The 72,089-nt window shown below is 47.1% G+C and overlaps 1 protein-coding gene and 1 pseudogene across 1 annotated transcript; one reads left to right on the plus strand and one right to left on the minus strand.

Moving 5' to 3' along the window:
• The first annotated feature begins 2,192 nt into the window (after positions 1-2,192).
• LOC144252846 (leucine-rich repeats and immunoglobulin-like domains protein 1) lies at positions 2,193-35,077 on the plus strand (annotated as a pseudogene).
• An 11,200-nt stretch (positions 35,078-46,277) lies between these two features.
• LOC144252847 (ubiquitin carboxyl-terminal hydrolase 21-like) lies at positions 46,278-59,429 on the minus strand. The gene is given in 6 exon segments (XM_077794927.1): positions 46,278-47,752; positions 48,700-48,802; positions 49,649-49,743; positions 50,860-51,398; positions 58,798-59,053; positions 59,375-59,429. Coding segments are annotated over 6 exon segments (2,523 nt in total).
• Positions 59,430-72,089: the final 12,660 nt, after the last annotated feature.

The following is a 72,089-nucleotide window of genomic DNA, read 5'->3' on the forward strand; positions in this document are numbered from 1 at the left end:
CATCAATGGCCGCGTTCACAAGGTCCCAGGGCCACGAGGGGCAGCCGCAGGCCTCACACCCAGGAAGTTGGGGACAGGTGACGAGGCTAGTTAGTTGCTGTCCCACTCTAGGTCAGCAGCTGATCTGACCGCCCAGCAGGCAGGGCGCCCAGAGCCCCGCCGTCAGCACGCAGAGTTGTTTGCGGAAGAGGGGTGGGGCCGTCGCCAGGGAGACGGGGGCGGGGCCTGTACAGGGCGCGAACTTTGAGCCTGGTCGCCGGAAGCTCAGAGGGGGAGGAGCCCGGAAGTAGCGCCCGCGGCGGGGCTGCGGGTCCCGGATGGAGGGTGCGGCTCGCGGGGTCCGTGACAGGAGAAGGTGCGCTGCCGGGAGCGGCCCCGGTCTAGGCGCCCACACGAGGCGGGACCCGGGAGGACTCTGCCGCCACCCTGGAGCCTCGGTCCGGCTGCCCGTCCCCTGGAGCCGCTGGGGCGGTCCCCACAGCGCCCACCGCGGACCCCGCGTCCCGGTTCTCACCTGAGGGCTCTCCTCGGCCGAGCTGCTGGTCACCGCGGGTGGGTGTGGATCTGCAGGGTCCTGTTCAGGACGCGGTGGCCTCAGCGGTGTGGCTGTGGACCTCAGAGGAGAAGAGGTGCCTGACCCGCAGGCCCCTGGGGAGGGGAGCCCAGGTGACCTGGGGGCAGGAGGCGGTTTAGAACGGAGACCCGCCCAGGGGTGTCAGGTCCCACTGACTCTGCGTCTCCTTTTCCTGTCGCACCTGTGGATTCTGGGGGCTAAGTCCTCGCTTTAAAGACCCTCTCCTGTTTCTTCTGTGTACCTGACCCATCATTTTAAACCATGTTCCAAGGTCACTTTTTGGTGTATGTGTGGTTCTGGGGATTGAACCCAGGGCCTTGAGCCTGTGAGGCAAGTGACCTACCTGAGCTACACCCTCAGAGACCCCTGTAAACTTTTTCCCCTCTGCCTCGGGGTCTAAGTTGCCAAGGCTGACCTCAAACGTTCCTCTTACCTCAGCCTCCCTGGTGGCTGGCATGACAGGCATGCACCTGGGACTGTCACACTCGAGCCTGTGATGGGGACTCATGTGCACCTGTCCAGGGCTGAGCATGGTTAGGCAGAGCTGTGCTCCAGGCTCCCTGCAGGGCTGTGGAGGCTTCTGCTGCCCAGCAGCCCTGGTGCCATGGCCAGGGCTCCTCCCAGCCGAGGGCAGGCAGCTGCCCATTGCTGTAGGCTGACCTTGTTTTCTTCTTATGGCATCCTTACATACCCTGGAGTATGTTGGATTGTTTGTCCATTACGAGTCTAACAAGTCCTCTAGAACCTTCAAACAATTAGTAAAATTCCTAAACAGTAAGTGAGCATGCGCAGAATTTGGGCTAATGTTTTGGGAAGAACAATGTTGGATGATATTTTCATGGCTTGAATATATCATCCAACATGAAGTTACATTTTATTACTTACAAAATAATAAAATAATGAAGCAATACCATGGGCTGACGCAAAATATATCCTCAGGATCTTAGGCATTCTGTAATAAATCTGCATCACTTGAAGTGTAGAGTTGATCATCTCTGGGTAATGAAATGGAAGTAAAAGTATCAAAGTAAATGATCATCTGTTTCCAATTTTCTGTGATTTGGTTCAAGTGGTAAAGTGGTAATATTTATTAATTAATGGATCAAATAGATTCATAATTCTTTTAGACTACAATTAGACGCCTTCAAACTTTAGGCTATATGGGGACATTTGAGAACGGTTCCAGCCATTCTCTCATCCTTTAAGTCATTCCCCTCCTATGTCCTGTGAGACATTTTCTATGTGAGGCTTTAAGAAGAGAATATTCTGTAAAGAAAACCTTATGATCTGTACATTATAAAATTGAATGGGTTCATTCAGAAATCAAAAGTTCTATTGAAAGATATTTGCATTAGCCAAATAAAACCGATTTCTGGGCATCCTGGTGAAGACAAGGTTTTATCTTTATATGTCTCATTGTCTCTGCCTCACGACCAGTGTGAGCTTCATGAAAGAAGGTTAGGTTCATAAGAAATTGCTAGTGAGTTTTAAATTAAAGAGAAAAGACTCTCATTACCTTTCACACAGCTCTGAAATGGTTTCTCCTAGCTCCCGCTTCCAGCCACCTAATGTGGTGGTGAGGTTTACACAAGAAACTAGGGAGAGAAGAAACGGCAACATGGCAGCAGGCAGAGAGATCAAGTCTCTGACCTCTTCAGCTGCGTGGGCATAGGGATTCGTAAACTGTCTAAATGCTGTTTGCTCAGGATCACTAGGCAATGCTGAGCTGACGTGGAACTGGGGCGAACAGTCTGGGCCTCTCAGAACACACACGGAGCCCGGATCGGCTGAATTCAAGCTCCCTCCCATTCGCCTGCTTCTCTCAGCCAAACTGCGTTGACTCAGCACTAACGATCCTGCGGAAACAACTGGTCGGCCCTCATGAACTTACGGAGGTAAATGCCAACTGAGCCTTCATAGGCAGTGGCCACAGGATTGAATCAGGGCTTGGGAGAGACAGTCAGGACCCACCCGTTGCAGTGGTCACCCAGTAAAGGGAACGAAATGTCACCATTTGCGTGGGATACCACCATGGCAGAGAACTGACTTCACCCGAACGTGGTGGAGGAGATAACTTCATTGAAACCTGCGGCTACAGGTGTGTAATCCCCTAGCCATCTCTCTCCAAGCAGCGGGTAAACCTTAAGGGCCCCTCCCAGCTCTCCCATGAGTGCAATAGCCAGAACGAGGGAATCAGGAGTGGCACGCGCGGGACTCGAGGCGCGGAACTCCTGGCTACCGCTCCCACCAGTGCTGACAACTGAGGTCTCTTGCACCAGCTACCGGGGGTGTGGCTACCGGAGGGCAAGCAAATTCACTGGGGGTTCTCCGCCCCAAGCTCTACAAACTTAGGGTCTGAGGGAATGACAAACAGGGAGAGTGTGCCCAGGCGTTCATGAAAACAGGGCTCCAAGGAGCAGCAGACCTGGCGTGTAGCCAGTATTGTGGTGAGCGTCACCTGTGAGTGGGTCCTGGCTTGAGGAAAAGTGGGGAAGTGACTAGACACAAGAGAAGGCCCTAGACACTCAGGATTGGAGACCCGCCCAGTCTGGGAGGAAGAGCTGCTGCCCAGTGATTGGTTCCCACCTTTTGAGAGGAGAAGCTTGGCCCAGTGGGCACAGCTCCACCTACTGGAAGAGAAGTTAATCAAACTCTAAGACTGCATTTATTAATTTTTTAAAAATTTTTTTAAATTTTTTAATTTAATTTAATTTAATTTTTTTTAAATTTTAATTTTCATTTTTTATTACTATTATTATTTTAAATTTTTTTTCTCTTTTTTATTTTCTCTTTTTTTCTTTTGTCTTTTCATTTCTTTTCAATTTTCTTATTCCCCCTTCCTTGAATTCTACCTGCTTACTCTCATTCTCTTTAGTGACTTCTTCCCTTCCCTTCTAATACCTTTCCTCCCAAGCATCAAATAAATTTATAGGAGTAAACAGTAACTCAGCAGTCAAACAGAACAAGAAGTAACATGTGCAGCATGAAAAAGCAAGGAAGAAAAGGAGTACAAACAATGCAGGACAGCCTAAATATTCAGGAGGACCTAGAGTCATCAGAAAAATGGTCATATAAAGAACTCAAGGAATACCTTAGACAGATGGAATGGAACCTTAAAGAGGATACGAGACAGTAAATTCAAACAGTGAAAGAACACATTGAAAATGAATTACATAAACAGATAAAAGAAGAAGTTAAGCATCTTTATCAGGAGATAGAGATTATAAAAAAAATCAAACATTAATTCTAGAAATGAAGGAAATTATAAACCAAATTAAAAACTCAAATGAGAGTATCACCAACAGATTGGAGCAAGTAGAAGCCAGAACGTCAGATAATGAAGACAAAATATATCATCTTGAAAAGAGTCTAGCCAACTCAGAAAGGCTGGTAAAAAATCACGAGAAAAACATCCAAGAGATATGGGATAACATAAAAAAAAACAAATTTAAGAGTCATCGGGATAGAGGAAGGTATAGAGATTCAAACCAAGGGAATGAGTAACCTGCTGAATGAAATAATTACAGAAAACTTTCCAGAAATAAAAAAGAAAATGGATATACAAATTGTAGATGCATACAGGACACCAAGCATACAAAATCACAGTAGACCAATGCCAAGACACATTGTTATGAAGATATCCAATATACAGAACAAAGAGAAAATATTAAAAACTACAAGAGAAAGGAGGCAGATTACATTCAGGGGTAAACCAATAAGGTTAACAATGGATTTTTCATCACAGACGCGAGAAGATTCTAGAACAACGTATTTCAAACACTGAAAGACAATGGATGCCAATGAAGAATTCTGTATCCAGCAAAATTAAGCTTCAGGTACGACAACGAAAAAAAATCTTTCATGATAAACAAAAGCTAAAAGAATTTCCAGCCAGAAAACCAGCATTGCAAAGCGTCTTGAGCAAAACACTACATGAGGAAGAAATGAAAAACGATAACCAAAGCCATCAGTGGGAAGTCCCTCGGTAAAGACAGAGGGTGGGGAGAAAGCTAATCATGGAGAAACAAACTAAAATAAAAAAAAAAGATAAATAATCAAACATGGCTGGAAGTACAAACCATATATCAATAGTAACTCTAAACATTAATGGCTTAAACTCTCCAATAAAGCAACATAGGCTGGTAACATGGATTAAAAAAACAAATCCAACAATATGCTGCCTCCAGGAGAGACATCTGATTGGAAAAGACATACACAGGCTGAAGGTGAAAGGTTGGGAAAAAATATACCACGCACACGGTCCTTGTAAGCAAGCAGGGGTGGCCATCCTCATATCGAATTAAATCGAATTCAAGACTAAGTTAATCAAAAGGGATAAGGAAGGACATTATATACTGTTAAAAGGAACCATTCACCAACAAGACATAACAATTATCAATATTTATGCAACAAATAATGGTGCTTCGACAGTCATAAAACAAATTCTCCTCAAATTCAAGAATCAAATAGACCACAACACAATAATTATGGGTAACTTCAACACACCTCTCTCACCATTGGACAGATCCTCCAAACAAAAGTTGAATAAAGAAACTATAGAACTCAATATCACAATCAATAACCTAGGCTTAACTGACATATATAGAATATATCAACCATCATCAAGTGGATATACTTTTTTTCTCAGCAGCACATGGATCCTTCTCAAAAATAGACCATATATTATGCCATAGGGCAACCCTCAGTAAATATAAAGGGGTGGAGATAATATCATGCATTTTATCTGATCATAATGGAATGAAACTGGAAATCAATGATAAAAGAAGGAAGGAAAAATCCTACATCACATGGAAAATGAACAATATGTTACTGAATGATCAATGGTTTACAGAAGACATAAAGGATGAAATTAAAAAATTCTTAAGAGATAAATGAAAATACAGACACAACATATCGGAATCTATGGGACACAATGAAAGCAGTTTTAAGAGGAAAATTCATCGCCTGGAGGTCATTCCTCAAAAAAAGGAAAAACCAACAAATAAATAAGCTCACACTTCATCTCAAAGCCCTAGAAAAGGAAGAGCAAAACAACAGCAAATGTAGCAGAAGGCAAGAAATAATTAAAATCAGAGTGGAAATCAATGAAATTAAAACAACGAAACTATTGAAAAAATTAACAAAACTAAAAGTTGGTTCTTCGAAAAAATGAATAAGATCGACAGACCTTTAGCCATGCTAACGAAGACAAGAAGAGAGAGAACTCAAATTACTAACATACGGGATAAAAAAGGCAATATCACAACAGATGCTTCAGAAATACAGAAGACAATTAGAAATTATTTCGAAAAACCTATATTCCAATAAAATAGAAGATAGTGAAGACATCGATAAATTTCTTAAGACATATGATTTGCCCAGACTGATTCAGGAGGATACACACAATTTGAACAGACCAATATCAATGGATGAAATAGAAGAAGCAATCAAAAGACTACCAACCAAGAAAAGCCCAGGACCGGATGGGTATACAGCGGAGTTTTACAAAACCTTTAAAGAAGAATTAATACCAACACTTTTCAAGTTATTTCAGGAAATAGAAAAAGAGGGAGCTCTTCCAAATTCATTCTATGAGGCCAACATCACCCTGATTCCGAAACCAGACAAAGACACCTCAAAGAAAGAAAACTACAGACCAATATCTCTGATGAACCTAGATGCAAAAATCCTCAATAAAATTCTAGCAAGTTGGATACAAAGGCACATCAAAAAAATTGTGCACCATGATCAAGTAGGATTCATCCCTGGGATGCAAGGATGGTTCAGTATACGGAAATCAATAAATGTTATTCACCACATCAATAGACTTAAAGATAAGAACCATATGATCATCTTGATAGGTGCAGAAAAAGCATTCAACAAAGTACAGCATCCATTTATGTTCAAAACATTACAAAAACTAGGGATAACAGGAACTTACCTCAACATTGTAAAAGCTATCTATGCTAAACCTCAGGCTAGCATCATTCTGAATGGAGAAAAATTGAAGGCATTCCCTCTAAAATCTGGAACAAGACAGAGATGCCCTCTATCACCACTTCTATTCAATATAGTTCTCGAAACACTGGACAGAGCAATTAGACAGACGGAAGAAATTAAAGGCATAAAAATAGGAAAAGAAGAACTTAAATTATCACTATTTTCGGAAGACATGATTCTATACCTAGAAGACCCAAAAGGGTCTACAAAAATACTACTAGAACTAATAAATGAATTCAGCAAAGTGGCAGGATATAAAATCAACATGCATAAATCAAAGGCATTTCTGTATATCAGCGAAAAAACTTCTGAAACAGAAATGAGGAAAAACACTCCATTCACAATATCCTCAAAGAAAATAAAATACTTGGGAATCAACCTAACAAAAGAGGTGAAAGATTTATACAATGAAAACTACAGAACCCTAAAGAGAGAAGTAGAAGAAGATCTTAGAAGATGGAAAAATATACCCTGTTCATGGATAGGCAGAACTAACATCATCAAAATGGCGATATTTCCAAAAGTTCTCTATAGGTTTAATGCAATGCCAATCAAAATCCCAATGGCATTTCTTGTAGAAATACATAAAGCAATCATGAAATTCATATGGAAAAATAAAAGACCCAGAATAGCAAAAGCAATTCTAAGCAGAAAGTGTGAATCAGGTGGTATAGCGATACCAGATTTCAAACTGTACTACAGAGCAATAGTAACAAAAACAGCATGGTACTGGTACCAAAACAGGCAGGTGGACCAATGGTACAGAATAGAGGACAGAGAGACTAATCCACAAAGTTGCAACTATCTTATATTTGATAAAGGGGCTAAAAGCATGCAATGGAGGAAGGATAGCATCTTCAACAAATGGTGCTGGGAAAACTGGAAATCCATATGCAACAAAATGAAACTGAATCCCCTCCTCTCGCCATGCACAAAAGTTAACTCAAAATGGATCAAGGAGCTTGATATCAATTCAGAGACTCTGCGTCTGATAGAAGAAAAAGTTGGCTCCAATCTACATATTGTGGGGTTGGGCTCCAAATTCCTTAATAGGACACCCATAGCACAAGAGTTAATAACAAGAATCAACAAATGGGACTTACTTAAACTAAAAAGTTTTTTTCTCAGCAAGAGAAACAATAAGAGAGGTAAATAGGGAGCCTACATCATGGGAACAAATTTTTACTCCTCACACTTCAGATAGAGCCCTAATATCCAGAGTATACAAAGAACTCAAAAAATTAAGCAATAAGAAAACAAATAACCCAGTCAACAAATGGGCCAAGGACCTGAACAGACACTTCTCAGAGGAGGACATACAATTAATCAACAAGTACATGAAAAAATGCTCACCATCGCTAGCAGTCAGAGAAATGCAAATCAAAACCACCCTAAGATACCATCTCACTCCAGTAAGATTGGCAGCCACTATGAAGTCAAACAACAACAAGTGCTGGTGAGGATGTGGAGAAAAGGGTACTCTTGTACATTGCTGGTGGGACTGCAAATTGGTGCGGCCAATTTGGAAAGCAGTATGGAGATTCCTGGGAAAGCTAGGAATGGAACCACCATTTGACCCAGCTATTGCCCTTCTCGGACTATTCCCTGAAGACCTTAAAAGAGTGTACTACAGGGATACTGCCACATAGATGTTCATAGCAGCATAATTCACAAAAGCTAGATTGTGGAACCAACTTAGATGCCCTTCAATAGATGAATGGATTAAAAAATGTGGCATTTATACACCATGGAGTATTACTCAGCACTAAAAAATGACAAAATCATGGAATTTGCAGGGAAATGGATGGCACTAGAGCAGATTATGCTTAGTGAAGCTAGCCAATCCCTAAAAAACAAATACCAAATGTCTTCTTTGATATAATGAGAGCAACTAAGAACAGAGCAGGGAGGAAGAGCAGAAAGAAAAGATTAACATTAAACAGAGACATGAGGTGGGAGGGGATGCTAGAAGGAGGATTGCAAGTTTGAGGTCAGCCTCAGCAACTTATCAAGGTCCTAAGTGACTCAGCAAGATCCTGTCTCTAAATAAAATTTTAAAAGGGGTGGGGATGTGGCTCAGTAGTTAAGCACCCCTGGCTTTAATCCCTGGTACCAAAAAAAAAAGGCAAAATGTGCATTGGTAAGTTCCATGAGAGAAAGCAGTTGTCTGGGAGGAGCTGTCATTGGCTAGGATTCTGAGAAATGAGGGAATGGCACACAGATGCTCTTTGACATTTGATGGGTCATATCCTGATAAGCCCACTATGAGCTGAAAATGACTTAAGTTGAAAATACACTTAATACCTAGTCCCAGGGCATCCTGGCTTGGCAGCACGACACATGGTAGAGTGTCAGTTGTTTCCTCTGGTGACCGTGGGGCTGATGGGGAGCTGTCTCTGCCACTCCCAGCATTGAGAAAGGATTCTACCAGGTAGCAAAGATCTAGATTCAGAATTCCAAGCAGGTTTTCTGCAGAATTTGGGCTGCTCTCACACCTTCATAGAGTGGGGACATCACAAGTTGGAAGACTGTGAATCAGAGACCTACTGTGCGTACTTAATCAGGTCCTGAGCCCTGTGCCCAAAGCCCAAGGTACATTCTCTGTTCCCTCCCCAGATTGTGCCATGAGGTGGATTCTTCTGGATATTTCCTTTAGCCTTCAAAATGGCAAAATCAAGATTTAAATCTTATAGTCATGGAGCTGGGAGTAGTGGCGCATGCCTGTAATCCCAGCGGCTCAGGAGGCTGAGGCAGGAGGGTCATGAGTTCAAAGCCAGCCTTAGCATCTTAGCAAGGCACTAAGCAACTCAGTGAGATATTGTCTCTAAACAAAAATGCAAAAGAAGATCTGGGGAGGTGGCTCCGTGGTTAAGAACCCCCCCTAGGTTCAATCCCAGGTACCAAAAAAGTAAATCATAGTTATTGGAGTCCAGAGCTAATGCCACGTCTCCCGGCACAGTGGATTTTGTCAGCCAGATGAGGATAAGGGCTGCCTCCCCTTTTATCTACTTTCTCTGTTCCTCTCCTGGTTTGGCTCTTGCCAAGAGCTCTTCGGCCCACTCATCTGCCTGGTTCACTTTTCCTCAACTAAAAGTCACTTATGTCTAATGTCCCCTGCACTTTTGGACTTTCTGAGTATGTCTTGGCTTGAGATCTCCACTGTCTCCTGCATGTGAGCACACACTAAGGGACTCCCTGCTTCCCACATGCTCTTACACCCTTGTGTGACCACAGTGTCTGACTGGAGCGCTGACCAGGCTCTCCATGTGTCAGGTGAAGGTCGGAGCCCCTTGATCCCATGTGCGCTGTCATTGCAGGCACCTTGAGCACAACAGCTTGGTGGAAGTCGTGAGCGGTGCACTGTGTGGCCTCACGACCCTCCACCAGCTACACCTCAGCAACAACTCCATCTCTTGCATCCACCATGACCCCTGGAGGTTCTTCCAAAGCTGCACATGTTGTAAGTGTCCTTGGCTTTGGTCTGTGACAGCACCTGGAGGCAGATCCTCCAGAGCCCAGATCACAGTGGACTAGGAAGGGGTACAGGCCTCAGGTGCAAAGGCGGGTCAGAGGCAGGCCAGCAGATGGTCCTGTTGTGGAAGAAAGACAGATGCCCAGGCCAGCTAGGCCCAAAGCCAGACTGTCAGGGCCGTTTCTGCCTTTTTTTTTTTTTTGGAATAGCAGAGGTGTAGCATGTAGGTCCCCCTGGGGAACCTCTGTCCCCAGGGATTTCTTGGGTTTGGAAAAAGCTCCTGAAGTAGAGGGCTCTGTTGAGGAAGAGCAACCCAAGAAACTTTCTCCATGTAGCTACTTGGAGAGTGATGGTACCTTAGGCCTCTGGGCCATGATGTTGCACACCTGTAATCCCAGTGACTGGGTGGCCAGGCAGGAGGATTACAAAGTCAAGGCCAGCCTCAGCAAATTAGTGAGATCTGTCTCAAAAAAAATAAAAGAAGCTGGAAATGTGGCTCAGTGGTAGAGTACCCCTGGGTTCAAGGACCAATACAAAAAAAAGAAAAAGAAAAAGGAAAAAAGAAAAACAGTGCATTTGAACCACACTAGGAGCTTGAGTGGAGCAATGGCGACCTGCTGACTGTGGAACAATTTGCATGTCCTCAGCATTTCCATCTCAGTCAGCTTCCCCAGGGACCTGGCTCCTTCCTTTTTGTGTTGTGCTTGGTGGAGGAGGTAGATGTGTGCAGAGGAGTACAGCTCCCTCATCCCTTTGGAAGATCCCCAGGCAGGAGGCCAGGCTAGGCCTGAGGACACCTGAGCTCACTCCTGCCCATGCTGAGAGCATGCAGTGGTGGTGACACCCCTCCATCCTGCGTGCACAGCCAGAGCTGCATAGCCATGGGGTCTGAAGATTTGGGCATGTTTCTGTGTCTGCATTCCATTTCTAGAGTTCCACTTGTGTTGGGTTCCTCCCTAGGTGAACATTTTCAGTTTAATAATGCTCTAGTTTAGTCCAGTTGTGTTTCCTTATTTTTCAAGAGAGTTTGGGAGGGTTGTCTCCTCATTCCCACTTTTCGTAGGCTTTGCCTAGAAAAATCACTTAACGTGAGTGAGAGTAAGGGTGCTGCACACACTCGCGGGGGCTTGCGGGGGCCTAGGATCTTCATGCTGCGCTCGCATTCGAATCTTGACCCCGTCTCTCCCATGGTGTGTCTCCCCTGTCACGTACCCAGGCACATCCCTCAGCTAACCTGGCATTTCGCTCTCATTGGGTCTGTGGTCACAGCGAGTGCCAAGCAGCACCCTGCCTCTCCCTCCTGCTCACTGCAATTCAGGTTGGGGTGTTAGATTAGTCTTCCTGATGCTTCAGGCTGCTGCATTGTCTTTTTTGGGTGTCGGATGTCAAGCTCTTTGCTCAGGCTGGGACTGCACCATGGGACTCCAGGGACACATGGTTCTTTGTTGTCCTGGGCTGGGAGCCCTGGGGAAGAAGGGCAGGTGTGGAGTCCCACAGTCCTAAGCCTGTCTAGTTCCTAAGGTGAGGAACAGTCCTGTGACTCGGCAGAGGGTGTGTGGGCTCCTGGGAGCAGCTGTGTTATGGAGCTTTGGCGGGGTTTTGAGTTTGCTGTTCCCCTTTCTGGCTGTGCACAGCTGTGTGCTGTGCCCTTTAGAGGGGGTCAGAGGTCGCTGCCGTGTGCCTTAACTAGTCCTAGAAGTTTGCCCTATTCTCATGTCACCTCAGAGCCAAGCTGAAGGTTGCTTTCCCGCCCCTCCCCTAAGCAAAATTCCATAATTGCAGATGAGGATATAATTTTGGTCTCCTGCCGGGGTCTGAGACTGACACACATCATGACTTATTTCTCCAGGAGGGAAAGAATGCTGGTCTCTGCCCCCTTTAAAAACCCATTAATCTTCACTGATACTATTTTTCTTCTTCCTGACCCAGCCTAAACTTCCCATTTTTCAACCAGAGGTGTCTAATATGCCAAGTTAGAGCACCAGTGTTGTGTCAGGAATGCAGGAGTGACTGGGAGGAAGTTTGAGTCTTATATGCAGGCTTAGTGGATGATTTGGGGTGTGTCCTTTCCTGCTCACAAGAAGGATAGATGTGACACTCAGGCCAGAGCCTCCAGGCTGAAGCAGAGACGCTGGAGTGGTTGTCCCAGGCAGTGATGTGTGGCGCCTTCTGCTGTCCAGTGTGTGGAGTGGCAGCATCCAACCCATAAGGGGCATGTCCTGGGTGTCAATCCTCTGCCAAGAAAGGTTTTTCATAGCCTGAATCAGGACCAGCATGGACACCAGCAGGAAGGATTTGTATTGCATGACCTTGTGCCATCCCCACAGTTCAACCACACCAGGACCTGCACAGCCATCCTTGTTGTTAGACCAGGTGGATGATCTCACTGCATGTCCACTGTGAGATACTCCCTGCCCACTGAGATCCCACTGGCTGTTGTAAGCAACTCTGTGAGGCCCGATAATGACATGTGCCCCTCCACCTCCCCAGGATCCTGTCCTTCAACAACCTCAGGTGGCTGGATGAGGAGAGCCCTCCTGAGCTGGACAGCTTGAGGATTCTGCGCCCCAGCCACACCCCATCAGCCACATCACCAAGGGCGCATTCCAGGGACTCAAGAACCTGCACATCTTGTATGGCATTTGCTGTGGGGGTGACAGAGCCCCAGGGTCCTGGGGGGGGAGCAGAACAGGCAGAGCCGGCCACCGAAGGCCTCTCTGGGAATTCTCCAAACTCCACTCTCACTGGCTTTGGATGTGAATTGGACCCCAAGCTGATGTGTTGTGTGTGCAGAGCTGATGTAGAATGTCTTGTGACCCTGGGATGATGCCTGAGGGGTTAAACCCAAAAGCATGGTGTTACCAAGCAGAAGCTGCACATTGTGCCTGTGAGGATGCTGGGTCCTGCTGTTGAGGTGAGCATCCCAGGTTGGCAGCCATTGCCATACTGTCCCTGCAATCATCTTCTTTTTATTTGGGGGGTATCAGGGATTGAACCCAGGGGCACTCAACCACTGATCCATGTCCCCAGTCCTGTTTATATTTTATTTAGAGACAGGGTCTCACTGAGTTGCTTAGGGCCTCACTTTTTGCTGAGGTTAATTTTGAACTCTCAATCCTCCTGCCTCAGCCTCCAAGCTGCTGGGATTACAGGCGTACACCACTGCACCTGGCTTCACTTTTTAAACCCTCTATGTCTTTTTCTCCAAGCCAATGGAGAAACTAGATCAAAAACTAGCTAGTTCAAAACTCCTTTGTCACACCTGGTGTCTGGTGTGCCTCATTTCCAAACGAGGTGGAGTTGAGGACTCCATGTCTTTATTTGTCCTCATTAAGGAGTCATTCCACCAGGTGGGGGTGACAATGCCATGTCCCTCTAAGTGTCCCGTTAGGTGAGTTGCCAGAATTTGCCACAGAATGCTTTTCTGGGATTTTTATAAAACTTTTTGATTGTTGGCCTCAGATAGTTTCCAAACTGTTAGCAGAAATTCCCCAGAGAGGGATGAGAGGGATGTGTGATTTTTAGCAGACAGTGGTGGAGCCTCCTTCTTACGCACGATTTCCCAGTGGAGAGGGGCTTGCTGCAGGCACCTGGGGCAGGAAGTCCCTCTGCACTTGCACCTGGTGGAACTGGCTTTAATGTGGAGTCACTGCTTGGGGGAGCCAAAGCGCCCCAGGCCAAGCTATTCAAGCTGAGGTCCTGCAGGGCCAAGATAACTAGACCAGGCTTTGAGACTTAGAAGGCCAGAGGAAGAGGAAAAGGTTGGCAGCAGGAGTGAGGACATAAGTGCACAAAGCCGCAGCCCCAGGCCTGGGTTCATGCTATCTGAAGATAATAGGCATGAACTGTGGCAAGGTCACAGGGAGTGTTTCACCTTCAGCCAGAGCCCCCTCCCCACTGGCACTGTCCATTCCAGGTCCCCCTTGGAGCCAAGAGCATTCCTTTCTGTTCCTGTCCATTCTGCAAGGGCTCAGGAGAGGGAAGGGCAGGCACGAGGGCCTGGTGGAAAGGTGAAGATGGCAGAGTGCATACAGAACAGGGCCTGGCCACCAGGGGTGGTGTCTCGCCTGGGTACTGTGACCTGCCCTTGGAAGCTGGGAAGGGGGCTGAGTCACTGGCCTTGGGATTTGCTCTGCTGGAGGAGCCTGGCCTGGAGAGTCGGCCCCATCTCTCCTACCCAGGGTGGGGGGGTCACAAGTCTGACTCAGCACCCAGATGTCCTCCCTGGCTCAATGTCTAGCTCTGTGCCGGCCTCATGAGGAGATGGGCTCTGGGCCCCAGACTCACCAGCCAGCATGTGGGAGCACAGGGCCAGCGTCCCTTTCTTTGCTGGCTGATTTTTTTTTCTTCTACATGACTTGATCCAGATTATTGGTCATGTCCATAAAAGGGATCTGGTTGATTTAGAGAAGAAAGAACCTCAAGGAACTTCTCAACTGATCCTTCATGCCAGGGAAAGATGTCCACTCTGTGCAGGCAGAGTACAAACTGGGCTTTCTGTCATGTGGTGTGTACTGCTTCCTGCCCCCAGGCCTGGTGGGGAAGCTGCTTATCTGGGGTGTGCATCAGCTGTGTTGGAAGGCCGTGGGACCCTGGCCATGCTGCAGGCTGTACAGAGCGGGGCCTGCTTCTCAGAGCCACAGTCCTCATGACCGTACACGACACTAGGCCCCTAGGGTGCACCTGGGTGCCTTAGGCTGTGTTGAAACCAGTCTGAAGCTGTTATCCTGTCCCCACAGAGAGTGGCAGGGGGGAATACTGGGGACTGAATTAGAACGAATTATATTCCATGTTTTAAAGATTATGCCATATTATATTCTGTTGTCAGGTAGAACTAATGAAAACAAAGTGGTGCGAGGGTTGTGACTGAGAGTTTCCTGCTGTCTTCTCCCCAGGAACCTGGACCGTAATGAGACCTCAAGCACAGTACAGGACGCCAGGGGCACCTTCACAGGCCTTGGCAGCCTCAGCAAGCTGTGAGTATTTCTGAGTACCTGGCTCTCTGAGTGCTGGCATGCACTGGATCCCCCTTTGACAGCTCCCTTGTCCTGTGTCTGAGTCCTGCAGCAGAAAGTGGGCTCTAGCCTGGTGTGGTCATGCATACCTGTAATCCCAGTGGCTCAGGCTAAGGCAGGAGGATCACGAGTTCAAAGCCAGCCTCAGCAATTTAGCAAGGCCCTAAGCAACTCAGTGACTCCCTGTGTCTAAATAAAACATTAAATAGGGCTGGGGATGTGACTCAGTGCTTAAGCACACTTGGGTTCAACCCCCTGATACCAAAAGTAATAAAAATAAAATAAAATAATTTGATGCCTGTGATTTGGATTTGAAATAATCCAGTTGGATTAGAAAATGACAAAAGGGAAGAGATAGAGGTGATAATGAGATTGTCACGATCTGATGACAGCTGTAGGTGTGTGACAGCCACCTGGGGTTCAGCCTGGTCTGTGATCATGGTGTGTGAAGGTTTGTGCATTAGAAGGGAAAGAGAAAAGCAGATCTTTGTGTGCAGCTCCAGAATGACCTCTGTGCTTGGTGCTGAGTGACTGTTTAAGGAGGAAACTGTGCTGCTTGGATCCCCTCCCCTGCTGGGTTCCTCAGCATGTCACTGGGAGCTCTGTGGCCTGGCCGTGCTGGAAGATGTGGCCACCATGCCACATTGCCCCCTCTGAATGGGTTGGCCCCAGTCTGCAGGGCTCCCCTGAGAGGCACAGAGGAGCCATGAGGAGTCCCTGCCAGGTGGCCTGGGCTGGCCTTTGGAGAGCTTCAGAGGCTCGTCTGCTGGATCTGCCTCTGATTGCGGGGGAGCTTCTCCTGGGGTCCTTGCTACCTCAGCACAGGCCAGGCCTCATGAAGATATTTCCTATGAAGAGCCGTGGGGGCAGCAGAGCCCTCTGTGACAACTGGGAGGACGTTGCCTTTCCCATCCTTGTTCCGAGTTTTGAGCTCAGGTTGTTCTTCAAACTGGAGCTTCCTGGTGCCGCTGGAGTGTTTCTTTCCCCCGAGTTTGCCTGGGATTGTCCTACTCTCCAGAGATCCTGTTCCAAAATGGCTCTGGAGTCACCTGCTGGGGACCTGCACAGGCAGCATGTGAGGAGAGAAGGGGGAATTTCTGGACCCCAGGAGAGGCAGGTCACTGGACTGTAGTGACATAGGGGGACAGGCGATGCAGGGGTCTGCCTGTGGCCACGCCCGTGTCTGGGGCATTCTTTGGGAGGCTGGGAGCAGAGGTCCGTGTAAAGGGGAGTCTGGGGAGATGCAGAGCCTCTGGGTTCCCACGAGGTAGGAAGTCCTGTAGCTGGTGGGCAGGGCCTTCAGAATGGATTCCAGGGGAAAGGAGGTTGTGCCTGTCATTATTGTCCCAGGGACAAGAGCACCACTGCACTGTCCCCCTGTGCCTTGCCACTGTGGCTTGGGCAAGCACTGATTCAGCCTCTGGGAGCCCATGACTGACTAGGCAGGAGACTCATGAGAGGCTAGCCATTCTTCCTTGGTATCCCTGGCTGTGGGACAGAACATCCACCCAGCAGAAAGCCTCGCTCCCTTTGCCACCCAGCAGCTGTTTGTTGGAACCACTGCCAGGTCTAGCTGGAGCGCCACCCATCCCCCACATGCCAGCAGGGAGAAGATACAGGCCTGTTTTAATGCACCCACAGCACAATTGGCCCTGCAAAATCAAGAATTCATTTTATTGCTATTGTCACCATTAGAAATAATAGCCTGGCCTCGATGTAAAAGGGGTCAACGTGACTGATATTTAGTTGAAATAAAGCCTGGCTTTTTCCTGGATCTAGTTTGCAGATTTAGCTGATTAGCTCCATTCGTTTTTACGAGGACCTGGAGTGCACATTCCTCAGCCTGGGGGGATCTGAGAAACTGGAGAAGTTGGCAGTGCCCTCAGCCTTGCTTGGGGTTTGGTGCCCCACTGAGCTCTTATTTGCTGCTGGTTCTGTGGTGACAGAGCCTAAGCTAAGCCACCAGGATTTCTGTATTTGGTTTATTTGTTTTACAATAGAAATCTTAATTGTGAGGCTGTACAAGTGCTTTTTGGGGTGAGATTGCTGTCATGTCCATGCATACCACCTCAGAGAGAAGGGCATTCACAGCAGTCTCTGCCCTATTTGCTCTTTGCCCTCCAAAGGAGACGGGAAACAGAGCTGGCTTTGTCTGAGGCTGAACGTGGAGTGACTGCTGGGGCCCTTGGAATGGAGGCCCCCAGGGGAGGAGTTTATTTCTGATGAAATGGGGGACATTTACCTGTGGGCTGGTGGTGTCTGCAGAGCAGGTGTGGCAGTCTCCCCGTCCAAGATCCTGAGGTCACCTGCTGCTTCTGCCTTGTGGCAGTTAGGTTGGAGCTCAGACACTTGGCGATGGCCTGGCCCTGCCACCTTTGATTTTGAGGGCTCACCTCCCCTTTCTTGGCATCCCTGCCGGGGGACTTGCTGCTCACTGCCTTCTCTAGTGGGAGGTAGAACTGGCCTTTGTATGGCAGATTTCTTACCTGGTTCTTGGTGGGACCTGTGTCTGATGGGTTGACATCATATAAAATCTAGGGTTTTGCTCAAAAAACAGAGCACAAAGCATCTCCTGCAGGCTGAGGGCAAGGACCCAGCTCACCACAGCCACACGCTGGCTGCCAGGGTGCATCTCAGGTGCAAAGAGCTGGGGAGCCACCCTGAAAGACACCTGTTTTCCTGACCCCTTCTTACCTCTTTTGGGAACCATTATCCCTGGAACATAGGTCTTAGAAGTGGGCAGCAGTTTTCAGATCCACAGCTTTCGTTACCCCCTCTGCTCCTTCTCACTGAGACAGTGCCCAGCCTGTCTCCTGTAATGATATTGCCTGCCTCACCCCCACCCCCTTCAGGAGGCCCTTGGAGACAGAGGGCCAGACCCGACAAGTGGTTTCCGCTTGTTGCTGCAAGAGGCTTTTTTCCAATGGCTTTTATTTGTTCTTTTTAGTTATACAGGACAGTAGAGTGTATTTTGACATATTACACATACATGGAGTCTAACTTCCCGTTCTTGTGGTTGTACCTGATATGGAGTTTCACTGGTCATGTATTCACATATGAATATAGGAAAGTTATGTCCCATTCATTCCACTGCCTTTCCTGTTCCCATCTCCCTCCCTTCCTTTCATTTCCCTTTGTCTAATCCAATGGATTTATATTTTTTCCCCAGCCACCCTTGTTTTGGGCTAGCATTCACAGATCAGAGTGAATATTCGGCCTTTGTTTTGGGGGATTGGCTCATTTCACTTAACATGATAGTCACTGGTTCCATCCTTTTACCTACAAATGCCATGATTTCATTCTTTGAGGCTGAGTAATAATAATACCATTGTATATGTACACCATATTTTCTTTATCTATTCATCTATTGAAAGGCACCTAGGTTGGTTCCATAGCTTAGCTATTGTGAACTGAGCTGCTATAAGCACTGTTGTGGCTATGTCCCTGTAGAATGCTTATTTTTAGTCCTTCAGGTATAAACCATGGAATGGGATAACTGGGTCAAATGGTGGCTCCGTTCCAAGTTTTCTGAGGAATCTCTAGACTGCTTTCCAGAGTGGTTGCACAATTTGCCGTCCCACCAACAATGCCTGCGTGTGCCTTTTCCCCACATCCACACCAACATTTATTATTGCTTGTATTCTTGATGAGTGCCATTCTGATTGGAGTGAGATGGAATCTGCAGGGGGCCTTTGTAGGCCCTAAAGTGCATGCACCTTCAGCCTGTCCTTGCTACTGAATTGTAATAGAGAACAGTGCTTCCTCTCGGAAGGGGTAGGGCTGTGTATGTTCCCTGGGATCTCAGCACAGGTCAGCTTCCCTGCCTCTCACCAGACAGGCTGACCAGGGAGCATGGCGCTGATCGTGTGTTCTTTCTCCCCACCTTTCCCCCACCCTCTCTCTTCCTGGAGGTTTGGTAACTGCAGGACTCTCACTGGGAACAAGATCAAGTCCATGGCAAAGAGAGCGTTCATGGGGCTGGAATGCCTGGAGCATCTGTGAGTATCTTGCCAGACCTTGCCTGTCCCGCAGGCCTGCCAAAGGTGGCCGCAGCCAAGTCTGGTGGTGATTTAATGGCATCTTTGTAAACTGAGAAACAGGCTATTTAGAAGTGACAGCTGCTTCAACTCTGGCCCTGATCTTGCCCCTGCCAGAGCAGTCACAGAACATATGGCCAGTTGGTGTGCTCCCAATTAATGCAGCTGGTGTGTGGACAATACCTTCCTCCCTGCCGCTGTCTGTGTCGCCACTGCACCACTCCTTCCCAGGCCCTGGCCTCCTTGCCACCCCCACCAGGCCAGCCAGCAGAGTTACACATACACCACCCCGCTGGGAACTTCTCCATGGTTGTGGTTGCCTCCACAGCCCTGGGAGGAAGGGGGCCAGCCAGCCTTGAGACCTTCACAGTGCTCCTGGGGTAGCTGCCTTGAGTGTGTGTGCTTTGGTTTGTTTCCTCTTTGAACCAGTTTGAACCCATGTTCTGCTGGGAGAGCCTTGACTTGCTGAGCAGGCTACACCAGCCTCTGTGCTGCCCCTCAGACTGGCTGGGTCCGTGTGTCACCTCACGTGCTGTGTCAACATGTGTGAGAGCCACCTCCTGTGAAGTCATCACCTGTGGGTCACCTCAAGCCAAGGCTGTCCTGGAAACCTCTGAGTCTCCGGGCTCAGACACGTGGCTGGCTGGAAGGGCACCTGGGGTTTATTTTTTTTAATATTTTATTATTATGGTTTTTTAGTTGTAGATAGACACAATATCTTTGTTTTATTTTTATATGATGCTGAAGATCGAACCCAGGGACTTGCACATGCTAGGTGAGGGCTCTACTACTGAGCCACAACCCCAGCCCAGCACCCAGGGCTTCTTGGCACAAGTCCTTGTGTTGTGTTTCAGGGACCTGGAAGAGCGTGCCATCAGCTCTGTGCAGCTGGACACCTTTATCAAGATGGGGAATCTTAAGAAGCTGTAAGTACCTGGGCTTCCTGGGGCCTTTGTGAGCTTGAGGAAGAACTTCCAGAGTAACAGACCCTTGTAATTGCTTTATGCTCACTTTTTCTAACAGCTATGATCATTGATGGGTGAATGTAAGTTAAATCGTTCTTTAAAAAAAATACATGGGGAAATTGGCTTGGTGGTGCACGCCTGTCATCCCTGCAGCTCAAGAGGTTGAGGAAGGAGGATCACAAGTTCAAAGCCAGCCTCAGCAACTTATTGAGACTCTAAGCAACTCAGCAAGACTCTGTCTCTAAATAAAAATGTCAAAAGGGCTGGGAATGGGACTCAGTGCCTAAGTGTCCCTGGGTTCAATTTCAATCCCCAGTTACTCTCTGCCCCCGCGAAAGAAGTGATGCTTGCTTGGGATCAAAAGGTAGGCAATATCTTTTTTATTTTTTTTTTGTGATGGGGTGGTATTGAGGATGGAACTCAGGGTGCTTAACCATTGAGCCACATCACAAGCCCTTTTTGAGACAGGGTATCACTAGGGCAATCCCCTGCCCCAAACAAACAAAACAAGTTCTGGCCTCAAACTTGAGATCCTCTTGACTCAACCTCCAAAGCTGCTGGTGTCACAGGTGTGCACCAACACACTCAGTGACAATCTTTTTCTTAAAGGGTGATGACGTGAATATTTTGGACTCTGGGCCACAAGCAAATCCCTGGCAAGCTTGTTAAAGCAGAAAGCAGCCATGAATAATACATAGAGGAACAGGTGAGGCTGTGTGCCATGGAATGTGTCCTGGCACAAGAGCAGCAGCCTGCAGGATGTGAGGGGCTAACTGCTGCTCTATGTAATGTCAAATGCGTTCTTTTCTAAAAAGTGGGTGATCACCCCTTTAATTACTTCAGGGACACATTCTCACATGTGTTTGCCTAAAGTGAAAAGTCTGCATGGAGAAGGGATTCTTGAATGAGCTGGGGTGGGTTTGAGCGAGCAGAGGCACTGATGGATGCTCAGAGGTGGGGTGCCACGTAACCGGGGTTGGAGGAGCTCCGCTCTGTCATGGACCAGGCAGAGTGATGAGCTCGCCTCCTTCCACACACCACTGATTCTGGGACCAGTAAGTTCCGTCTGTAATGTCAGCCCCCTACAGGTCTGACTGAGGTTTCTGAGAACAGCCTACAAGATGTCAGAGGCCAGAGGGTGGTCATCATGGTGCCCTGACTTCATCCCAGTCCTGAGGCCACTCCAGGTGGACCCTTGATTTGGGTGGGGAGGGTAGGAATGGGGAAAAGGCCCAATCCTTATTGTTAAGAACCAAAGAGGGCAGGCAGCATTCTCATGAAGAGCCTTGTGTTGAGGAGAAGCACTTTGTAGCTACTTGCTTTCCCCCTCCATCTTTCTCCAGGCTGGAGCACTTCCTAGGGCACTTCCTCTCTCTATAGATCTCCCTTTCCTGGATGTTCCCTGTGACTGGTTGTAGACTGTGGTGCTTTGTCACTGACAAAGATATTTTAAAATTGACGATAGTCATGATGACACCCACACATGAATACACTACAGACTATTCAGTTGTGAACTTGTAAGGGGCAAGTTGCAGCATAGGTGAATTGTTATTCAGTAAAACTTTGTGTGTATGTGTGTGTGTGTGTGATAAATATAATTTACATGTCATAAAATTCACCTCTTTAAAATGTGAACTTTGGATTTAGAATATTCTAAGTGTGTGTCATCATGGCCACTCTCTGACTTATAACATTTTCATCACCTCTGAAAGAAACCACCACCCCACACGTAGCAGGTGCTCCCTCTCCTCCTGGCACCCAGCCAACCCTGGCGGTCACTAAACCACGTGTGTACCTGACCTGCCTATTCTGGACAGGTAACATGAAAGCCGTTGGACGGTATGTGGCCTGTGGAACTCTTCCTTTCTCACTTTGCCTGGTCTTCTCCCCCACTGAGGGGATTGAATCTGGGGTCTGAGCTGCCCCGACCCCTGAGCATAATTTTATTTTATTTTATCTTTAATATTTTTTTAGTCACAATTGGGTACAATACCTTTATTTTATTTGTTTATTTTTATTGGTGCTGAGGATTGAACCTAGCACCTCACACATGCTAGGCAAGTGCTCTACCGATGAGCCCCAGCCCCAGCCCCTGAGCAAATTTTAAAGCATCAGTTTCTTTTCTGTTACTGAATGACATCCTGCTGTATGGATATAGGTTTCGTTTCATCCCTTCATCAGATGGTGAATATTAGATGGTGCGTACTTTGGGGATTTGATGATTAATGGGTGTGAACATTCATTCATTGGTTCGTTATGTGAGTTCTCTTGGGATTGCACCTGGGAATAAAATCTCTGGGACATATGGGAGCTCTAGGTTTGACCAAAGAACTGTCAAAATGTTTTTTTTCAAAGTGGCTTCAGGATTGTACAAACAAACTGGCAATGTATGGGATCTGATTTCTCTTCTTGCTTGTTGACATGTGCTATCTTTTATTTTTTAATTTTAGATTTGTTAATAGGAACAAAGTGGAATCTCATGGTAGTCTTAATATTTCCACAGTGACTCATGATGTTGAACAACTTTTTAGATGCTTATTGGATCATGCATAGCTTCTTTGGAAAAATAGCTACTCAAGACATTTGTCCATATTCACTTCACTATTTATTTTGTTATGAGTTATCAATTCTGAATATGAGACCCTCATCAGGTCTATGATTTGTAAATATCATTTCCTACTCTGTTAATCGTGATTGTTGTTTTTCAGTTTCTTGACAGTTGTGCAAAAATTTCTTAAAAAATATTTTTAGGGCTAGGCTCAGTGGTGCATCCCTTTAATTCCAGAAGCTTGGGAGGCTGAGCCAGGAGAATTGCGAGTTCAAAGCCACCCTCAGCAATTGTGAGGTACTAAATAACAACAAAAAATCCATTTACAATAGTTTTTGTGGGGGAGTGGTACCAGGGATTGAACTCAGGGACACTCAACCCCTGAGCCACATCCCCAGTCCACTTTTGTATTTTATTTAGAGACAGGGTTTCACTGAATTGCTTAGTGCCTCGTCCTTGCTGAGGCTGGCTTTATGCCTGACTTAGCCTCCCAAGCTGCTGGGATTACAGGCGCACACCACCAAGCCCAGCTAAGTGTGATATTAACTGTGGGTTTTCAAAGATGAACTCTATGTAGTTGAATAAGTTCCCTTCTTATCCCCAATTTTTGAGCATTTTTAATATGAAAAGGTATTGGATTCTGTCTGTTATATGTTATATGTTATATGTGTGTGTGTCTGAAATGAATGTGTGGGTTTTTTTCCATCTTTATTTTATTGACAATGGTCTATTACATTGATTTTTGGATGTTAAACCTTGCTTTCCTGGGTTCAGCCTAAATTGATTATAGTATGAAATTCATTTTAGGTGCCATACATTTCAGTTTGCTAGGAGTTTTGCTTAAGTTTTTGCATCGATACTCAGACATTGTTCTCTAGGTTGTTGTTGGTTTGTGTGTGATGTTTTTCTTAGGTTTTGTTGTTAGAGTAATAGTTGTATAAAATGAGTTGGAAGATATTCTCTTCACATCTACTTGTCCAAATAAAGGAAGAAAAAATGCTTTGGATGCTTTGGATTGGCTCTCTCTCTAAATGTTTGGTAGAATTCACTTTAGTCTGAGATTTTTTTTTTGGTAGGAATTTTAAAATTGTACATTTAAAAATTCTTAAACTCTAAAGTGTCTCCTTAATGTTGATCCAAAATTTCTGTTTCTTCTTGAGTCAGTTTAGGAGATTGAGCATTTCAACCAGGTGGTCTGATTACCTGGTATACTGTAGCTAGAGTGTTCCCTGTATCCCTTTGGCTTGACAGAAAGTTAGTAATAGGGTGCCCAGTTTTGTGTCTTCTGTGTTTTCTCACCTGCCCACTAGTCAAGCTAAGGTTTTTCAATTTCAAGGAACCAATTTTTGCTTTGCAGTGATTTTCTCATTTTCCGGTCCTCATACTTTCATTTTTGCTCAAACCCTTATTAATTTCTTCTTACTGCTTGCTGTGAGCAGAGTTTATTCTTCTTTTTCTCAGTTAAAAAACCGGATTATCAATCCTAAACTTCTTTAATACAGGTATTTCCAGCAATAAGTCCATGAGCATCATTTTAGGCACAGCTTCCGAGACTTAACATGATGTGTTTAGTTTTCATTCAACTCAAAGCATCTTCCAGGGTCCCTGTGATTTCTTTACTGTGTAGAAGTGCACTGCTTAATTTCCACAGGTTGCTTTCCAAATATTCTCTTCACTATTGATTTAAAAGTCATTCCACTGTCATCAAAAAAAAAGATATTTTGTGTGATTTCCATTTTTTTAATTTTATTGGACCTATGTTTTGACCTAAAATATAGTCTTAGAGATCATTCCATGTACATTTCAAAAGAATATTATGCTGTTGTTAGGTGGAGTGTGTTCCATGGGTATATGTTAGATGTAGATGTTAGATGTATACTGTAGTTCAAGTCTTCTTCCTCCTTGTCATTCTGCCTAGTTTATCTGGCCATCTTTGGAAATAGACTATTATTGTTATATTGTCTGTTCTTCTCTTCATTTCTGAGATGTTTTGCTCTACATTTTGTAAATCTCAGTTAGATGCACATATTATAATTTTTATGTCTTCCTGATGGATTGATTTCCTCATTTACATGATAAAATATTTCGTCTCACATTGGGTGACTGTTTAATTGTCTTGGGATCTAAACTACTTCTTGTAGGTAGTGTATCCATTATGGCTCTCCTTGCCTTTTGATCAGAGTGTTTCATCATTTACTCTTTTGTTTTGTTGGGAGGGGTACTGGGGGTTGATCCCAGGGCCACTCAACCACTGAGGCCCTTTAGGTTCTCTCCTGCATGAGTGTTGTGGAGCCTGGTCTGTACTGCCCCTTGAGTTCCTGGTTGGTTTGCTAGTGAGTAGCCACATCCCAGCCCTATTTTGTATTTTGTTTAGAGACAAGGTCTCACTGAGTTGGTGAGCACCTCACTTTTGCTGAGGCTGGATTTGAACTCATGATCCTCCTGCCTCAGCCTCATGAGCCACTGGGATTACAGGCATGTGCCATGATGCCCAGTTCCTTTTAGTATTTCTTGTAGGACAGGTCTGGTAGCAATAAATTCTCTCAATTTGGATATTTTTTTATAATCTGGGAATGTTTTAATTTCGTATTTATTTTTGAAAGATAGTTTTGCTGGATCTGGGATTCACAGACTTTTTAAGTACTTTGAATATGACTCCCACTGCCTTTTGACCTTCCTGGTTTCTAATAAGAAACCAGCTACGAGTGGTTTCAAGGATGCCCTGCATGTGGTAAGTTGTCTTCCTTGTGCTGTTTTCAAGATTCTTTGATTTGGGCATTTGATGCTTGACTATGACGCACCTAGGCCTTTTGAATGAATTTTGCTTAAGAGTTCATTAAACTTTTCAGATATGTGGGTGCATGTTTTCCACCCAGTTTCGTATGTTTGGGTCCATCAGAGCTGCAAACATACTCTCCCTCTTCCTCGGTCCTCTTCTTGGACTCTCATTATCTCTGTGTTGTCATGCTTGATGCTCTTGTACAGATCTCTGTAGTTCTGTGTATTTCACATTTTTTTGTTTCCCACCCACTGGATATCTCTGCTGTCTCAAGTTCACGGACTCATCTACAAGCCCAGTACTGCTCCTGAGCCCTCTAGGGTAGATTTTTTTTAAATATTTTTATTTGTAGACGGACACAATACCTTTATTTTATTTAGATTTTTTAAATGTCGTACTGGGGACTGAACCCAGGGCCTTACACATGTGGCCAAGTGTTCTACCACTGAGCTTCGACCCCAGCCCTGGGGTGGGTTTATGATCTCAGTTACTATACTTCTAAATGCCATGGTTTGTATTGGGTTCATTTTTAAGTTTTCTGTTCATTGTTCATTTCTCTTGAGTAAGAAAGTGTTGTCATGCTTTAATTCTCTTAGACACTGATTCTTTTAATTTTTCTAGTATCTTTATAAGAGCTGATATTATTTAATAAGTCCAAGGTCTCAGTTTTCTCAGGGACAGGTTGTATTAACTTTTTTTCTCCTGTTTCATAATTGATGGTTGAAATTGGGTGTTTAAGATAAAATAATATGCCAGACGCGATAGCACAGGCCCCATCCCACTGTCTCAGGAGGCTGATGCAGGAGGATCTTGAGTTCAAAGTCAGCCTCAGCAAGTTTGTGAGTCCCTAAGCCACCCAGTGAGATAGGGCTGGAGATGTGGCTCAGTGGTGAAGCACCACTGGGTTCCAGACCTAGCTCAAAAAAAAAAAAAAAAGATGAAATGAGGTGGCAAGTCCAGAGTCCGATCTTCCTGTCCTCCCCCAGCACTTGCTGTTCCATCACCGTTCCTTTAGGGCCTCTCCTGACAACTGTTGTGGAGCCTGCTCTGTACACCCCCTGAGTTCCTGCTTGGTTTGCTAGTGAGTAGCCAATATTTGGACACAGAAGTCCTTAGGTCACCCCCATCAGCAATCCTGAGTCCTTCACCCAGGCCGAGTGTGTGCACGGTGGGCCACACCCTCACTTCCTCCTTGTGCATGTCTGCCAGCCCAGCCCAGGCAAGAAGTGAGGGCTCCCCTGGGTCTTTCCAGGGTGCGTGGATAGCCCTGTACGTGGATGTGGCCTTTCTGATTCCCAGGATTCTGGGGGACCTCACAGGGCCTGCTGCTGGCATCTCATTTGCCTGACTCTCCTTCAGCTTCTTGACCACTGTCCTGTCCGCCCCGACTGGTACAGTCACCTTGGACAGTGGCTCTGTTACACAGTGGCCACTATTTTCATCAGAAGCCTGGGGACAGGGCTTTCTGTGGTGGCTTCTTCATGCGTGGGGCTTTCCAGGTCGTGGCCTGACAGGTCACACAGTGACACTGCTCTGATGGGGCTTTGGGGGGAGCTCCACCTGCCACCTCAATGGTTGCTAACTGCTGAGTTTCAAGGCTGTCACAGAGAGGGGTGGGGGCAGGTGGGACTTGGGGTAACTCACAACACCAGAGAGCTCCTATCTCTTTCTAAGAGGACTCCATTTTCTTGAGTCCACACCCAGTGGATCGTTGTGTTTGGTTTCCCAGAAATCAGCACAGTTGATCCTTTCCATTTTGTCAGTACTTTCATCATTTTAAGGGAGTTCAGATTTCTGGAAGTCCTGACATTCTGGAAGGCATCCTGCCAGAGTCCTTTGTGCAGCCACAACAAGTGTCACCTCTGTGTGCTGAGTGTGAGTGCCAGCAGTGCAGTGGGACGGGCCTCCTGGAGACTTCTGGAGGCTAGATGACCGAGCACGGTGGGCCCATTTCTAGTCCAGGATGTGCTCATGGCCTCACCCGAGTGGGGTCTGGTGTCCCTGGCGAGGCTCTCACAGCGTCTGGCCCAGGTTTGTGCCAGCATGAGAGCAGCTGGCTCCTGTCTCCTCACGGTGGCCCTTTTCTCCCAAAATGACTTCCCAAAGCCACAGATCATCACCCACAGTGGGCAAGGACCTCCAGTTCACGTGCTCAGCAGTCAGCAGCAGCAACCCCCCAGACGTTTGCCTGGAAGAAAGACAATGAGCTTCTGGTCGACGCAGACACAGAGAACTGCGTATGCATGCAGACACGTATGCATGCAGGATGGGGAGTGATGGAGTACACCACCATCCTGCACCTCCGGCCTGCCACGTTGGGGCATCAGGGCCACTACCAGTGTCTTATCACCTACCACCTTGGCTCCGCCTACTCTCACAAGGCCCGGCTCACGGTGGACGGTATGGAAGTGCCCCTGTTGGTCTCTCCCAGGCACCTCATTCCGACTGCTGTCCACCTCAGAGAGGACGGAGGCAGGAGTGGAATTAGATCACACTGTTCCCTGGGTTTGGCCGGGAGAAAGCTCTGCAGATTAAAGCACCCTTCTTCCTTGGCTTCGGGTGACTTTTGGGATGTGAGGTGAGCAGCAGAGCTGAGCCTTGCACTTCTGTCTGTTGTGCTCCGGGAACCATGTGGTCCAGTTTCCAGGTTCTACACAAACCCAGATCCTGGGGAAGCTGTGCCCTTGAGTGGGTGGCAGAGCTGTGGAGGCACAGGCCATCCTGGGCAGGGGCAGGTCGCTACCTCTCAAGACAGCAGAGAGCAGGACCCGTGTCTTGGAGGGTGGCACGAGGTCCTGTACTCAGGAACCAGCGTGTCGGAGCGGCTCTCTTCAGGGCTGCTGTTTGTGGAGGGGGACGGGAGGAGCATGAGTGGGCACGTGCCCTCACCATGGAACCTGGGGAGATTTTCCGATCCTTAAAGTGCCAGTGACAGAGTTGACTCGCGGGTCATCAGAAGTGGTGGTGCGCTGTGCTCAGTCAGCCCCACAGACACAGAGCAAACTTGACCTCGCTCTGGCAGGGTGGCCTTGGTGTATTCCGAGAGAGGCCCCACTGCCACCTCAAGACTCAGACCGCTAAGTGACTCCCTGCCAGGGAAGTCGTTATTTATACCAGGTAAAAGAGGTCCCCAGGTGCTTACCCACAGAGCCCCATCCCCAGCCATTTTCTCTACTTTAGAGACAGGGTATCTCTGAGTTGCTTAGGGCCTTGCTGCGTTGTTGGGGCTGGCTTTGAACATGATCCTCCTGATTCAGCCTCCTGAGCCACTGGGATGAGAGGCATGTGCCACGTGCCTGGCTGACCAGAGCAGCTTGGTCAGGAATGGTGGAGACGCCTGCTGTGCAGCTGGACCCTGACTCTGGCATCCCACAGGCTGCGCCAGTGAGCCCTCAGACTGTGTGGCCCTCGAGCTGCCCCAGGGAGGCATGGACCTTCTCTCTGCGACTCCAGCTTCGTGAGCAGGTATTCCTGTTGCTGGCCTCTCTCCTGGTGGCTTGTGAATGCAGGAAAGCCTTAGGCCACAACTCCACCTGCATGACCCCTCACCCTATGAGGTGCAGGAGGCAGAATGTCAGCCACAGCCTGAGACTCTATCGCTAGCTGGAGCGGAGAGGTTGAGGAAGTGCCGTGCCATGGTGGGGAGACGCTGGCTCTTTCCCTGGGATGCTCATTGCTCTTTGTTGGCTGTAGCAGAGTCCTGGGCTGGTGAAGGCACAGGTCGGGGAGGGAGCGAGCTGTGGCCCTCGCACACTGGGGATCTCTTCCCCAGAGGCATCCCCTGCATTTGCAGCTAGCTATCCCCTAATCCCCTTTGTGTCTGTTTTCCAGTGCTGCCATCATTTACCAAAAGGCCCCAGGACATCACCATCCGGAGAGGCACCTGGGCTCCCCTTGAGTGTGCTGCCACGGGCCATCCCAAACCCCAGATTGCCTGGCAGAAGGACAGAGGCTGAGACTTCCCTGTGGCTCGGGAACATCGCATGCATGTCATGCCAGAAGACGACGTGTGTTCTCATCACTGATGTGGAAATGGGCATTTACAGCTGCACTGCCCAGAACTCAACAGGCTCTGTGTCTGTGTCGGCGAATGTCACCCGGACTGTCTTAGGTTCCATCCCTGATGTATTCCGAGTGTGTGTGTGTGTGTGTGTGTGTGTGTAGGGGTCTTAAACAGCACCTAGGGCAAGCGCTGTGGAGTTGCTCTTTGGAGCCTAGGAGTTATTGGAAGGTGTTTCTACTGTTTGAAATTTGGGGCTGATTTTAGGATTTTTCCTCTTTTTAAAGAAAAATATTTTTGGTACTGGGGATAGAACCAAGAGGCACTCAGCCACTGAACCACACCCCCAGCCATATTTTGTATTTTATTTAGAGACCTGGTCTCACTGAATTGCTTAGTGCCTCGGTTTCGCTGAGGCTGGCTTTGAACACCTGACCCTCCTGGCCTTGGCCTACCAACCTGTAGGGATTACTGACGTGTGCCACCACATCTGGCCCTATCTCTTTAAAAATACTAAAGGCCAGTGCCATGCCAGAGCCTTGAGCAACTGGAGACCAGACAGCATGCAGGAGGGGTGTGGTCTGAGTCAAGAACAGGGACACAGGCCAGCTTGGGAACAGGAGCATCTTTGTGACCTGAGATCAGCCATCTGAAAATTTGCTGCTCTGACAGAAGCTCTCTGGTGGGATTGTGCCATGTCTAGAGAACGAAGCAGACCCACAGCACTGAGGCCCCAGAGTGAGTGTGAGGTCACTTGACCTCTGGCAGAGCCCCTGCCCTTGGTGGTACCCTTGGAAGACTGCGTGGTGTCTGTTGAGGAGATGGTAGCCCTCCAGTGAAAGTTGGCCAGCAGCCCCTCACCCCAATCACCTGGCTCAAGGGTAACCGCCCACTGAGCCTCACCCACAGGCGCCACTTCACCCGGCAACCAGCTGCTGGTGGTCTAGAACATGGTGGTGGAGGATGCAGGCCCGTACACCTGAGAGATATCTAACATCCTGGGCACAGAGCGCACTCACAGCCAGCTGAGCATCTTGCCCACACCTGGCTGCAGGAAGGACGAGACCACCATGAGCATGTGCACCATCGCCCTGGTGTGCAGCATCCTTCTGACGTCTCTGGTGTGGGTGTGCATCATCTACCAGGAAGGACGAGACCACCATGAGCGTCTTCACCATTGCCCTGGTGTGCAGCATCCTTCTGACGTCTCTGGTGTGGGTGTGCATCATCTACCAAATCAGGAAGAAGAGCGAGCAGCACAGCGTCACCAACACAGGTGAGCATGGTGGCATTTATTTTCAGGTCAGGAGAAGCCATGACAGTTGACACTAAAAAATATCAACAGGGCTGGGGATGTGGCTCAAGCGGTAGCGTGCTCGCCTGGCATGCGTGCGGCCCGGGTTCGATCCTCAGCACCACATACCAACAAAGATGTTGTGTCCGCCGAGAACTAAAAAATAAATATTAAAAAATTCTCTCTCTCTCTCTCTCTCTCTCTTTAAAAAAATATTAACAAACTGCCTGCTGATATCCTCCTCATAAGTCCTGCTGCTTGCCACATGGTGGACTGTCCCTGAAACTCACAGTGCTCTGGTTTGTTAGTTCGGTCCCCTTCCTGTCTCTCTTCTCCATATTTGTGGTCCTCACATTGGTTTCCCTGCTTTCGACCTGGGCTCAGGTAAGTCTCAGGTCTGGGAGGGCCTTTCTCTTGCACCAGCTCCACCTGGTCTCTGAGCAGCTTCGATGGCTTTTCCAGGGCATCCTGTTTGAGGCCTCACATTGAATATGCAAATGCATCTGTTGTCACTGCAACCCTGATATTTCATTGTCTTATCTCCTTTCAGATGAAACCTTTGTGCCACCAGTGTTCCAAGCTACCTCTCTTCTCAGGGGACCCTTTCTGACCAGCAAGAAACTGTGGTCGGGACTGATGGTGGCCACCGGGCCAATGAGGACATCGAGAGTGACGGTAAGGCCTCTGTTACAGTGAGGTGGGGCTCTGGGTGACTGTCCCCCATGGGTAGAGATGGCCTCTAGCTCCTCCCAAGACAGGCATCTGGCATTAGATGGGCAGCATCAGGTGAAAAGGTGGCTGCCCTGCCAAGGCCTCTGCTCTTTGGCTCAGCCCTGGTCTGTCAAATCCTGCAGAGGTTTTAACACCCTGTGTCTCAGGAAAGTCACCCCCTGGGATCAGTAGTGAGTGTCCCAGTCGGGATCAGGTAGGACTGCTGTAAGAACAGCTGCAAGGGACAAGCCAGGCCCCGAATCCCAGCCCTGCTTGCACAGTTGGCTGTTGGTGTCTGTGGGTTCGAGTACCTACACACTAGAAATATTCAGGGCAGAGAAGCTGCACGAACATGCAGCCTTCTTTTCCTCGTCATTATTCCCTAAAATAGAGTCCAACAGCCATGTATATAGTTACATTTTACTAGTCATGATGATTAATCTAGAGGTGACTCATATGGGGTGACATATGTAGGTAATGTTCAAATGGTGTGTCATTGTATACATGATGATTAATCTAGAGGTGACTCATATGGGGTGACATATGTAGGTAATGTGCAAATGGTGTGTCATTGTATACAAGGGGCTTGAGCATCCCTGGATTTGGGTATCTTCATGGGGCTCTGGCCCGGCCCCTCATGGATACCAAGGGATGAGAGTCCAAGGGCTGTACCCAGATATGCTCTGTATTCTGTGTCAGAGGGAGAGCACTCTAGAGGGGTGCGGTTTTAGTGGGTGGAAGATCATGAGCACTTGCTGGGCTGAAGCCCGAGCCCGTGAGAGCTGCTCCTCTAACATGGTTGTGGATGCTGAAGGACTGCTTGCTGGGAAAATGTTACTAGGAAACAGGCCCATTGCCAGCTCCACCCACCATTGATAGAAAGACTGCAGCAGCAGCTCTGCCCATTCTGTTCCTAAGGCTCATTGAGACATCCTAAGCAATTTCTAAACCGGGGAGTCTGTTGCAGGTGTGTGTCTCAGAGATGGAGGCCTCTTCCCAGAGGTTGGTGTTCACAGCATCACGCGCAGGCAGCCCAAGCTCTGTGTCAGGTACAGTAAAGAGCCCTGGAACATGGACACAGAAAGCTACCGGGCACCTGGTCCACCTGAGATGGGTAGGTGATGCTTTTATCAGAGTGCCTTTTTGAAATCAAAACCTGGGTTGACCTACTCACTAAATGAAGAGGGGAGATGCCTACATTTCCATCTAGTACTCTCTCTGAATTTACTATATAAACAGGAAGGTCTGGCCTGGTGCCCTTTTAATTCTAGAAGTGTCTCTTAGATACTATTTATGATACAGTAAATCTGAGCAAAAATTTTCCAGAATAATAAGCAACATAGGGAGATTTAGTATCTGTTCACCAGGGCTGTTTTGAGGTTAAACTTCTAGTTGTTCAGAAAACTCTTAACCCTGCATGGTACCTAATTCAACTGTTGGGGTTTGCTTTTGCTTTCTTCTTCATTTTTTGGCTGTGATCAAAGTAGTGCGACTACATTCTCTAAGTCCGAGATTAGTTTGATCTTACGCATGTGAGCATGGAAGACCCATCTCCACTAACAGTGTGGCATGTCCCCAGACTTTTCCGTGAAGGTTTTGGTCGGGGAGCAGGACCTCACTTGGATGTGAGTGAGTGGCCTGTTCTGTGTGCGGGATGGAGATGAGCTGGCAGTGGTTCTGATCTGGCTCGCTCTCTCCTTCACAGCCCAGCAGCTCTCTTGGGTGCAGTGACTGCAATGCTGACGTGGAGAGTTTCTCCAAGGAGCAGGCCCTCCGCTCTCACCCCACATCCAGAGTCAGCAAGCAGCCAAGTGCACTGCATGGCCAGGAGCCCAGCCAGGGTGACCGAGGAGACTCTCCTCATCACCCTGGAAGTGGGCCCTGGGGACAGGTGGAGTGAATGTTGCTAATCCACCACACACCATGGGTCAGAACATTTAGGCTTTCTTCCTTTTCTTTCTTCATTCTTTGTTAAAAGCAAATGTGGTCTTATCCATGTTGCCGGATTGTTAGCTGAGGCTTTTTATTAAGGCAAAGGCTGCTGGTGTTGGTAGCTGTGCATTTTTCAATAGTGACGTTTTAATTCTGCCAATATAATATTACATTGGGGGATAAAAAAGATCAAGTTCTCACCCTTCAGGGCTATTTCTGCTGAGGAGCCAGAGCAGGCCTGTCCACACCCTTCCCTCACACAGACGGGACTAGGCATAGACTACATAAGATTCAGCCCTAGACCTGGGAGAGTTTTCACTTTTGAGCCCTGTAGCTAACCATCTTATGAGTGCCAATTCACTGAAAATTACATTGAAACAAATAAGGTCCTTAAAAAATCTCAAAGTACATTTCTTTAGCCAAAAGGCTGAAGGGGAGATATTAGCCAAATGGCTACCTGTGTAAGATGTTCTATCAGAGGTTAACATTTTTCCAGAAGATAAGCACATTTAGAGTTTTGTCCTCAACAGTTAACTTATTAATGTTACTTTCACAAAATATGTGAATCTGCTGCTTCTGAGAGGCAATGTGAAACAGGAAGAATTACTTTTATGTACAGAGTTATTTATCTATAGAAATTTTGGTACAATGTATATTGAAAATCATGTAAAATATTGGAGTGTCTAACAAATGGCATTGAAGTGTCTTTAAGAAAGGTTGATTTATAACTGTTGAGCATATGGCTGGGCTCGTTCCTTCTTTTCCAGAGATACCTTATCAATGCAGTCATTCTGCTTTTGATATTTTCCCCAATAGGGGGAAATTTAGGCAAGGCAGGATCCTGTACTATGGCTCCAGGGCAGACACGACAGTTAGATTCCTATGATTTCTCTCTGAATTTTTCTACACGTGCACTTCATTCGTAAAGCCATAAAATCCAAAGTGCAGTGACTTTTCCATCTCATCTTCTCTCATTCCAGCGATGACTCCACTAAGGAAGAGGAAGCATTGCTGTTTCCAGCACTGGTCCAGGCCGCGTCTGAGCCTGAGGCAGAGCAGTGGAGTAGGGATCAGCCTTCCCGAGGGACTGCACGCCCCTATTTAGCCACTGGAGCTGCAGATGCCCACTTCCTCTCTCACACCACATGGGTCACTGGACCATGTGTTGTTAGGTGCCACCTGAGGGCCATTGAACATAGCACCTGGTTAACAGGAAGAATGCCTGTCTGCACCTGCCACAGGTGCTTCTTAAACAGAGCTCTAACCTTACCCCACAGGAACTGACCCCAGGGAGAAATGCCCACATGCACAGCTTTTGTGCCGCCGCCCCACTCCCCCCTTCCCCTTGTCATTCTTTTCAAATTGTAACAGGCTCTCTACAGCATCCACCATGGGGTGGTAGGAAATGACAGATCATATACATATCAAATGCAAGCTTTGCCAGGCTGGCTGTGGCACTGCCAGGCACACTCATTAAGGGGTTCTGGGGGGCTGTTCAGAGTCCCACCATGACACACTTTCTTCTTTGGGGCACCCTGATGACAACTCCAGCCAGTCTGACCCTGGGTACCAGGGTCACAGTCGCAGCAGCTCTGGGCCTCAGCACAGTTCTGCTGCTGCCCAGAAGGCAGGGCTCTCGCGGGGGCCCCCTTTCTTCATGGAAGTGCACGAGTGGCATCCGCTCAGGAACCCTCTTTCCCCACGTCTGACAGCCGGCAGCGGGTCTGGTCGTCGGCACCCAGAAAGATGAACCCTCCCAGGCTAACAGATGCCATTCGATGGAAGACACCCATAGATAATCCAGAGGAAAGAAGAAGAGATTCACAATGAATCTGTGTCAAACTGGTTAAACTCCAAGGCCCACAGTGTGCTAAGGGTGGCCAATTTGGAGCCAGTGAAAACCTGTGACCAGGAGAAGACTGCTACTCTGAGCCTCGGTTCTCTAGGTACTTGTGCAGGCATGAAGACCTACAAGGACCCACTGAGTGCAGACCCCAGCAGAGGTATCAATACATGAGAAAATGAAGTCTAGAGAGACGAAAAGGACTCTGGCGTGCTGGTCCAATAAGCACCCCACAGCTGGACGTAGAAATAGGCTCTTCCAAAATCTGACATGGGGCACAGGGTAGAGGATACCATTCTCTGCAATGGTCAGGATGCAGCCTGAGCCTGGGCCTACTGGAAGCCTGAAGCTGGAAATGTGACGACTAGGTGCGAAGAGAGATTGCTGGGCTTTGGGGAGCCGCATTCCCCATTGAACCAGGTGCTTCGGATTCTTTCCTGGCTTTGCCACTAGCTGCCCCCAAGACCCTGAACAAAGCACTTCCCAAGGATCTTCCTCTGCGTGGGTGGAAAACCAACAGTTGTCTGAGGGGCCCGGACACACTCAGCATGGCCTAAGGACATGGGTTTACTTACCTTTATCAGATTTCTTCTTCTTGCTTTTGCTTCTTGGGACATTTGGATCTCCAACCTTGACCTTCACCATCCCCAGCTCCCCTCTGGCTTGTTTTGGGCCCCTTGGGGGTCACAAGATTCCTTCCTTCCCCTTCTTTTCCTTTCGGATGCCACTTGCTTCGTCTCCCTTTGATGTCCCTTTGGAAGGCATGGAGGGCTTTTCTGATAAAAGAGCTCCCTCTCAGCCTTCCCTGATCTCTGGCTGCTGCTTCTTCTTGATCTTGGGGGTTGACTGGTCTTCTGACAACTCCCGTTTCAAGCCTTTCTTGCTGCTTTCCTTGGTGGCATCTACTGAGAGAGGACTTGGGGTCGCAGACCATTGGGAGCTGGGACAAATATCATATGGTGAGAGCTGAGAGGACGCAAGGGAAAATGCTCATCCTTTTACCATGCTATAGACAGGAGGGCAAGGTCCAGGGGTCACTCTGCCCCAAACATGCTCCAAAGTTCATGCCTTCCTCACACATGGACCTTACATTCAACTTAGAGCTCTTTTGCCTTCTTACTCAAATCCTCCACTCAAATAAGGGTGGGTAAAAGGCTACGAAGCCAGAATGTTTAAGTGAGGCCCTCTCTACCTGTGAGATGAAAGGGAAACCGGGAGGGAGAAGGAGTCTTTTAGCAGGCTGACCAGAGCAGGGTCAGAAGGTCTGGTCTGTGAGTCTGACTTTACCACCAACGTACGTAATTCCACCCAGGACCTAGCTCCTCTCAAAAACTCAGTTTCCCTGCTTGTAAAATGAGTAAATGGATGAATAACAAGGTCCCTCCGTAACAAATTGCAGATTTAAAATAAAAGTGAAGGGCTTGTAGACACTCAACTCCCAATCCATCGACACAGAAGCCCCTTGGCCTTTCCAGTCCTGGGCTCTAGGCTCCTTGGGGTGGGGGGCACTGAATACACAAGTGGTGACTGATAAGCAGATTCACTGCCTGGCAGAGTGACTTCTGGTGCCGCCTTTATTTACAACTTTCCACACCTCTGCTTAGCATTTTATAATTGTGTGGTGACGACACAGGCAAAGAAATCCTTCTACACCCTCTTCTCAACTGTCTCTTTGTCACACCCACATCTAACACAAAGAACACACACCCACATCTAACACAAAGAACACTGGGGAGGAAAGTCAGCAAACAATCTGCGGCTGGGACAGCCGGTGAAGCTGTATCTGAAGATCAAAGCCTGGGTCTGGACACTGCCTCAGACCGCAGCCTCTGACCTTGTCAGAGATCGACACCATTCTGGGCTGAACATGCATCAAGTCTTATCTGCTGGGCTCTTCAAAAAAGCTCAGTGGACTGGCTCTGGAGGTACTCACGTGAGGAGTGGTACAGGTAAGCATCCACGTCACACCTGGCTGAGGGCTGTGAGCCTGACTGTGCCCACAGACCCCTGAATCTTCTCTCCAAAGGCCATGTGATCATCTTCTGTGTGCCGTACCTTGCCAGGTCCTGGAGTTGTCACCCTCGGCAGAGCTTGCTTGAGACATACCTAGAAGCCCAGGGTGGCCAGGGGATAGTCAGTGCTTTACAGTGTGTCAGAGTTGCTTTGGGCTGGTCCATTGCCAGCTCAGCCTTTGTTTGAGTCACCTTTAGTGCCTATAATCCACAGCAGGATTGTGTGTGTTGGGAAGAAAAGTCAGAAGGGCTGGCTGGAGAGAGAAATGTGTACTTCACGAGTCAGGGTGCTGCTTCCTTTAGGCAGATGTTCTCCTCTAGCTGCAACCAGCTTCCCCTCCTGGATACACATGGCTCCCGGGCTGCCAGAGCGTGGGAGCGGACACGTCAGGATAGGCCCTACCTGCACTTTGAGGAGTGTTGCTCTGTCTCACTGGAGATCAAAACCCCTCATTTGGAGAGATCATGGTAGTAGACTGGACCATATTGGTGGCATTATTGCTACAGGAGGACAAAAGAGGCTCACTGCCTTTTCCTTTCATGGCTTACCACCCCTGACTTACCTGTTTTAAGGGGAACGATGGCTCCTTCGTGCTGAGATCCCAGTCTGCCATCTGGGTCATCTTTGTTCTCCAGAATATGGGAAGCAAAGAGTCTGTGTACCTTGATAGTGAACTTTGAGGCCTGGGAATTGGCTCAGAGAAGCTCCTGGTTCACATAACCTTGGAGGAGAAACTGAAAATGCCAAGTGTGAAAGAGGCTGCAAGACCACCCACCGAGCTCAGAGGTATGGCCTGCAGAGGAAACCAGCCCAGAGTGCTCAGACTCAGGCCTTCCCTGTTTATGCAGATTGAGTGAGACCCTTTCTCAAAAGAAAATATAAAAATTGGCTGGGGATGTGACTCAGTGGCTCACCACCTCTGGGTTCAATCCCCAGCATGAAAAAGTAAAGTAAAAATTTGCTTAGGCAGTCATTAAGAAATTTGACCATTTCTGTTTAATGCATAAGTTTGTACTCATGCTTTCAATAGTGAACACTCATTTGAGCCTATACAGAAGAGAGGAAGTTTTACAGGGCACCCACCAATAGACACATGCAATGAACAAAAGGAAGCAGAAGAGGAGAAAAATAAATCTTCCAGGTTCCTTGTATATGCTTTTTCTAGTTCAAAGTGTACTTGTTTTGCATTTATAAATTAAGAAGTTAAAGTGATATATATATATATATATATATATATATATATATATATATATATTCAGTGTGATCATTTCAAAGCAGTCTGAGAATAAATAAGTAAAATAATAATTTACTTAATTATAGATGGAGAGAGTATGGGTGATTTTTTTCTTTTTCTTTTTCAAAGCAATTTTCCAACATTCTAAATTCAATTAAACTCCTCCTCCTTTGTTGTGAGGGTTGCCACAGAAGTGCTCTACAACTGAGCAACAGCCTTTTTTAAAATTTTGAAACATGGTCCCCCTATGTTAGCAAGCCAGCCTCGAACTTCTGATCCTGCTGCTTCATATACTTCTGAATAGTATAATGTAGACTTTATAATGAATCCTGCCTTTCTTTTGAAATAAAAAAAATTGTATTAAAGAATTCAAGAAGGTGAAAAAATTAGGAAACTGTCTTTTATGTAAGCAAAAAAAATGGTAACACCATGCCCAGGAGACATGGCCATTGCTCTGGAGAGTCATGGCTGCTGCTGTGAAAGCTCAGGGAGACTTGAAGTCAGGAGAAGGGAAAACAGTGGCATGTATAGAATCACTGTGCTAATGCTCAGAAATCAGTGCCTTGCACAGCCCTTCAAACCAGTGTGCAAATTCCATAATGAGGGTGGAGATCAGTACTCCTGAGAAACCCCCCAGGTCCACACAGAAGACAGGTCTGAGAGAAGCCTTCTATAGTGTTTCCACAGCACTTCTGACAATGTGGTCTTCTTTCCACCCCATCAAGATTTGTAAAAAAAAATGCAGTTTCTGGGTACTTCTGAAGGGCAGCTGATATGCTACATGGACCAACCTGGTTTGGGGGGTTTACCCCTGCATCCCTAGTTATTTGCCATAGCTAAAAGGCTCATCAGATCTGTTATGGCTTTTAAATCTCTCCCATTAAAAGGTTTGGTCTTCCCAGGACTCCCACTAGGGGAGAACCTAGGAGGGTTTCCCACCCCAAAAATCCACTATCCCACCGGCCTTCCCAATGGTGCAGAATATAATTTTGTATTCTGCATTTTCAATCCTTTATTAAAGTGCTTTTATAGTTCTCATTTGGTCTTGAACATAACCATGAGTGATCAGTAACATTAAGGAACAGTAGCAATGAACTGTCTCTGACAGGTGCTGGTTCATGCAGGCACTACTTAGAACCAGCTGGATCCCCACTAGCACCAAGGATGGGGGCCAAACTGGGTGGCCTAAGTCCCCTAGCAACAACCCACATGCAGGAGGAGGAGGAGGGGTCGTCGTCCTCCTCCTCCTCCTCCTCCTCTTCCTCCTCCTCCTCCTCCTCCTCCTCCTCTTCCTCCATGCTCTCTGAACCAATGGTGATGTAAAACCCTTAGCTTTTCTTGGCTTTCAGGGCTGGAGCCTTCTCTGACTTCAGCTTCTGGCTGAGCTCTGTGGTTCTGTAGGACAAGAAGAAATGCCTATACCAACTGGATGGCATGACATTTCTGGAAGATGAGAGTCAAATCAGTGATGAGAACACAGTGTAGATGAAATTTTGTATTCAGCATTCTCACTGCTTTTGTAAAGTGCTTTTACAGTTCTCAGTTGGTCTTTAACAAGCTTGTGAGACATTTTTATTCTTCAATGATTGAACCCCTTAATGCCCCCCCCCCACTGCCAGACACCCACACATGTGATGTGACATGGCTTCCTGGAGGAAACAAGTCTCCAGTGAGCTGTTTCACACCAGACTAGTGATTTAGTTTATTCCATGAAGATTGCTCTGAGGTATCCCTATTAAAACCCTTCAGCCCAACCAGACTTACTGTTCCCAGTGCTCATAGATGTCCTAAACAGTGAAAGGCTGAGGAAGGATTTGTTTCTGCAAAGAAGAAACACAAAGAACCACAATTGTCACCTGACACTGTAAGGACTCTTCTTGGGGCAAACTATCCTCTCCTTGGCCTTAGAGCTGGCATAGATAGGTGGTTCAGAGAAGACTCCTTTGCTCTAGTACAAATGTCTGCTTGGTCTTGCCAATCTTCTAGAGATGGGAAGTGCAAGCAATTCTACTGGCAAACCCTTTTAACACAATGTGTCAGTTAGAGGCATCTTTGTGAGGCTGGAGCTAAAATATTCCCAGCTAGCATTTATCCAGCCTCCCTGGCACTAGCCAATCTTAGAGCTCACAAGGCATTTTTTCCACCCCTGATCTTTTAGAAGGACTTCGAAGGACTAAAGAGTCAACTCTCAAAGCACAAAGTGGAGCCCAGATACTCACTCATCCAGAGGGCATGAATGAAGCCCACTGGTCTGTGGGGAAGAGGCTGAGCCCACGTGGTACTGGGCTCTGGTAGAAGGCAGGGAACCAGGTGGAAACGAAACCCTTGGAAGAGATGCCAGAATGTTGTCTGCTCTCTCACCCCAGGGAGGCAGTTCCACTTCTGCCCTGGTGAGCCCCAAGAAGTGAGAGCACCTGCCTCTGGAGTGTCTGGCGTCCATGCAGAACAAAAGCACGTGGGCATAGACAAGGGCCATGCGCAGTGGTGGAGGCAGCTGGGAATGGGGGCAGATGAGGTACCGCGGCCCTACTGAACCCAGGCAGCAGACCAAGGCATGTTCGAGGTGCTCTGCAGCCCACCAGAGAGCCCTCCATCCTTACCAAGAACCTGCCCTGCCTCCAGGGTTTTCCTGTCCCAGGAATTGACTCCCTCCCTACAGGGAGTCATAAGGTTGTTAATTAAGACTTTGGCTCCACCCCACAGCCCTGTAGGCTTTGAATTAGAATAAATTCTCATTTTTGTTTTTCAATTTGTTTACAACAGCAACAATGGCTCAGATCCCAGTGATATTATCATCTGGCTAAGGATAACATAAGATACTGGAAACTACCACTGAGGTATAAAACAATGTTAGCTGAAATGAACAGAATCTTTTAAAAATTAATATTAGGAGCTGAAGTATAGCTCATTGATACTTTACCTAGCATGCATACAGCCCTGGGTCCAATCCCAAGCACAGAAATATGTAAAATGATAAATCATGCAATGTGAATGCGACCAGCATGACATTTGTTATAAAACTTAGCAAAGTCAGTAATAGGATCTTTAAAACTAAAGACTGGTTTCAACATAAATTTCTGTAGCTTAACTATTTCAGATCTACTTTTCCCTTCTTGCTTTATTTCTAATATTAATAGATTTCTTAAGCATGCAAATTCATTTCAAACATCAAAGATACACTTATATCTAAATTAATAAATTTTTAGATTAGATACTAATTTCACTGGTAAATGATACATCTTGCACAAGTTAAAAAAAAAAGTTTATTCAACAAGTCTTTTTTAAAAAAGAACAGAAGAGTAGAAGGGGCATAGAACTAGTCAGCACTTCCAGACACAAAAGAGATGCAAACTGCTGGAAGAGCTCAACTTGTTACAAGTTTGCAGGTTGCAAATGGTGTTTGTCTCATTTGGCCAGGACAAACCTCCCTGCTGTGATTGGTCGGGTCTCTCTGTTAATTACAATATAATTCTCTTAGCAAGGCTTTCAGTCATCTAAATAATAAATAAATTGCAAATGGAGGTAAATTTCACAATACCATGGGTGTACAAGAGCCAGAGAAGAATAATGTGTCCGCGGAAGACATGGAGCCACACTAAAAACCACTAAACCTCTCGAGCCCGCCGCTAGCCTCCCCACCTCCCTGGCTCTGGCTCCAGAAGCCTCCTTGCTGCCCCTTCCACAGGGCGCCCTGCCACCGGCCAGAGCCTGACCAGGTCCTAAGGTCTCTCTCCACGTGTCTGCTGGTGGGTGGATCCAACAGCACAGGCCTCAGCGGCAGCACTGCTTCCTGCAGCCAGGCTTCTGCCCGCCCAGAGACACCGCCCCCCCAGGCCCCGCCCTTGAGCTCCTGCTCACCTCGCCCCTTCCGCCCCTTCCGCCCCTGCCCTCACTTGGCCCTGCCTTCCAGCTCCAGACCCGCAGGCTGCACCAGGGGTGGCAGCGCACGGGGAGGGTAGAGGATTTGGAGAGTGGCCGCCCCTGGCCCCGTTCCTTTTCCACCTGGAAACCAGCAGTGGGCAGGGTCCTGGGAGACTCACCTGGCTCAGGGGCACTGGAGGACCTGAGTCCTGCGATCCAAGGTCCCTTCGCAGACTCCTGTCAGCTGGAAAGATGCACAGGCCCTTCCCAAACGCAGCCAAGGATCAGCAGTGAGAAGAGCGTGGCACAAGACTGTGCCCCTCTCCGGAAAAGAAAAGCCATATTCAGTGTTTTAATTATTGAATACCAACATTTTCCCTGTCTTCCACATACTTTCTAAATGAATGCAGTCATGAACCTTAATCAGACGTCTCTACTTTTAATGTATTTCTTCTTTGGTCAAGAAAATTTTCAGGTTTAGAATACTTATAGATATTTACATAAATCCTAACAATTTAAAAACTAAAAGTTCTCTTTAACATGCCTTTTTCAGAGTAATAAAAAATTAGGGAGAGGAGGGGAATTCTAGATGACTGACAACAAGCAAATTTTCCTTATAGTTTAAATCATTATTCATTATAACCTATATTAAGGGATAATCCTTGCTCTTTAAAAATTAACAACTTTTCACAGCTTGTGGCTAATCACTTAAAGCAATTATAGTTCTTAGCAGTTTCAAATAGAATTCAGAATAAATTATAGAAATCATGTATTTCTTTGGAACTGGAGGACAGTGTAGAGAAAAGAGCAGGTAGTTCAGTAAAGGATCACTATGTTCCTTAAAAATGTCGATGTTTTATTCTGATTTACAAATCATCTGAGGATGGAAAAACCCAACATTCCTTTTTCACTTTTAACTTAAAAAATTTAAAAAAATAAAAGATTCAATTGTAGTATGTAATATAGATATGACACAATCATCCAAAATCATATTTTCAAGGTCATATAGATCTCTGACCTAGTGTTCATGATAGCAAATGAAAACTTTTAAAAGCTGTAATACCAAACAGGCATGATGGTGCATGTCTATAATGCCACCTCTGCAGGAGGCTGAGGCAAGAAGATAACAAGTTTGAGGCCATTCTAGGCAACTTAGCAAGGCCATCTCAAAATATGTAGAAAAAAAAAAGACTGGGGACTTAGCCCAATAATATAGTACTCACCTAGCATATTCATGGCCCTAGTAACACACACACAAACACACAAACACACACACACACGCACACACGCACAAATATAATACTCAATTGTTATCAAAATAACCACAATGATAACATCATCACCATCACTATCATTTCTTGGTAGCCTGGCAGGAATTCTCTCAATTTTTACTCCTAATCATATGATGAGGACGTCAGTACTATCATCCCACTGTACAGAGGAAGAAACACCTGGCTAATTTTGAATAGAAAAAAATTATACATCCATAATATACATAAATTCTTGAGAGAAAATATATTAACACAATGTTGAAAGGATTGCATGTTTAAAATATTGAGCCAAGGAAAATAAAATACTAAAATCATCAACACTTTTTTGATTTTACATTTTTTAACTTTATATTAATGTTGAGCAATATTTATTTAGGAAATTCAATAAACATTTTAAAATTAAATAAGGTATATCATAGAAAATCACTTAGTATTTAGATAATAAATGCTCTCCTGAATATTTTTGAAGCTTTGGAACTAGGAGAGTCCACTTATATGAAAACAGCATTTTACATTTTTGGGGGGTACAAGGGTTTGAACTCAAGGGCACTCAACCACTGAGCTACATCCCTAGTCTTATTTTATAGTTTCTTTTCAGACAGGATCTCACTGAGTTGCTTAGCACCTCACTTTTGCTAAAATTTCAAACTGTTAATTTAAAAATACCTATGAAAAATATGGCTAATTTGAAATGTTTGAATATATTGTTATTGATTTTTTAAATCAAAGTGTTAGGAAGAATTTTATAATACATGATGTGTATGAAAAGAAACTTGAGTAAAGGACACAGTATTTGGCACCAAATATGAGCAAAGTGCTTTGGAAAATCATGTGTGGGATGCAAAAATGAAAAATACATAGTTTATGTTACTCTGAAGTGTTTAAGTTCTTGTATCACACATGAAGCTTTACCCGAGAGAGACGGAAGCATGTGCATGTCAAATAATTTGTACATAATCTCAGTCATCAGTCATATGTGTTAGATATGATAATTTTTTTATATTGTTTCCTTATAAAAGATGTCTATAAAATTGACAATCTTGAATCCATCTTCAATGGAGACAGTGAAAAACTCACCCTATCTTCAAATTATGTCCAATATACGGTAACAAACTAGATTTACCTTGTTGCTTAAAATGAGAGTATGGAGAGATAGAGGAAACAATAATTTTCAAGTCAATGGGTAGCAGGAAACAAAAGATCAATTCCTGAGACATAGTACAGCAAAGAAGTAAGCTTTATGATCTACTCAACTTAGTTCATTCCGAGTTCCCAGGCCATCAATTTGGACAATGAACATTGAGGGACCAGGCTGACTCCTGGATTGAGGATCTGGGGCTTAGATGGCAGGGGAAGAAAATGACTAGAATTTGTAGCACATAGATGAAGAAGTGTAGGGACTTATGCATAGAGACATGCTGGAACCATATTGGGGATCTCCCTCAATTCTGTATTTGATCAGTAGATATGTATAAATAATTTGGGAAAAGAAAAACATCAGAATGATGAGAGATCACAGTGTCCAGCACTCACACAGGTCTAGTCATTGTACCCTGATTCACCTATTACGGAGGAGAATGTCATGATTTATTGTAACTTAAATAGAGTGCACAAAGTTCTTTCACTCAGTGGTGAGAAATAAATCTCATTAATGTCAGCATTACCCCATTCTCAACTAAGAAAACTGAAAAGGATAAATACCTTTCTGAGTAACTCATTTTCATCCTGGAATAAAGATCTCCACAGCTAATGATGGTGCTCTGTGCTCAGGAAGGACTTGCAGCCAGACTCTACCCCAAAGTAGATGGGGAGCCTGGGCTAAGGCCAGTGAGCAGAACCACCGGGACTGGGCCCTAGGGGGCTCACAGCAAGGATGAGCATTCCCTTGCTGTCTCCGGGGTGCAGGCTGGTGATCCTCTCTCTGTGTGTGTGTGTGTGTGTGTGTGTGTGTGTGTGTGTGTGTGTGGAGGGGGGGCACAGGTCCTGAGAAGAACTGAAGACCTCAGTCCAGCTGCCGGGGAAGGACAAGGCGTCTCAGCTCCATGCTCTGACCTCCAGCTGGCCTCAGCTCTACTCCATCCCAGACGAAGACCTGATCTGGGACACAACTGTCCCTTTCACAGACCAGGTTACCCAGCCTCGGGAGGTCTTTCAGCCAACAGCAGCTGTGGTTCCTGTCCAGCCTTCCTGACCCTGAGGTAAGCCACAGCCCCACCATGCCACCCCCCCACCAACCCCCCAAACATGCCTGCTCACATGGCCCCGGGTGACTGGGAGAAAGGCTGGCTGGGGATGCTGTCACACAAGTCCAGGTCAGCTGAATTTGCTAGAACAGGAGCAGGAAATCAGTGACCAGTAGCAGCAACAGCACACAAAGGCAGACACACAGCAAGTTCATGGGGCCTTCATGGGCACTCCAGCCTCACATGGGGAAAATACAGCACAGCCTCACATTGTTCTTTGGGTTCCCAAATATGTTTTTTTTTCTTAATTTATTCACAAAAAGTTAAGTTTCAGAGTTTATAGGGGCTGTCCATGGGCAGAAGTCTGGGAAGCTCTGTACACAGGGCTGGGTGAAAAGGGAGCCTCCAGATGGAAAGGTACATTTTAGTACAAAAAATAAAAATGGGAACCACATCCACTCCACCCTGCTCCCCAAATAAAAATACAGAAAAAGAGATAGCTCAGGTCAATGGGGACCCTGGGACTTCAGGGTGTTTTAAGGGTTTCACAGACGGCAGGGCTTATGGGGGCTGTCCCAGCACTGGGAGGGCCCCTGCATTAGTTGGTAGAACAGCACGTAGCCTTCACTGGATGCCACTTGACTTTCACTTATAGGGGAGACACAAGAGTCATCATAGACATGCCAGCCAGTCTGGCTTCGGCACAGGGCTGTGTAGTGGCCAGAGTGGACACTGCCTGAGTGGTTGCACAGGGCATAAAGCTCGTAAACAGGGCTCACAGTTCTGTCACTGGTGAAGTCCTCGAGGCTCATCTGCTGCAGGGGGAAGTCGACATCCAGTGAAATCTTATTGATGGTGCCCTGGGAGGAGGAGAATCGGTTCAAATGGAGAACGAGGATGGAGGGGAATCTTTGTATTGTCAACTTTTTGGTACTCTGTGTTTTCTGGCCACATGGGTCACACACTGGGGCATTCTCCAACTCTATCTCTTCTTCCTTGGTGAAAAGGTGAAAACAATCCCACAGAGAGACCTTCTCCCCAGAAAACCCGTCCTGGGGGATGGGCAGGGACAGATCAAAAAAAACCTCAAAGGTCATGGAGTGAGACCCACAGGCCTGGCACATGCGACAACTTCTCAACTGGCCCGCAAACAGGTCCACCATCTGGCTACCCTCTCGTTCCAGGTAATGCTTCCACATGAGGTCGGCTCGATCATCATCACTTAACTCCGGTCCTTTGAGCAGAGTCTCTCCTCTGAGAGACGGAGAGGGAGCTGGATCATTGGCCAAGATTGGTGGAGCCCGGCAACCTGGTCTGTGGAGTTCCAGGTGTAGTCGCTCCATGAGGAGTCTCAGGAACTCGTGGGCATCCTGCTGGTTGTTTCCAGAGAAGGAGGGAACGTATTTCTGGAAGACAGCTTGGAATTCAGTAGGATCCACAGCTTCACAGGAGTTAGGGTGCCAGAGGGCACCCATCACATCTGCAAAGGCTTCAGTAAGTTCCTGGTCCTGGCCCCTTCCAGGCACCTCTGGACGGAAGTTTCTTTGTAGACAGAAGTCTCGAAGAGGCCGAGTGCTGCTCAAGCACTGGAGCACAGCATTCAGGAAGCAGGTATTTCCTAGGTTTTGGAGGCCAACATGACCAGAGCCCAGAAGTAGTGTATGATGAGCAGATGCGGAATGGGCTAAGTTGGTCCAGAAGGGGATGGGCAGAATCACAGTTGGGGGTGGTGAGCCAGGCAGGGGAACCCCATGATCTGCCTGGAGGGGATGAGGCCCCCAGGTCTGTCCCCATCCAAGTTCCAGTTGCTTGAGCCATTCATCAGTGGGACCTGGCAGGGGAGGAAAATGTCATAGCATAGAGTTTGGCCCAGGGACTGGGTTCCAGTGATCCTTGCTGTAGGCCCAGGGTACAAATTGTAGCTGAGACCCTACGTGGGATTGGACATTGACAGGGGGTTTCAGGTCCTGCTCAGGCCGTGCTGAGAATCCAGGGGCCTTGTGGAAACCACAGGCTGGACCTGTCCCACCATGAGGTGGTGTGAAGGCCAAACAGGGCCAGGCTCTAGCTCAGGGTCACTCCCCCCTGACTTCACACAAACCTCTGCCAGCCAGACAGCAGCTATGGCCAGAGATGTTGCCCAGATAACTCCTTCTGCAAGGCCCATGCCATCTTTGTTGGTCCCAACCACTTCATTGTCTCTCACCAAATATGTTTTTCTTACTTTCTATGGTACCCACATGTACAGGATCCAAAATAAAACACATGGTTTAACCACAGGTTTTCTCTTCCCAGGCTTATGATTTTATAAAATGAATCAAGAGACTGCATCTGAAGTGGAGCTGGTCACTGGTACCACTCCCCACCCTCCTGGGCAGGCTGGCTAACCAACTCTGGAGGAAGGTGGCTCCACAGGCCCTGCAGCTGGAGCTCCACACACTGGGACTGAGTGGCTGCTGGCCAGACTCACGGCTCTTTCTGCTGGTGCTCTTGCTCCTGTTCCTCCCCTGGACCCATGTCAGTGGCCCTCGGCCTACAGAACCAGGAACTGCAGACCTGGGGCTTGGAGCCCTTCCTCCTGGCTCATGCAGTGGCCATATCTGACTGCAGTACCCCAGTTCCTGTACTGGGGTTCTTCCACAAACCTAGGGGCAGGCATGTTCCCTATTTCACAGATAAGAAACACGACTGAGGTTCAGTGATTTACCCAATGTCCCAACCCCAAGTCCAGGATCCATAGGGTACCTAATAAAGCCATAGATCCTGGGTATTGTCCAGATATGGGACAGGAAAGAGTGGATTTACCGTGCCAGCCCAGCTGGAGGCTCTACTCAACATAGGGTGGTGGGATCTCACTAGATCTTACAAGACCTTTGTGTGACGGAAGGGCTTCATGTGAGCAGCTACGAGAGCCAAACTGAGGGCTCCCTGGGTTCCTGGGCTCATGGACATTCTGGGAATTCCCACCTGTTCTCTGCATGGCCTGCAGTGTGAAGGGACCTGTGCTCCTGGGCAGGGAGTCATCTTCAGATGCAGCAGGATTCCGATGGCCCACATCCACTCCTGCTGGCTGAAGAGAAGACAGTGAAGAAACAGCCTTTACTGACCAGAAGAAACAAGGAGGAGGTGAAAATCTGTGTTCAAGTCAAGATAGCCACGACTGGGTTGGCCACACTGCACTGTGGAGCCTGCGGAGACCAGGCAGGAAGACAAGTGGGAATGGGAATAGGGGAATTGTCTAAGTCTCTTCCAGCTTCCTGGATCCAGCATCTGGGGAAAGTCTCCTGTAAAATGCTCCTAGTGGCTGGGTCCACCCAGCCCTGAGGCCCACTGGGCATGGACAGCTCTGGCTGCAGACTGCATGGGCTATATGTGCCTCCAGCCTCACCAGGCCCTGCCAGCCTCCCAGAGACGATCAGGGGAAGTATCCTGTGGGCACTCCTGTCCCTGAAAGGTGGACTTGGGGCCATGGTGCATGCCCGGAAGCCTTCAGCACAGCTCACAAGCTGCAGTGGAGGTGATCAGCTCAGCTGCCCTCTCAGCCCGGGCCATACCAGCAGGCATGTCACAGTCCTCAGGCACCAATCTGCTTGTTGTCACCTTGGTACACATCTGGGCCTTCCACTGACTCATCCTCTGCTGCACCATTCCTATTCTTGTTGAGACTCTGTGAATGAGGCTGTTTCAGGGGGTAGCACCACCCAGGCTTTCCTGCTCTGACCACCAGCTGAGTCAAGGTGCCAGTGACTCAGTCCTTCCAGACTAGGGACTGTGCACTGACCAGGGCCCTGAGCTGAGGTATGAGCCCAGGCAGCATCCTCTGAGGGAGCTCCCAGCAGTGGGGAGTACTGACAGCTCTTGGGGTGTGGACTTACACCTGTCCAAATGCCTGCAGAGACATTCAAAGCCCACTCACCTGGTGAATGCTGGCTCCAAGGCTCCTGGACTCAGCAGAGGGTCCCGCTCTCTCCATGCCCCGTGGGGAGTGCTTGTGGGCCTCAGGGAAGGTAGCTGTGACAGAGGGAGTCAGACCCACGTGGCCCCAGCTGGTTCTGCATGGACCTGCCCCATGCCCTTCAGTCACTCTGGGTCTTACTAGTCCCCCAGAGGGCACAGGCCCTGATCCTTCAGCACATGGTTCACCTCTGACACATCCTGCCACAGCACAGAGAGTTTGGAAGTCCCTCCTAAACACAGGGATTGCCCCAGTTGAAATCTACAGAGACCCCTTGATTTCTGCCTTCTCTCATTCACTTCCCCTCTTACCCTACCATCCTGCTTAACCAGCTCGACCAGCACAGTGGGCAACAACAGGTTGAGGCCCGTGCAGCCCCCACAAGCCACACTGAAAACATGGGCACAGGTTTATATATGTGTGTTTTACCTTCCCTGCTGGAGGTGAATTCTGGGGGGGCAGGAGCTTGTTTTCAAAAACCTCTGCCTCAGTTCCAGGCCAGGGGCATGAGCACAGAGCTCCAAACCAGATGGCAGGACCCTGGGGTTGAGTCATCTCTGCCCCTGAGGATGCTGAGTATGTGTCCTAACCTCAGGCCTCATATGAAGGGGAGATGAAGCTCTGTCCTGCCAACTCCCCTAAGCAGCAGGTTGGAAGAAAGAAGGCTGTGCAGGTTCACAGGTTCTCAGGAGGAGTGCCAATGGGGGGACCTGATACTGTTCCTGCCTCAAGAAGATGAGGAGCCCACAGGCCTGGAATGCACACAGGGAAAACCCGTGGCCGGGGAAGGACCTCAAAGAGAAGTTCAGACTTCACCCTAGAGAGGTAAGTGTCTCAGAAATCACCCTGAGTTTCTCATGCTGTTGTATGAGTACTTCCAGGTTTGGCTGCAATCTGTGCTGAGGTAGATTTCCTTTTAAGTCTTTGGTTTGGTTTGTAAATGAATGAAATGCTATGATTTGAGCCACAAGGAAGCCTGTGACACACTGCACTGTGGTTAACCAGGAGGGCCAGGAACTTCTCCCAGAAACAGCTGGGGTGGCATGGAAGGCCTGCATCCCAAATGTCAGTCACCCAAATGTCTTCCTAGGGCCTGGGTGCTGAGGGCCAGCAAACGGAGAGTACCCTGTCCTTCCTCCCACTCCCCTGACCCAGCTGGGGTTGACACTGACCTTGTGGAAGGAGGCTGCTGTCCACTGCAGGGAAGTCTCTGTGTCTGGGTCTGGTGGCAGCCAAAGACAAGGATCGGTCCTTCTTCCTGACCACAGGGTCATGCGATGGACAGCTCTGCCGAGGTGTTTCTGCCTGGCTTGTGTGGTGGGATTGGCAGGGCGTAGCCATGACACGATTGCCTGGAGCAGCTGCTGCCATGGTGCTGTGGCGTCCCTCCATCATGGATTTCTTCAGGATCTGGAAGGCTGAGAGTGGTGTGATTCTGAGTGCTGTGCGGCAGGACGAATCCTCCCTGTGTCTCTCAGGACGTGTGGGAATGCCTGTGGTGTGGCTGTTGGAGGTCAGGTGCTGGGACAAACTGCCACTGAGACATCTGAAGTCCAGGCTTGGCCTCCGAGGCTTGGACTGGACGCAGAGGTCTTGGCCATGACCACAGATCCCGCTAACACAGGGCCCACTGCCCTGGGCAAGCTTCTGGCTGGCCATGTCACTCCTCATCTGGAATGAAGTCCTCGAGTTTTGAGAGAAGCTGTCACTCCTGAAAGAGGAAGAAGGGAAGGGCAGAACTGACTCCAGAAAGGAATCAGGGGGTGTCAAAGCCCCAGGCACCCCTTTGGACTGGAGGAAGCTGGCTGAGGCCTGGCAGCTCTGACGTCTACCTGGGACATGTATTGCTCATCTGTGACTCTCCCCACCTAGGATACCAGGGCAACCCGTGATTCAAAACATGTGGGATGTTCTCCTGAACTGCACCCCTGTGCCTCCACTGTGTGGACACTCAGCCAGTGTTTGCCTCACCACCCCATGAACCTTGCTAAGCTGGGTCATCCTTCTCTGCATCCCAGCAGGTGTTTCCATGCCCCTCACACTGCCTGTTTGCTGACGGAGGGTCACTCTTCACTGAACCCCAAAAGGATGTCCACATTCTAGACACACCCCTCACACTGCCTGCTTGCTCACTGTGGCTGTCTTCCCTGCACCCCACCAGGTCTAGACACACCTTCACACTGCCTGCTTGCTCACTGTGGCTGTCTTCCCTGCACCCCACCAGGTCTAGACATACCTTCACACTGCCTGCTTGCTCACTGTGGCTAGTGTTCCCTGCACCCCAGCAGGACTAGACACCCCCCCTCACACTGCCTGCTTACTCACTGGCTCAGTGTTCCCTGCACCCCACCAGGAGTAAACACTCCTCACACTGCCTGCTTGGTAAATGTGGCTGTCTTTCCAGCACCACAGCAGGTTTAGACACACCCCTCACACTGCCTGCTTGCTCACTGTGACTGTCTTCCCTGCAACCCAGCAGGTCTAGACACACCTTCACACTGCCTGCTTGCTCACTGTGGCTAGTGTTCCCTCCACCCCAGCAGGGCTAGACACACCCCTCACACTTCCTGTTGTCCTTGCACCCCAGAAGGGTGTCCACACAACCTTCAAACTGCCTTCTTGCTACTGAGTGTCAGGCTTCCCTGCACCTCAGCAGGTTTAGACACCCCTCTCACACTGCCTGCTTGCTCACTGTGGCTGTCTTCTCTGCACCCCAGCAGGTCTAGACACACCCCTCACACAGACTGCTTTCTCACTGAGGGTCAGTCTTCCCTAAACCCCAGCAGGTTTAGACACACTCCTCACACTGCCATCCTTGCACCCCAGAAGGGTGTCCACACAACCCTCACACTGCCAGATTGCTCACTGTGGATCACTCTTTCCTGCACCACAGCAGGCTTCCCCTAGCCACTCACACTACCTGGATGCTCTGTTAGACCACATGGAGGAGACACACTGGAAGGCAAATATTGAGAGGTTGAAAGCAACCTGATATGGTGTCAGAGAGCATCCAGCAAGCACTGCCACCTCTAAGTGTTCACAGGATCCAGCTCACAGGCTAGAATTCAGTACACTAGGGGATGTCTGAACCAAGCCCCAGATCTGGTTTCTATCATGAGTCACAGTCTATGAAGAGGCATTCAGAGGGGTGAATACCTCTCCATAAAATGTAAAAATCTATAGCAAAGTTTCCCATTTGGGAACTGTATTCAGGTTAGAAAAGGTGTGGATCACTATTTTTTAAACTCAAGTGGTAAGGAAGAACACAGACGCAAGACTCTGTCAGGTTCCACATTCTCCAGTCCTTATCCTGGGCAGCACCCTCTGGGAACCTCCCGGTTCCCCTACACAACATCTTCTGCTTCACAAAAGTTTCATTTCAATATGGGTTTGGGGAACTGTACCATAAGTTTCTGAGTTTCAGGTCTCTTTTTTCATCCTTTATGTCAGGATTCTTAATAGGATTTTGTTTGTGTGGAAGAAAGTCAATATTCACAATAGCATCTCAGCTATTGGAGGCCTCAAGGGTCTCGATGCACCTGAGATCTCAGAAACACACCAAGGTGCAGCTGTTTCTAGAGGGCAGGGCCTCTCAGGCCTACCCACAGAACATCTGCCTAGTGCAAGTCCTCAGCTCTCAGGTCACATAGAGAAGTAGCCACCAGCGTGTAAGAAGACTGGCAGGCGTGCAGGCCCGAGCTGTCTCCTGTCAACGTGAGCCCTGATGGTTGGAAGCGCCACTTCTGTTCCCAGGCTTCCTGGCCTCCCTAGGCCTCTGACTTCCTTATGTCCCAGGCACAGATCAACATCTGTGGGGGATTACGATGGTCAACCTTATGTTGTGCTTTTCACAGTTTATTTTTTAATATTGTTTTTAGTTGTAGGTGGACACATTACCATTATTTTTATTTACTTATTTTTGTGTGGTGCTGGGGATCGAATCCAGTCCCTCACCCATGCTAGGTGAGCATTCGACCACTTAGCCACAACTGCAGCCCTTCAAAGGTTATTTTTATAAAGAAGTTAAAGTCATTCATAAGGAGAAAGAATTAAGAACAAAATAAGGTTGATTGCCCATCAGAATCAATGGGGGCCAGGAGGCTGTACCGTGGAACTCTTTTCATGCCAAAAGAAAATCAGTTTTGAAATTTGGAGCCAATAGAGTCTCTCATAAAATGAAGATCCCAAAGCTGAAGCATGGCGGTCTTACTTGTAAACCCAGAGACTCAGGTGGCTTAGGCATGAGGATTGCAACCTCAATGCAGCCTCAGAAATATAGTGAGACTGTCTCAAAATTTATACAGAAGGGGTGTCCTATATGCATACATGATTATATGATCAATGTGATTATACATCATATACAGCCAGAAGAACGAGGTTCTTCTCCATATATATATTTCAAAATACATTCTAATCTAATGTATAACTAAGAAGAACAAATCAAAAATGATAAAAGAGGGGCTGGGTGAACTCACTGGTAAGCACCTTTAGGTTCAATCGCCAGAACTGAAGAAATGAACATGACACGAAGTTACATGAGACAAATGGGCAATGTGTCACGGGGGCCTCATGTGGCTGCAGAAGGTGAGGGAGCCAAGAAAGGAAACCAGAGGAGGCCTCACTCAATGATTCATAAATTGTGCTTTTCATACATGTTTTAATCCATTAAGTCCCCTGGATTTTCAGTCTTGTGAATATTTCAATGAAATGAACACAGGTGCATTACAATCAGACTCTAGCGGTATCTACCTTTTATATGTATTTTCCAAATCCGTGGAATATATAAACGCTGCCACCATTCTCCTCTTACTTTTACCAATAGAAGAGAACTCTAAGGATACAGCGTTTATTTCAAAGTGACCATCAATGATGCATATTTGCTCACTTTTCATAGGTGTCCTGTGTGGAAAACAATGGCTTAAATGAACTGCAGGGCCTAGAGGAGGTGGGCTCTCTCTGTCTTGTGACAGGAACACTCCTGGGGCCACCTTTCCTTCTGGTCCCCTGCTTCTGCCTGAAGAGTGCCCTGGTCAGTCATGCCCTCAAGGCAGATCTCCTGGAATCTCTCTCAGCTCTCTTTCTCCTGAGAACGTCTTTGTTTTTACATACCTGAAGGGTCCTCTCACAGGACAGACTTTGGAGGGTCTCTCCATCTTTCCATTAATCTCAGGAGTGTTTCCTTTCTCATGTGGAGTGCTGTTAAACAGGGCTTTAGGGGCAGCATCTGACAACTCCCATGTCTGGGCTGGAGTCTGGTTGGCCTCTGCCCCTTCCTTTAAGAACTGTTTTCATATCACTGCATCTCTGTATGTTGAGAAAGTCTGGATTCTGTCCTGAATGCTGTGTCGGGCCTGCTGTGTGGACTCTGGGTTGTCATAATCCTTGTGAGAATGGACATTTTTCTTTCTGCAGGAGAGTGTCTGGTATCTGTCTCGCCTGGGTGTGTCAGTTAATCTTTGTCCAAGACTTTTCTGTGTGGCTTGGTAATGGACCCTGGGGGCTATTTTGCTCTTGAAGAGCAGAATCAGAGCAAAATCACAATCATGTCCAGAACCAGACTCTGCATGGTTATGCTAGAGCATAAGGAAGGCAGCACCAGGAGACAGAGCCCAGGGTAGCACAGACAGGAACACCCACATGGCAGGCAGGGGCCACCTCCTGCTGCTCCTACACATGCAGCTTGTTTGAGGTCACACTGCACTCTTCATGGGCCTCCCCTGGTGACACGTGGTTCACCACCTGAAGTCTCACCACAGGTTGTGACATTTCACTCAGAGAGGAGGTGACTATATTTAGTGACTATCATGCACGTAGGTGTGCCCCTTGCCACCTGCAATCTGCCCCCTGCCATCAGGGAAGATTCCTCACTAGGTTCTGGAAAAGGAGAATCACAGCCCAGCCTTACAGACTGGGCTTCCTGGTGTCTCTACTGAACACACAGTTTTGAAAACTGAGATAACTTCCCAACCAACCATCTACTGGTGTGTTGTCTTAACTCTGTAACCTAGAAGACTCTCTTTAATGTCTAGTTTGCTAGTGCATCTGATAATCCTGAAAGACTGAGTCGTTGGGCCCAGCAATGCTGCCACAGCTGTGTGTAGGTCCAGGTCCTCTGCCACACTCCTTCGATGGCATGGACCATATGTCTATCATTCATCTATCATCTGTCCCGAGTTCCTGTCTTCCCAGAGCTGTAACAGTAACATAAAATCCATAATACCAGGCAGAAAGTTTCAATTTCTCTGAAAGGTCATCAAAACTGGCTAGAGTAGGGGCCACACCAGTATTCCAAGCTACTGAAGGAGTTGGGGAAGGAAGATCTCAAGTTCAAGGCCAGCTGAGCAACTCTGTGACACCCTCTCTCCTAACTAAAATTTTAAAAAGGCTTGGGATGTGGCTCAGCAGTAGAATGCTCACATAGCATGCACAAGACCTTGAGTTTGTTCACTATTGTTTCAAGGAATCTGACTAGGGTAATCCAGAGAGGAGGTGAATTCCAGCTGGAAAGATAACAGAGGTTTACAGAGGAAGCAGACACAGAGAGGACCCTGACGTCCCGCTCCAGCAGGGACACTGCACATCGGCCCTATGACCCATGAGCAGGGTCTCAGGAGTGAGTAGTGCAGTGCCAACATCGTGTTGGGCCTTCTGCACTAGGTGTGATCTGCAGCAAGCTCAACAGTGATGTCGGTCACTCCCAGGAAGGTGGGTCTCAGGACCCCCATCTTCCTGCATCAAAAGGAACATCCCACAAATCCTCAGGGGCATTACATGAACATTAGTTTCAAGGCATAAATGTTGAGTACCTTGTACAGAAACGTGATTTTAAAACCTGGAACTCTCCCCTCCTTGGCAATTAGTGGGAGGGGATACAGCCTGAGAACAGCAGGAGACAGGGCTGATCTGTCATGGACTAGTTGATGGTCCTGGGAAAGCCTGGCATTCGCTATTCCCATTCTGAAGATGAAGTCAAAGAGTTGACAAAGTGAACATGATCACAGACAACGACAGAACCTGAATCTGGACCTCACCATGACTGGGCAGAAGCCCCAGGGACCCTCGACACAGGACCAGGGAGCTGCCTAGTACAGGGGCCCTGACTTGCTGGCCCTCTCGTCCTGGACTTAGCCCCTCTCTCCATGAGTGCTGGAGGCTGAGCTGTGGACCATCAGAAGGAAGGTGCAGGGATTTTCCAGGGGATCAGTTACCCTCAGATGGGGTCTAAGCTGAATTCAGTGGTGTGTGCACGTGATCCAGTTACTCAAGGTTCTGAGACAGAGGACTTCAGATCCTAGGCCAGGCTTGGCAGCTAGTAAAATGAGGACAAATAGGAGGTGTAGCCCCTACTCTGGCAGCCAGCATCCCCAACCTGAGGCCATGCTGCAATGGAACCTGTCCTGCCCTGGACACTGCTGTCCATGAAATGTGACCAAGGCCCAGGGTTTGGTGGCTCAAGAAAGATTGTGTAGGAAAACACTCCCACAGATGACATGAAGTGAGCCACCTCCATCTGCCTTAATCTTTGTAACATAAGTTAAATATTTCTAAATCAACTGATAAGGAGCATGACTTGAGATCTGCTGGCTCTGGGAGCAAACCAGAACTAGCTTTGGCAGAGCCAAGCAGCTCCATGGCTTTTATTGCTCAAACAATGGGAATAAAAGGAAATATAAGTGTGTGCAGGCTACAGGCACAGTGCCTGTGAGAGGCAGCTGGGGCTGGAAAACAGAGGACTGTTCCTGGCGGGGAGTCCATGCAGGTGGAACAAGCCAAATGAGGCACAAAGTGCTTTAAGTGTGGCTGTCACCACTGAGGCTCAGGATTTCATTTTATTTTGTAGCATGTTATGTCATTTTATGTTATGTTATTTGTTGGTACCAGGGAGAGCACCCAGGGGTGCTTAAACATAGATCTACATTCCTCAGCCATTTGTTTATGTTTTATTTTGAGACATTATCTCACTAAGTTGATCGAGGCCTTGTTAAGTTGCTAAGTCTGGCTTCAAACTCTCCATCCTCCTACCTCAGCCTCCTAAGGCTCTGGGAAGACAGACATAAGCCATTCTGCCTGGACAGACTCTGGACTTTAAATTTCATTTAATTTAAACATTTTCAATCTAAGAAGCACTTGTGGATAGCAGTCACTACAAGAAATGGCACAGCTCTAAGCAGAAGCATGGTAGGACTGGTTCCTACCAGCATAGGGAAAGACAGCCAGGTTTTGTTTTCAGTTCTGAAACTCCAGACCCTGATGTGTTTGTAATCCTTGACAAAAGGACATTTTCAGGGACCCAATCATCACTTGCTACTGCCAAGCAACTGTGAGGGTTAATTTAGATGACATTCTGTTGTGTGCTTACCTGAAGAGAGGTCTTCCCTCTGGGGTTTACAATGGCCAAGTAGGAGCACAGGAGCCCAGGGTTGGTGTGGTCACTGGACATGTTTGTTCCAGCTTCTTCAGGGGCACAGGGGCACCTGGCCTAATGTGGTCATAGGACCAAACATGTCATATCTTATAGCTGTAAGGCAGGAGCACAGGGGCCCCTGGACCAGTGTGGTCACAGGACTCTGCCTGTCGCATCTTACAGATCTAAAGAAGGGACACAGGAGCCCTGGGTCCAGTGTGGTCACAGGACCATGCTTGATCAAACTCATAGCTCTAAAGCAGGCATGCAGCAACCCTTGGGCTGGTGTGGTCACGGGACCATGCTTGTCCTAAGTTACCCCTCGACAGCAAGGGCACAGGATCCCCTAAGGTGGTGTGTCACAGGACCATGCTTCTCCCATCTTACTGCTATAAAGCAGGGGCACAGGAGCCCCTGGGCTGGTGTGATCATGGGATCATGCTTGTCCCATGTTACAGCTATGAAGCAGGCACACAGGAGCCCCTGACTGGTATGGTCACAGGACCATGCTTGTCCCATGTTACAGCTATAAAGCAGGGGCACAGGATCCCCTGGGCTGGTGTAGTCATGAGATCATGCTTGTCCCATGTTACAGCTATAAAGCAGGGGCGAAGGTGCCCCTAGGATGGTGTGGTCACAGTAGCATGCTGGTCCCATGTTACAGCCCTCAGGCAGGGACACAGGAGCCCCTGACACTCATCCCTACCTTGCACTCTGTGGGCCATGGCTCATGCACTGGTCCAGGTGGAGGTACTGGTGGAGGAACTCCTGTGGGGCTCTGGAGGACCATCTGGGCCGTCCTTCCTCCCCCACAGAGGAGCTGCGTGTGATCAGCGTGGGCTTCCTGCAGTGTGCCAGGGTGGAGCGTCTATTTTCTTGGAGGTGCTGCTGACATGAGCAGTTCAGCTGAGCTGTGGATGGAATGGAGCGCTGACTGGCGGAGGAATCATTTGTCAGGGAGTCTGTGGATAAAAAGTAAGGACAGGTGGGGCCAAGCACAGTGGCACATGCCTGTAATCCCAGTGTCTTTGCAGTCTGAGACAGGAGGGGCACATTTCAAAGCCAGCCTCAGAAACCTATAGGTGCTAAGCAGTTCAGTGAGACCCTGTCTACAAATAAAATACAAAATAGGACTGGGGATATGTGTCAGTGGTAGAGTACCCCTGGGTTCAATCCCCAGTACCAAAAAAAAAAAAAATAAGGAGAGGTGAGAAGATGGCCATGTCCTAAAGTGTGTCCTCAGAAGGACAGATATTAAGTATCACGGTGACGCCCAGACTCACCTTCACACCTCACATATTCCTGCCCTCCCTGCAAGCATGATGATTCTTTGGTCATGTATCTCTTTCTGCTTTGAAGTAGCCCCAAGGTGTGTGGTCAGCCTTGGGCAGGGAGGACTCCCGTATTGATACCAGCTATGCTTAATCAGCCTCCTCCACCAGGTCACAGGATGTGCCCTGCTATGTATGTCACCTAGGTCCCTCCCGCCTATCCCTGCAACGCCCCAGGGACAGAAGAGCACCCTCCAAAACAATCCCAGAAACAAACCCCACGTGTGATACAGAATCTTCATATTTGTTATGGTAACTGTTTCTCCTTTGTGAGCATCATCCCCAGACTCTTTACAAAGGGAAGCACTGTCAGGAAATTGTTTCCTGCTACCTGAAGTCAAACTGTGTCCCTCCCGGACTCATCCTGATCCTGCAGGCTTTATCTTGGGTGTTTTTTTGTGGGTTATATGAGGAACTGGAAAGTGGCAAAGGAAATAAAAATACAGGGTTGGCTCGAAGGGTTAAAAAGAGGTGGCTGAGTGAGGAGGAGCATCTTCTTGTCTGAGCACTCAAGAGGCTAAGGTGGAAGGAGGATGAAGTCCAGAAGCTCAGGCCAGCCTAGGTGAAACCTGAAGAGACCAACTCAAAACAGAATGGACAAATTGTTTTAATTTTTTTAGATGTTGATGGACCTTTACTCTATTCATTTATTTATGTGAAGTGCTAAGAATTGAACCCAGGGCCTCACACATGCTAGGCCAGTGCTCTACCACTGAGCTACAACTCCAGCCTCAAGACAAAATTTTTGTAAAGAAAAAAGATCCCAAACGCCACAAAAATCTTTTCAGTGAAACAAGTGTCGTGGTGGGTCCTGATGCCTCCCTTAAGGAATGAATGATACCAGGGTGTGTCTGCTGGGACCTTGCAGAAGTGTCTCACGGGATTGAGAGATGCAGGATCTCTTCCTCCACAAAACCATCTTTCAGGAATACCAACTAGAGACTCTAAAGACCCCATGGTGCACGCCTGAAGCACTGGGTGAGAGCAGAGAGCATTTGATCCAATTGACAGAAAGAGTCAGAACCTCTGTCAAAGACTTGCTCCTATTATTGGGGAGGTGATGTGAATTTCAGCAGGTTCACCTCAGAATGCTGAGCCAAATGGGTCAGTGAGGAGGGAGCCAGGGTCAGGGCAGGACCTGGTGGAAGGGTTCAGGGGGAGCTTCCAGTACAAAGGGGCTGATGCCCTCAGGAATGGTTCTGGCAGAAGTCAGGTTCACAACTTATATCCTACCTGGCTGAGGCAGAATCCCACTGTCACCCAGAGATACGTCCTGGAGTCAGTCCTGGCTAGCTCTAGACTCTGTGAGTTATGACCTGTGAGCTGGACTTATATCATGTCTCTGGTTTCAGGGAGAAGCTCCAGGCAGAGCTGCCGTCACATCCTTCTGTGACCGTGGACAGTTGGTGTGAGTGTGGGCTTCTCCTCACCAACCACAGGGGTGGATCCAGAGAAAAGATGTTGGAAGGCTCTCGACAGGCCCAGCCGGGCAAGGGGGCTCCTCAAGTGAGTCTGAGGCAATGGAAGTGGGGTGCCTATGAACACACAGCCCAGGCCAGTAGAAAGATCGTCAGCTCTGCAAAGGTTCAGAGTCAGACAGTCAGTAAGTACAGCTTCCTCAATAGAAAACCAGAAACTCGTGTCAGAAACATTAATCAAACGGGCTCTCCCATGAACCGAGGTCAGATGCTGACTCCTTGCTCCTTCACAACTCCCAGCTGGGAAACATGAGTGGTGACACGGTGGAAGGATTTGTAGCCACTGGGCACTTTTTAAGAAAGCTGCTGGGCTGGGCATACAGCTCAGTTGGTAGATGACTTGCCTCACATCCACCAGGCTCTGGGTTCAATCTCCAGCATCCCAAAAAAAGCTGCTCAAGGTAAACACACTAGACTCTCCTCTGAGAAGGAGGACATATCACCTGCTCTCTTCAGGAAACACCTCAGAGTTCTGAAGTTCTCACATGCCACTCATGTCCTCCATGGAGTATCTGAACCTGCAGCTAGCTAACAGAACATCCCCTCGTGAACAGGAATCCCAGGGCCCAAGGGAACACACTCTGTAGAAGACCATGATACTGACCAACTACTCAATCGTTCCATTACCAATCTTCCTGATGGTGCAAAACCTCACCTCACTGAGCCCTTGGTACCCAAGCCAGGGTCCCTGCCCTGGCAATAAACTCACCAACACTGTGTGGCTTGACACCTGTCCCTACACCAACGTGTCCCCAAATCAACTGACTTTGGAGTCAGCTGAGCAGATCTGCAGCAGCATCAGATACAACATGGTGGAAGACATGCATGGAGAACCAAGGAGCTTCCCACCACACAGACCACACAAGGCAATTTAAAACTGACTGAAAAGCTGAGCTACTCTTCATGAAGTGATAGAGGAAATGGACTCGTGATGCATCCCAAGGAAGATGAGAGCACTTGACCCCAGGCCCACTGCCCACCCACGTTCTAAGGCCTGGTGTAATATGAAAACACAGTTCCCTCCTTTCAAAACTCACAGGACCTCAGAACTACAGCAAGAAGGACTGGCATGACTGCAGCCCTTGTACCTCTTCACTACCTAACTCTGCATTTTGGCAGAGTTGATGATCTTCCTGCTCAGGGCACAGTCCACCCAGTTGGTTCCAAGTCCTGAACAGGTTGGTGTTCAGTAACCTGAAGAAATTCTTTTAAAAAATTATATGTAATTCACATGCCATAAATACCACCATTTCAAAATGCAAAATTCTGTTATTTTTAGTATATTCCTACAGTATATTCTCTAAATAAAATACAAAATAGGGCTGGGCATGTGGCTCAGTGGCCCAGTGGACCTGAGTTCAATTTCTGGGAACATAAGGGCCATCTCAGCCTCCAGAGAAGGCCAGTTTCTCTGTACCTTTGCTCTGCACCAGCCGCTGGAAGCCGCAGACCTGGCAGATGCTCTGCACCCACTTACGCAGGTCCTCATTTGTCTGTGCCACAAGGTAAAAGGTGCGATCCCTGGTCTGAATGTCGAACACAAAGCCACGTGGCAGCCCCTTCTCATGAAAGGTCACGTAGGCATGCACCTGCTCACAGAGGTCCAGGCTGATGATCCGCAAGGGCTTCCTGGACTGGTCGTGCTTGTAGTATTCCAGGACAGCTGGGTCACTGCCTTCCTGGCTGTTCCTGAGGACGAACCAGCGTCTCCTCCAGGCCTGAATCCCACCAGGAAGGAGTAAAAACAAGTAAGAAATTCACTCATTATTTCAAAGGTTTTTGTCCTAAAGTTGATTTTGAGACAAGGTCTCCCTCAGTTGCTCAGGCAGTCCTGGGGTTGGTATTCCTCCTGCCTTCTGAACTGCTGGGATTCCAGTCGTGGTCACCACCCACCATGCCAAGGGCTTCCACATTTTCCTGGGTCTCTAAGTTAAGGCTAGGGAGTGTGGAACCTGCAGTCGGCTCATGGTACCAAACCTCTCCTCTCCTAGAAAAACAACACAGGCTTGACATTGATGGAATGGTCCTCTCCAGCTGTGGCCCAATTTCTCTAGTCCTCTTCACAGGAAAACCATTTCCTACACTACCAGTCCTTTGAATGACAATGAACTTTTCATCACAAAGATGAATACCAAAGGAAACTGGCAAACATTTTTCAATTTCAAAAAGATAAGAGCTCTCATAATCCCCCATCCATTGGCAATACTCTTCAGAATAAAGAGGTGAGGGAGACATTTCCCAGTGAGGGCAAACAGATGACTTGCCACCAGCAAACCTGTCCCAGGGAAGGGTCAGAAGAAGTCTCTGTGCAGAAAGGACTGATGAGAGGAGGGACTCGAAGGAAGAAAGCACCCGGCAAACAGAAGTGTATGTTGACATAACAGGCACTCCTCCACAGGTCTTATGACTCTGGTTTGATGATTAAGGCAAAAGCCACCACACCATTTGATGTAGGAAAAAACTTAGGACCAGGAAACATGGAGCAAAGAAATCCCTATGGAATTCACATCAAGACTTTTTGGACAAAACAACATCACTGCCAACTTTGTATTGATAAGGCACAAGAATGACAACAGCTAAAATAGTTTAAAAACAAGAATAAGCTGAGGAGTTGGTCCACCAGACTTCCAGACTCATCCCATCTCCACAGTCATAAACACCAACCAGAGGTAGAGAGACAGGGTCAATAGACTGAAAAAGAGCACCAGGAGAGCCAGAGAAATGTGCCAGACAACTCTGCACAAAGCCAAGAGAGCCATTCAGTGAAGGAAAGGCAGCTTGGTCCACCATGGGTATCAGGGGCAACAGACATCATCCACTAGCCGAAAGGAAATGAGCTAAGTCACAATCCTAAGTCACAACTATTAAAGTGGGCCACGGACCTGAGAGAAAACACAACACAGAGGCACAGGGTGTTGGTCAGCTCCTCGTCACTGTGACCAAGATACCTGAGGAGGGCAACTCTGAGGAGCAAGGGCTCATTTTGACTCAGGGTGTCAGGGTGTGGTCAGCCAACTCCACTGCAGAAACCTCCTGCTGAATGAGCATGAAAGAGGAAAGGTGCTCAGCTCTTGGCCTCCAGGAAGCAGGCAGAGAGAGAGAGACAGTAAGGGACATTACAGTCCTCCAGGCCCCACCCTGGGACCCACTTTCTACAGACAACCTGACATGCTTCTCCTTTTCAACACCTCCCATGACTTCCACTCCAGTCATTAATTTATGTTTTATTGTTGGTACTGGAGATGGAAACCAAGGCCTCACACACGCTGTGCTGGTGTTCTACAAGAGCTATAAACCAGCCTGCTCCATGCAAATTATCAATCTATTAGGAGGGTTAACCCACTGGTGGAAGTCAGGGCCCTTGTAATCCAGACTTTTCACCTCTTAACACCTCAGCACTGCCACCTGAGCTTTGGGGAACATTCTAGACCCAAACCATGACATTTATGAAAACAAAACTAAAGTAAATGGGGAAATCTTTAGAATCTATGGTTAAGCAAAACATTCCCAGATTTGACAATGAAATGAAACCTAGAAAAGGGAAGATGAATACATTAACAAACTTCTGTTCAGTGAAAGTCCTGATTCAGTGGATAAAAATATAAGTTACAGACTGAATGAACATGCCTGTCATTCCAAAAATGTGGGAGGCTGAGATAGGAGGATGGCCTAAGGCTCAATTCAAGGCCAGCCTCCACAACTTCCTGAAACCCCATCTTAAAAATTAAAAATATATATACTGAGGATGTAAATCATTTGTAAATTGCCCTAGGGTTCAATTCTCAATACCCCCCCCCAAAAGAAAAAAAGAAAAAAAATATAAACTCCACTTTGAGCAAAGTACTTCTGTTTTGAATATATAAGATATTCTCAAAACTCAACATAAAACAAAAACAAACAATCCTTAAAGAAAAAGGCAAGACTTGAGGGCATTATGCTCAAAGAGAATACAGTCACAAGGAATGTGTTCAATGTACTTTGCCATAGGATTCCTGAACTAAGATGAGTGGGTCAATGGTCAAGCCATGAGATGGGTCCATCCATGGACCAGGATACCACTTAACAAAGAGAAAATGCACTGCTGACACACAGCAGCTTGGACAAGTCACCAGAGTCTCATGCTGAAACATCTGAAAGGAAACAGGATAAAACTAGAAGGCCCTGCTCACAGGATGAAAAATACTGAAATAACAAAGTTGAATGGTCCAAGCGCAGGGCCAACAGCAGCTGTGAACCACTGGAAGTGACCACCAGGGCATGGACAAGAGGGCTGGACCCTGCTCCCTGCTGAAACCTCAGCCTGATCTTCCGTGGTAACTCTGGCACCCCGCCCTGGAAATCCACACTTCGCCTCCAAAACCCTCCATGTGAACTTTGAAAGTGGCTGCGTTTCCAGGGAGGCTGGCGGGGAAGAGTGTGTAGAGAAGGCGCCTGGCCCCACCTACTGTCCGCCCATTCCCCAGCACCCAGTACCCGCCTGCACTCACACAGAGTCGCAGCTTCTTCTCTGGGGGCGATTTCTTCAGCCAGCCAGAGTGCACCAATTGGCTGCTGTCCATGCTGCCCGCGGTGGTAGACCTGAGCGCAGAGCCAGTTGCAGAGGCTGGGAGAGGAGGCCTGGGCATGCTTGTGTGCTCACTAGCCACGGAAGTCCTCGGCACCTCGACCCCCTGGCCAGCTGCCTCATGCACGTCTAGAGACCTCCAGGCCTGCCACGGAAATGACCCCTTCCCTCCGAGGAGGAGGGGGCGATGCTGAAGGCCCCCTGAGCCTCCAGGGGTGGGGTGGAGTGACTCTGCATTTTCTAAGCCATCTGAATGTTAACCTAGAGTACCCGTACAACATGAGCACCATGTAACAGCTTAGACAGCTGCATGGTCTGGCTGGGGCGGAGGTGTGTGATGAAGTCAGGTGCACCCAATCCATCTTTCCCTAGACGCTGGTCTTCTGCATACCCGTGGACACTTTTGCAACATTTTTGCAACCATCAAGACTGACGGTTAGTGGGGGATAGGTCACATTATTTCAGAAGCTCCTCTGGGTCTAATTTCCTTAAACAAAAAGTCCTGGATTGTTGATTACAATTCCATGTGGAAACAGAGAGTCTTGGAGGGATAGTGTGGCCCATGTCTTCTGTGTTCACATTCTCCTTCTCTGGCCCTCCCACCCGCAATGCTACTGTGAAGTGAACCTCCATTTGCCATCTATTTTAGTATTTAAGGGATTGAAATGAAGCCAAGAGAATTCTTTTTTAACAGAGTAGGGAGGTCTGAACTGACCCAATGAGACAAACACCATTTGCAACCTGCAAAGCTGACTTTGTAACCAGTTGAGTTTTTGTTTTTGAACCTTGCATCTCTTTTCTGATTGTAAATGCCTCCTGATCCTCTGGCCCTATTCTTCTGCTTTTGTGCTGCTGGATTGTGAATTGTTCTTAAAAAAAAAATCTTGTTCAATAAATTGCTTTGCTTCACTTGGTGAAGTTTCTTCATTTAAAAATCACTTTTGGATGTTTATTATTTTATTTTTTGCCGACCTTTCCCATCTCTCCTCCCTTCTCTCTGCAGCTTGTGGTAACTACTAGTCTACTCTGAACTTGTGTTATTCTTCCTTAATGCCGCAGTCTGGCTGGGCACAATTCAGGAGCCACTTGTCAAAAGAAACTAACTTTATTTTTAGAACTACAAAGGCCAAACAAAACAGCTCCTCAGGAAAAAACCCTCAGAGCCCAACTGCCACCACCGGCTTCCACAAGCCTCTCTCCCCCACACCAGCCTCTCCACCTCCTGCTCTTGAGGCCCATAGGCTGGGTTTCATGGGCGGAGCCAAAGAAGTCCCCCAATGAGCATCACCGCACAGGAGCCAATCAGTTGGCAGCTAGAAGTTTGCTGGGGTCGCTGTGAGCCAATTTATCAGCTGGCAGCTGGAAGATTGCTGGCAGCTGGAAGTTTGCTGGGGCCCCTTTGGCTGTGGCTCTCAACATCTCCCCCTCTCTGTTTAAACAACAAGCATGTGGCTTGGGGACCGTGCCTGCCTTAGGTTGTCCAATACTACATATGGTCCTTACCCGTCTTCGGATGAGCTGACCTCAGGGCGTCAGCCTCCTGTCTTAGGTTGGTACCATTGTAATTGGATCTTACCCGTCATTGACTACCGGTCCAGTATACAGCCACACCTGTGGAGAGGTCTTTGTACCAGGGGGGTGGGGGGGTGTGGGGGGGTGAGGTTCTTTGCCTCACCTCTGTTGGCCCCAAAATTTTAGCTGAACGATTAGATATTTTTAGAATTTAATCATCTAAATGAACTTTGGAGTTTTACACAAAGTGCTCACTTTTTAAAGAAATCATGTTGGGATTTTAAAAGAACATGTATGAAGCTGTACAAATTAATTTGGAAAAAAACACATTGTAACAAATATATATATTCCTTATTACTCAGCCATAAAGAAAAATGAAATTGTGGCTTTTGCTGGAATGGATGTGTTATGGGGAGGCACTCCAGGAAGCACACTAAGTTTGAATTTCAAATCAAAAGAGAGTTTTATTTACCTGGCCAGGGACTGTCACTCACCACAGAGACTCAACCTCTGTGGGAGGACAGCAGCTTTCTGGCCCATCCAAGAAGAATATAAGCACAAAACCTACAACTTAGTAACTTGCTGATCGTCATGTAAGCTAGCCAATCACAGAAATTAAAACATTAATATGAGGGACCTGTGGGCTCTAGGCAGGACTGGAAATTTCCAGTCAGCAAGCAAGTGATAAACAGAAGCACTAATAAGTATCTGAATAAGAAATAAACATATAGAAATAAATGTTTTTATGTATGATTTTTATGTATCACAACCAGTTAGGAAAAAATGCACAGGTAAAAACATTGCCTTCATAACAGCTACAGCAAATTTATAATACATTAAAAAATTTTATTGATCCATAAAAAAATTAAAAATCTTTTTGCTGAGATGTTTAATAGACCACAAGTCCTCATAGGAGGGAGGGCACAGGTCTGGAGAGGAATGCCGTAAATATTTGGTTTTTGCTTAGTTGTAACAGGGCCTATGTTGCCCAGGCTGGCCTTGAACTCCTGGGTTCAACTGATGCTTTTACCTCAGCCTCCCAAGCAGCTGGAACAACAGGCATGCATTACCATGCCTGGTTAATAAATCTTTCATGGCCATGATTCTGTTGTATATTTTCTTTATAGATAACTTCTTATTTTTTATAAGTTAAAAAATACTAGAAAGGGCAAGCAACATAGACCTTCTCTTCATTCCCCAACCCCAACTTAAGCCTCTGGAGATGGGGCTGCCCAGGGGACTCCGCTGCACAGCCAGATTTGGCAGTGACTCAGAAGCCACTTCTTGCAGAACAGAGACCTCCAAATTTCTGAGCATTTCAGCCAAGGAACAGATTTCAAATAAACACTTAAGACTTTTTTTAATGATTCAAACTATTGAAGAAGCGGTACTTACACAATTTCAGCATTGTCTTCACAGAAAGTTGTGTGCAATACTGTCTGAATTATTTTCCTCTATAGTGAAGCTGCATAAAAGATTCTACAGCAACCCAGCTGCTTAAAAGTGAAACAGAGATAGTTCCATTACAAATAAAAATTGTGCATAATATAGTCATTTAAAATATACCTATATAATTATTATGCTTAATGTGAAACAAAACACATACAAATAATTGTTTCTAATGGCACTACTACAGGCAAGGCAAAAGCTCTTTCTTGAAAAGTGACAAAAAATCTTTATTTTTATGTAAAAAGCACAAATATACATATAGTACATAAATTGATGGTGAGCACATGTTGGTATGAAATTTCAACAAAGAATCCCAAAAATTTAAGAAAAAAAAAGTGTTTCAATGAGGATTTAGTGGTTGAGACATAATGAACAAATCTGTGAAGAAATTCTATTTATGATCTTTAAATATCAACATCAGTATAAGACCAGAATTACATGAAAGTTTCTGTAAATAGATGGATTTTGCAATAATTAGTATTTGCCAATTTTTCACAAAGAAGTAAAATACTGAGATTGGATAATAAGTTCAATATCAGGCTGGGGGTGGGTATGCAGCTCAGTGATAGAGTGCATGCATGAGGCTGAGGGTAGCATGCATGGGTTCAATATTACAAAACAAAACCAGTACCAAAAAAGTACAATGCTTTTCTTCAGATTAAGGCAAATGACAGCCCACTTTACCAGATTATTTCAATGTGAACTGCTCTCTTCCCTGGATCCTCATCATGCCTGTATTTACATCATCTTTTGTCTCATAAAGTTTAGGAAAAGGTGGTTGCCCAATTTTATCATCTTATTCTCCTGTCTCAATAAACCTAGATCAAAATACCAAATACAAAAAGAAAGTCCCCAAGAGCTCAAAACAAGTTATTTTGATAACAATTGTGGTTATAAACATGCAGAATTACAAGCTGGAAAAGGATCTACTTTTTCCTTAAGTACCTATAAATCCCCAATGTCTGGAAATTCCTGCTGTCACATTGTTCTTTCTATTCAGGAGACCCCTCCTATTGCAACTGAAGTTTACTTGGTATCGCTCCTCCTTCAGTAGAAGAAGAGTACTCAGAGTTATTTATTAAACTGACAATCTCTTACTCTGAGAAGGAAACTAGAAACATTATCACAAAAGGCTGAGACTGACTTGTTGCTCATGTTTTCTAATAAATGTGACATGTGGCCCCAGAGTCAGTGAAGACTACCCAGTCACCACCCAGTTACCAGCTCATTATGATCCCTCTCTCCACCTTAAGCCACTCTGATAAGCAGGAGAATAAGGAACACACACTTGAGCACACAATCTGACCTCTGCAACCTGAGGCCGGACCAGCAACCTACCCTTCTGGGGAGATAAGTGTTCCTCTCTACTTCCTGTTACTGTCTTTCTTGCAGCCACCCTTCCCTAAAGGACTTGCTCCATCACAGGAGCAAACTGAGGGAATGCAACAGAGACCAGCTGGTGAAGGCTCCAGGAGACGCAAAGCAAAGTGCCCAAACCCATATGCCCTTTGCAGAAAGGAAGGTGGAGAACAGAGAAGCTGCCCTGCACCACCACTTTGGCTCCTGGGAATATACCACACAAACCTACAAAAGAAAAGGAAGATTTGGTTTTTATGTTTGATATCAAGAATCTCTAGTCACATAATTGGACCAAAAGTTCTCTCTGGAAACCATCTCAGCCTACATTCTACCTTACAGAAGAGGAGAGATGTCACCATCTGGACCTGCTAAGCTAAACACAGTCTCCCAGTTAAAGAATTTCAGGAGGAATACAGGTCTCCCAGGTTCTGTTCCACTGTTTTTCTTACTATAGTAGTCCCCGCATCCACAGTTTCAGTGCTCACTGGTTAAATAAAACTTGAACATATTAATAGGAAATTCCAGAAATAAACAATTCACAAGTTTTAAGTTATGCTGCACTCTGACTAGTGTGATGAAATCTCACCATCTCCTTCCATCAAGCCCAGATCATGAAGTATTCCTTTGCATAGCATACCCATGCTGCATGGGCCACCTACCCATTAGTCACTCAGTAACCATATCCACTACAGAATTGGTATTGCAGATGCTTGTGTTCAAGTAACCATTAATGCCCCAAAGTGCAAACTATTAAAGTTTATTATTATTATTATTATTATTATTATTATTATTTTACTTGTTATTATTACTCGTTTACTGTGACTAATCTATAAATTAAACTATCATAAATATTAATGTACATGGAAAAACCCAGCCTATATACAGAAGTTTTCACTTGGGGTCTTAGAACATATCACTCACAGGTTAGGGGGAGTACTATAAAATCATTCTGATTCCTAAACTAAGGAAAATTTTTAGAAAGTAAAAATTTAAAAATGCATTGCTTTAACTTCTGAAATCAGAAAGCTTACAGATGATTGTCAGTCATGCCATGTGTGAGACTGATATAAAACTGCAACCACACGGTTATCCTCTCCATTCACTTGCACGGCTTTTTCCACCCTCCAAGTTTGTTTGCTTCCTGTCACAAGTGGATTTTGGCTCCATGAAGATGTGTATTTTTATTTGTTTTGCTTACTGCCATATTTCCAGGACCCATCACAGTGCCTGGCACAGAATAAGTCTTCAAAAACTACTTATTGGGCGGCTGAATGAATAAATACTTGCAGCTTCTCTTAAGGGGAACCACTTCCACTTAAGTGACATTCCTCGACATCCTGACTGAAACACAGGATCATCATACTCAACAGATAATCCAAAGCCTAGCAAATTGTGTGTGTGTGTGTGTGTGTGTGTTTATTTTTCTCATCCCCCTTTGTCCCTCACTGGAACCTACTAGTTTGGCCATGCTGGTTGGGGCATCACACAGTGGACGATGGGCACTGATATTGCAAGAAGTCAAAGAGAGGCAGGCCATAACATGGTGTAAGCAAAATACAGAAGCATGCATTGGGCCTAAGACTAAAGCAACCAAAGGGAAGGTGTCAGCACTAGACTGAAAACTCCAAGCCCTCTGCTGAAGTGTCTACACCTGCTGAGGATTTAAAATAATTTTCTCATTCCAATACCCAAGACTATGACACTAATGCCTGGATTTGGATGCTGTGCCATTTCCAATTTCCCCACATTGATCTTACACAACCACTCTTTGTATGGCTATCTTCCACCTTGTGCTGAAAATCCTAACACCAGTGATAATTATTAACAACTGGCATTACCCATAAAGCCTTCATCAGCTTAGGTGACAAAGTCTTCTACATCGTGAGTAGTGTTCCAAGACACAGTGATGAAAGCTCATGTAGAACATAACTGCCCCTCTTCCAGTATGCATGGCTTTATTTCTGTATCTAGACACATGCTGTTATAAAAGTCTTTCATTACAGTATTTCGTTTTCAGTAGTCAAATTTTAAAAGGAGAACCATAAGATTATAAACCTTACAATCATGATAACTACTAATATAAGTGATCAAACAAATTCTTAACAAGTAATTTTGTCTTAAATTGTTAGACCAAAGGTAAATACCAAATCGTATAACCAGCAATAAGTAAGTCATTTTCAATGATGTGCAGAGATGCCTTTTATCCCCATATTTTGAAAATATCCATAATTATATTTACAAGCAGGGGTCACAGCTATATTATAACATTTTTTTAAAAAGGAAAATAAGTAGAATACATGTATAT

The sequence above is a fragment of the Urocitellus parryii genome, unplaced genomic scaffold (genome assembly GCF_045843805.1).
Source record: "Urocitellus parryii isolate mUroPar1 unplaced genomic scaffold, mUroPar1.hap1 Scaffold_61, whole genome shotgun sequence".
Taxonomy (NCBI): Eukaryota; Metazoa; Chordata; class Mammalia; order Rodentia; family Sciuridae; genus Urocitellus; species Urocitellus parryii.